The sequence below is a fragment of the Diadema antillarum genome, unplaced genomic scaffold (assembly GCF_040938485.1).
Source record: "Diadema antillarum isolate AM-2024a unplaced genomic scaffold, OU_Dant_1.0 scf00000007, whole genome shotgun sequence".
Lineage (NCBI taxonomy): Eukaryota > Metazoa > Echinodermata > Echinoidea > Diadematoida > Diadematidae > Diadema > Diadema antillarum.
This window is the reverse complement of record NW_027270896.1, coordinates 940667-1012755: the sequence shown is the minus strand read 5'-3', so window position 1 is coordinate 1012755 and position 72089 is coordinate 940667. Positions and strand designations below refer to the sequence as shown.

Sequence of the window (72089 nt, the reverse complement as noted above, 5' to 3'; positions counted from 1 at the left end):
ACAGTGCCATCGCTTCGAGGGGGAAAAAAGAGAGCAGAGCGCACAGCGTTCATTCAGCTGCGCTGGTTCGGAACAAAAGACTGCTAGCTCGGACGGGGTGGCGCTGTGAGTTCGCTCCCTGGCTGGCTGGCGCTTGGCACTCACTCTCCCACGCTCCGACTTCAGGTACCATAAACTTTTATACTCCGCAGCGATTTGATGCCTTCGTGTCATTTCCTCTACATATTATGGGCTAAACTGCTTCTTCAGCACGCTGGCACTGCTCCATTCTTTTAGTTTGTCTGCTGGCATGAAATCAAAAAGCATGAATACCATTAGTCTAAGCCATGGTGTTTGCAACGCTCAAAACTTTTTATGTTTAAAGACCATTTTTTTCATGCCCACACATAAAAGTCAAATTTCACGAAGTACAAGTATACAACAAACGCAATTTTGAAGGGCTCATGGAGGATAAAAAATGATTAATGAGGGTAAAAATGAATAGGAAAATGAAAGAAAAACGCTTGAGAATATGAACAAATGTCACTTGAATTATTGTTTTGAGTGAAATAGCGTGCGATATTTCACGGAATATACTGAACACAGTGCAGTCGTTGCAAACACCGGGTCACCATTGTTCATATCATCCTTGTTTCTGTTTTGCTCTGTTTTCTACATAATTACAGAAATAGAGCGCGTTATATGACATGCAATTTAAAAAAATAAATGCTTCAAGCTATCAAAGGCGAGCCAATTCTGGTCTTCGTTAGGGCGTAGAATCCATTTTAGATGTTCAGTGTTCCGCGTGACTTGTGTGGTGGAAAAAAAAATCACCATCGCTCACCATCACCACTAATATGGGATAGAGAAGGCCTGGTCATTCATTGTGAATACAACCTTACAAAGTGATATTCTGCGGGCAACAATTTTTCTACGCAGATTCAGAACAGTTCGTCTGAAATCAGTCTGCATGTGTTTCAGTCTTATACTCGGTACGAATCAACCACACGTTTGAATCCCAAAATATCGGCTTTGGATTCTGGTGACGAAAGACATGAGGTATGAGTTTTCTTCAATTTGTTTGCCCTCGATGCCTGAACAATGTTAAAAATGTAGATCGACAGCTGCGATCTTCCAAATTTCATTTGTGCAGAGGGCACACAAATTGAAGAAAACTTATACCTCAAAGACAGCATGATGTTTTTTATTGATGTGGATCATTCACATTCGAGATATTATACGCCGCATTGTTGCACGCGCTCGCGAAAACTATCTTTGACTGTTAAGGGCCACTCTTTGATTGCCAGCCGCAATCTGCTCGTGGAAACGTCAATAGATGAAGAAATCAAAGATGCCTGTAAATGATGGGAGATTTCTTTGCTGTCACACGATGACTCAAAATTGTTTTCTCCTCGTTTTTTTTTAGATGTCATGTTTCGCGATTCAATGTGTTCATGAGAAAATACGCTGTGTGTATATTTTACTCCCTTGCGTTAATTCTAAACACCTCACATAGCAAAATATCCACGTGTTAGCAGCGCCTTTCTACCCAACTTAGAAACAGAGTCGAAAAAATATAGACGTTACTTACATGTAACAATATTCACCCCATCCAAATGTTATAGCTTGATTACTTTGACCACATTGCAAACACGTAAAGTTTATGAAAAGCCGGAAAATCTCTTTATTTGTAAATGATATACGTCTTTCATTATTTCGTCTCGTGGTAAGAACAGTTTAAAATGACGTCATGATTAGTGTATTATCATTATTTAACTTATTTGTCCTTTTTGTTGGAGAGAGAGAGAGAGAGAGAGAGACGAGGAGGAGAAATTCGTGTTACTTATTTAGAGATATCTTATTCTTATCACCGTGTACGGAGTATTAAATGACTTTAATTTATGTCATCATTCACTAACAATATCCTATGGAGAACATTTATGAGAAACCACAGGACACTAAAACCAACAGACTCTGCTCATTTTTTTTTTTTTTTTGGGGGGGACATCTAATTGAGGCAGACAAACAAGAAAAATGCATGAAATCACTGTCTGAATAAACAAACAAACTTTCTCGGTATATAGACGTAGTAATGATACTTCCACAGCCCGTTTCCCTGTTGCTGTATTCTGTGCTAATGAGCCTCACGTTTTCTTGTATTCTTTCTCAAAAAACGCATATCAATTCTTGTTCGCGCACTTAAAAAATGATATACAAATTCACTTAATCAAGCATTTAGAAACAAATCAAGCCACATAATTTCAAAATGAGCTTTATTACCATTATCGTTGTGAAGATTCAATTTATATTCAATATAAGATTTCAAATGAAATTTCCCATGTTTCCTAACATTTAATCTGCTGTAGTCTGTTATTATAGATGAAATTGGTGCTTGTTCCACAACTGTAATACTGGCTCTTCCTTCAATATCACGTCACTTTGGCGGAGTTTTACCCCTATGACGATCATTGCGTCTAGCTGATCCCCACCCCCCTCCCCGTACCCATCCCTATCCTTACAGACTTTACTTCGTCTCTTCTGACTCCAAACTTCTCACACCTGCTCTCATCATCTTTTACAGGACTGGACACTTGCCTATCCCATTGCCACCCCTTCCTTCTCTCTTTCACAGCCCCCATCCCCACCACCCCCACTTTCACTTGCTATCACGAATCAAGTCAGTCTAGCTCTCACCGACATTCAGTAGACATCGCTGCGTTAGACCTATATATTGCCTTTCGAGAGCAGCGCCCTTTCTGCAAACCAGGTCGCCATGAAAAACAGAGAACACCCAGAGGACAAAGTGAAGAGAAGAGAATGGGGAGGAGGGAAGAGGCTTCGGTATGACCAAGACAGGAGTATATAGGGGGAAAAGATAGTTAGCAACAACGACGGGAGGGAACTTGACGTATCGCTGCCTAAAAACCAGGTGACAGACTTTTAATCAGGTAATGTGTTGATTGAACCGTGATTGAATGATGCAGCATCTTCTACATACTCTCACCTTTCCTTTCAATCTCAGCTGGATTTTTTTCCTTTTTTTTTTACCTGCCTTTACTTAAAGCTCTGCTTCTCCGGCGGTTAAAATTCCTGTGGAGCGATCCTTGCGCGACGTGAAAAGGAGGAGAAATTCTGTGAAAAGAATTATAATTCTCAGGCTCAACATCCCAGTTATTATACCATCATGAAAAAACAAACTCCCCCCCCCCCCCATATATACACACACACACGGGAAATCTCAGGGTATGACGAGACGTTGCAAAATGAATCTTGCCAGTACATTCACTGAAAGGAAAGAAAATGCTGGGAAAACAGCGAAAATTCTCGATTTCCGATGGAGATATTTCATATAGCCACGAACACGAGATTGAAAATGCGCGGAATTGATCTCCGGCAATGGTCGCAAGATTACATCTCTCGCGTTTGCTTTTAGTGTACTAAAATGTGCTGAAGAAGGTAACAATGGTTAACCTTTTTTGTAGCTTATGCATATTTCCCTGCGAGATCAAAATAGGATGGGAGTGTAACAAGAATAAATGAACACGCATTACCCTTCTAGTCGATTAATAAATATAAATCATATACTGTAATGCATATAATAATGTCTGGAATTTGAATGACAACTTAACTTGTTATCACAGATCACAGAGGACTTGTTGAATGTCTTCCTAGGATGTCTTCCCGCTGAAGTCAGATCACTTTTATCTGGTGATGCAACTTGGCGCGGCCATGGAGCTACAACAGAGTCTCTCGTAGCTCCGTGGTGCGGCTATAAACATTATTCAATCCTACTCTCTTTTGTATAAATGGGTGAGTATGTTGCCAGTATGTGTTCGATGAGAATTGATTTTCGCTCATTTTTTTAGAGTTATGAACACTACGAGCGATCTCTTGTTCATTTTGTTCTTTGATATGAATTATAAGTCCTTCCTCCCCTCTGTTTCAAACACCATCCACTTTGTTTAGAATAAAAATCCGCACATGAAGAGCTTTTTAATGGCCCGAGATAAATGAGATAAAATATGCATTCGACCAAAATGAATAGGCCTACTCAAAAAGCCGAACACATCAAAAACATGATTATTCCTTCGACAAGATGAACACATTCCAGTGCGGAAGCAACGGGTCAGTTCAGTGACCATGGCCGTAATGAAACAATAGAAGTTTCAAGCATCCTCGTACGTATGCCTGTTGTGTTTTCCTTTAATACATTCATCGCGCATGTTTTTTTTTTTTTCCTGTAACCAGTTCTCTCCGTTGGTTAGGTCAATGACCTCCCAGTGTGCCTTTGTAGGTTTTTGCCACCCCTTCCGACCCCCCCCCCCCCACCCCACCCCCGAGTTATTTTTCTGGTAGTCCGTCTGTCCGTACAATGTACTACGGATTAGGCAAGCCGCAGGGTAGGCAGACCAGACAACGGTGACTGACGGCGCAGTCAAAATTTGACAATTTCGGCCGAATATCATATCTGCCTAGCGTCACGTCCATCAAGATTACGACCATTTCCTCTTCTTTGTCCAATTCTGATTTTATTAAAGGCTATACAGGGGGTGCAACAAAGAAAGTGCAAAGAACCATAACGCCCTGAATTCGTTTCATATTGTTCATCACCGCTATCAGCAATATTCTCACAACTGTTATTATGATTATGATTATAATTATGACAGTTATGATTATGATGAGCGTGATGATGATTATCATCACTATCATTTTCACTGTGATCCACAAGAGTATCACCAGTACCAATATGATAATTATCTATCATTATAAATCTGATTAGGTCATCCCTTTACCCGTGATTTGACAGAAGTAATATCACTGCTAATCATCAGTAATTAATGTTTCATTTACTTTAAGTGTATATAGGTTATGTGTATACACATGAATACATCTTTAATGTTTGTTTGTTTGTTTGTTTTTTTGACGCATTCCCAAGCGGACTTTCATGAGCTTCAGTGTCAAACCTATGTCCATGAAACGAAGTAGCCCCATAATGTTTCCACGCCCATCACCACCGAGAGCATTTTTTTTCTTCCTTGATAAGATCCGTCCTATAGTGACTGGTATCACCTACCGCTGTCCAAGCAACAATGTGACGATGATTCATGGAATAACATCCTTCGATCTATTTGTCTCCCCTCCATCACCTCTCTACACCGGTAATCGATTTAGGAGAGTGTTGTCATGTCGCCGTTGGGGTCGTGATAAAGTTCGCTTCCGTGTGTGTATCCTATCCGTGCGTATCTTCCTGTCCTCGTCACCCCTCCCTCCTCCTCCTCCCCCCCCCCCCCCCCCCCCCCCAGCGTGAGCAGTGATCGCTACTTGCACATCGCATCACTTGAGAAATCAGAATCCCCGTTCTGAATGATTCTGCTCTCGAATCTTTTTTCGTCTTGTTTTTATTGATGGACGTCTTTTTTTTTCTTTTTTGATGACTGTCTGGCCTACACAAAATTGAGGAGACACCGATGTGATTGGTCCAGGGCGTAAGTGAATTTCACCTCGAGGTTAATTTGATCAAAAGCTCAGGGCTGATAAACTGATAAAAAAATAATGTATCTCGCAATTTGTGTAAAATACTTGGATGGCAGTTTCTGCAAATCCACGCGCACGTTCGTGCGAGACGACAAGACCAGTGTAGCGTAACATCGTTTCATACTGTTTCCACAACATATAAATGATTAACGGTAATATTGTCTCATCAAAAGAGTAACATGCCGCCATAACCATTGAAAAGAAAAATCCCTGTGCATTATTTTGGGACATTCTCTACTCATTTTCGCAGTGTAAAAGCAATTCTGTCAAATTTCGATATGCCGCTCAGTCAATCGGAATATCTTTGACGGGACACTGACGAAGCAAGTTCAGCATACTGAAGTGATCTTGTCATTATACAAACTGATGCGCTATAAAAATACGTATGAGTTTTGTTTCAAGAAGTAGGCAATGAATAGGTCTACGTTAGCATTGAATGTGAATGATTGTCATGAAAGCTTATTATGCCTAATATACTTGGCTCTTTTATCCGACCAATTGAATGGTATGGTCTAGTGAGCTTGAAGGTATTATTTACCATTTGCAGATGAAACAAAAACTCAGCTTTAGTGCTTCAAAATAGTTCTAAAATGTGAGTTTGGGATAGAAACAACCGATGTATAAATATTAATCAGTATAATCAATGTTAAGTATTGCTAAGAATACAAAATGTGAACAATAGTCATAATAGAATTACTTCTAGAATAAATCATCTACCTTCGGTTTATTGAAAAAAAATGGTGATATATCCTCATATATTTTAGGCTATATTGCGAAATCTTTATATGTTAGGATGTTTTGTGATACAACTGACCAACAATATGCATAAAATGTGATAACTCGAACATTTTTTTTTTAAATCACTGCTCCCAATTGTAGACAATGTCTTTAATTTGAAGAACATTTTAAGTTACAATTATTATCGCGAACATCTCCACGTCAGCCATCCATGATGCGAAGGAAAATGAGTTTGTGTAGATGGCGGCGTCTCTTACATCCTTTCATTGTCGGGAAATTTCATTCTATTTGGTTCTTGGCATTTTGTCTACACTTCACAGAACATACTGAGGGGTTATGGTTTCACCTTATTGGAGGCCAGAGGCAAACCGGCCTCGCATTTCATCCAGATTCTGTGAAAGATGACTCCTGACTGTGTCTGATTTTAAATAGTACAAACTTTAATGGGTTTCGGTTTTGCCATGCGATGATTTCATTCCCCCATCACCCCATGACGGTCTAATATCAAGGTAATTCACTGTGTGTTACGCAAGATGTGAACCCCTTTCAGAAAATCACGGTAATATGAAGATAATTCATCCAGTGTCGTTTTCAAATGGTTTTTCATGAATTGTTTATATTAATCTGAGCGATTATGCCATTCGTTTGCCCTCTTCATAAATCCGAGTTAATGGCCGTTTAGTCGCACTACTCGGTCGAAGTAGACCTCGCTCATTGTAGGTATTAGGCTTCATGCAATATTGATGGACAACCATACCAATACATTGTAGCGTCTCGAGTTATTAATGAGTACGAGCAGCGCCTTTCGCAGAAACAGCGAGCGAATTAATATTTCACCGCGCGCATCACCATTCGATCAGGGAGCGCATATAGCGGCTTGGGAGCTTTCATATTTCATATACTTATCTGCCTCGTAATTACCTAATTAGCCGTTATACAGGGATTGATTCATTTATCTGATTTCGGCCCGTTAGTTTACATAATACTCTTGAGTGTGTGTGTGTTTTCCTTATAGTTTACATGTACCCACAGGCTGTTTACAACTCCCAGTAGTATTTGTGGATTGCTTGGGCATGCATGTCTTTGAGGGGCCGTTAATATTTTGTAACATTTTTAACGGTTGCCGACGAGGTCTATTGTCATGAAACACGTGTCGATAAAAATTAGCCTCTAAGGAAATACAAAGGAGATCGTGAAACGCCAGCGGATGTCGATTATTGATACTAAAGTCAAAAGTTCGTTTTGAATGATATATGCAATGAAGCAAAAATATACTAACCAACTCACAGATAAAGAAAAAAATATATAGACAGTATTTTTATTGAGTGTTAACCTTTATAGGTTGTTCACCTTGTGATTGCTCTATATATTCTCATACAGATATACTATCAACCAAACAAAGATGTATGATATAGTCATGATTTGGTCGTTTGTTGAGAAACAACAAACAAACAAACAACAACAACAACAACAACAACACACACACACACACACACACACACACACACACACACACACACACACACACACACGATCAATTTGATAGATCAAACTTCGTATCAAATCATACGTGCTTCGCGTTGACTGATGAAATAAACATTTGCACATTTTCTTGTCGTGTTCTTGGAGGATAATTCGGTATACGTTCCGGGTATCTTACTCATTATCATAATCTAAATCGTTGATTTACAGTGTATATGTATACATCAACCACACATTTGAATGTGCTCACTCTATGTAGGCTATATAATGTCAACCAAACAATGTGCCACAATGAATTGGCCGAAGTGGGCTACTATAGACCGAGAGTTATGACAAATTGTTGTCAGATGATCTTGACGATGCATGAAAGCAGGAACATTGTCGATAGAAAGATCATCACCATAAATCATCTTTTGTACACGATGGTTGATGTCATTGTTTTCTCTGTTTCATATTCACCGTCGTATCCTCAGACATATAATATGTGCCATGTGAAGTTTAGTCTTTTGATTTTCACATGCAATATTTGCGTAATACTCTGTGATAGTTTAAAAGCGGCCCCATACAAGTTTGAATTCTTTCAAAACTAACTTCGGGAAAACATCTTTAGTTATCTACTAAGATTTATCAGCTGAGCCTCATTATTAAACCTAACGCTATATACATTAACGTTATAAGATTGTAAACCCTTGCTCGTTAATGCTTGCAAAAGGATCGTAACATCAAACTTTTATTTTCTTTTAACATCAAGCGTTTGCTCAGCGGCTCCGTCCATTCATTACCCCTCTATAAAGGCCATGTAATTTAATTGTATAACTTCAGTACAGTATATCAATTATTTGGGGGGAGGGGATGTACCCTACAAGCATTTTTTTTTAAAGTCCTTCCAGTTTCCAGCATTTTCGTATATTCAAATTGATCTACGAACTTACGAATTACATTTTTTTTTGTACACTTTGATATTAGTTTGTACGCCTATCTTCTGTAAAACTCTCTATCTCATAGATTTCTGTTAGAAATGAAAAAAAGAATGAATGAATAAATGGATTAATAATTGAATGAATATTACTGAAGTAATGTCTTTTATATCCACCCTCTTTTTGTTATTACACGATGTGCTCTGATTAATGTTTAACAATTTCCATTACCATCATCTCGGTATTAACACGCAAATATGTTTTGTTCATGTTGATCATAATCATCACCTCATTCTGCATTGATTTTACTAGTCTTGATTAAATGATCGATCACTGATATGAAAACCAGTCGATCTATTCAATCAAAAGTTGTCAAAACAACATCATAGACCTTTTTTTGGTTGGAATTTTGATTAGTAATCATTATTTTTCTGAACCAGAAATAACTTTAAAAAGACAAACAATTTAAGAGCACAACAACAAAAGTGTTTAACGAAATCGGATTTAAAATTAGGAAGTTTTAAGGTGTGAAAGATTAGAAAATGTTTGCAAATAGATATTGAACTGTTGATATGAATGATAATGTAAATGAGTGAGCCGATAATGTCATCATTTCACAATTTCCTACTGATCATGTGCAAAAAAAAAAATAGATACTGACAAAATTTTGTTTTCTGCTGAATAAGAGTAGAGCGTAATGTCCCTCCTGGCTTTTTAACTTAATTTTAATGACCAGTTAGAGATATATTTTGGATATAGAAATTTGAGACTTGGTCATTATTGTATTTAATCAACAACAACAAGAAAAAGATGGAAATTTCCACATTTTGTGTGTAAAGTATATGGCAAGTTGTGAGGAGATGACATCAACTCATTCAATTGCATATTCATATGTGCTCAAGAATTGTTTTGTCAAATCTGGCAAAATTTTACGATGTCATAACTTCCTTACTTTTGTCTGATTTCGGTCAAATTTTCAATGTTGTTTATAAAACTTTGACCTCTTTCTTCAGACTATATCTTAACCGGCCCAGAATTGTCTTTTTATCGTTTCTATCTTTCACGTATTCGTCATCGTAATAATCATTATGGTCGTTTTCACATCATGATTATCATGGTAATCATTATCCTTACCATCACGGTTATCATCATCAATCATCATGAATCATCATCTTCATCATTATCATTATCATCATCACCTATACATCATCACCATGACTACCACCAAATCCAGGTCATTACGCATTGACAAGTATCATGCATGCACTTCTATCACGTAGATTGATGATTGATCGCGAACATCATCGTGTTACATCATAGTGTGGCAGTATTACACCATGACAGCACAGAGACGTATTAGGATGCTCATCTTTCAGAGCGCTATCCTGCCACCGACCACCAATATTGTCATCATCATCAACCTCATCCTCATCATCATCGTCATCATCATCATCGTCGTCAATCGTTACAGTCACATGGACATGTGACTAGCCTATACTTCAAATGAGCAGTTTATTGGTTTGGACAAAGGAAAGCAACATTGACAACAAGAGTCCCTGATTTTTTATTGTATATGAATCGATTCATTTTATTCATTCAATCCACAAATAGTTAACTTATATTACACTGAGATGCAATCATTCAACTGCACTGTATATATTATACCAAATACAGTTGTTACAAAGTCGGAATGATATAGTGATTTACCCAAATAAATACATGAATTTTCGTGTCAACTTACAAAAGTTCTTGCATCATTTCGATGCCTAGAATAGAAGGTAACGAAGCAAACTTAGATAACATGAAGAAAACTGCAATAATACAAGTACGAACAATATTCATCGTTTCGTTTGCAGCACCAAATTCAAACAGCAAGGTGTGTGATGTAATAAATAAGTTGGAATGTTGTCCAATAACTTAATAGATAAAATATTATCGTAAATACATATGGTTGCGATAAATTACTCTTATCTTTGAGCGAGCTGTTTCTTATACTTGATATAATCCATAATATATACATTGCGAGTGTGTTTAAAACAATAAAAACAGAAGGACAAAGCAAAGGGCATGGTTTGAATTAAACAATAACTTTCAAGATATTACTGCCTTTGGATCATGAATATGACACAACAATATAAGACTTATCTTTAAAAAAAATCATATTAACAGGTAACAGATTACATTATAATCCACATTGGGAATGATGATATTTTTATGCGAGTTTAAGGCTGGAAAAAAAATATAAAGGCAGCAACATTCAAACTGTTAGGACTTCCAATTCAAGACAGACTGTAGAGCTCTTACAGTGTGATTCAACGTCTGAACTCAGACCCATTCAGCTTTAGTCCTGACCCTGATGATTAACGAGAAGGTGGTACAAACTATACCGATATCTTTTACTCATTTCGCAAACTATAAAAAAAAATAAATTAAACACAGACATCGATTCCCCCTAGTGGATAACAACTAAGCAACTCGCTACAAACATTGACAAAGCATCCAGACCGCAATATCATAAAACATTGTAAACAACTGAGTTTGTTTCATTGTCGCTCGAAACGCGGTGAGACCGGACGAGCACTCCTGGATTTGAATAAAACAACTTTGCCATAAGATGAGTTACAAATTACAGCGGGTCCGGATCGTTCAATGGACATTGGACAACACACTGTCTGCAACGCATAACATCAGTAATTATTGTTTACACCTGTACATTGTGATATCAAGCCAATGTAGACAATAGAACACAATCTTAATTGTTCCGCACCCTTAAATTGATAACAAGGTGCCACTTCTTGAATGTTGTTGTTGTGTTTTTTAATCAAACAGATGTTTAAAAACCGAAATGACAAGGCACATGACTAATGACCTTAAAACCCTCTAAGAGAAAAGCAAGTCTGTTTAACAACCACCAACTTGTTCAAACAACTGGCTACTAAACACACATTGAGCAGCCTTTAGTCGTAACTCAGTCGTCTTCTGTTGAGCAACTATTGTGAATCATACACGTCTGTAACACTCATCGAATTTGCATGTACAAATATCAACCAGAAGTAGATATCTTGAAATTCATCTTCTCTTTCTCTTCGAATACTAATCAGCACTTTTTGAATAGAGATTTAGGTTGGAAAATTTATATTTCATTTTATATAGCCGCTATCGTTGCAAAATACATTGTAAACACGGTACAGTTACAAAAATACAACTTTACATTCTACGCTTCTCAAAATATGCTGAAGGCATTCCATCCATGGAAAAGCAAAGGCAGAGAGAAACGGTGTCAATTATGCGAACGAATGAAGTAAAAATAGATTGTCTTGCAGAGTAATCATATATCACACAGTGTGCCTTTTGGAAATGTCAGAAATTTGTTAGCATATTACACCAGAGACAGAGAATTTTGTGAAAACTGAATGGTTTTGCACAAAAGAAGGCTGAAATTATCAACTATGTCTAATCATACTGGCCAAACCTCGTGGCTAAAATAGGCACGGTGAATGCATAAGGACTTATATCAGGAGTGTATCGACTACACTAGACACGAGTGTTTTGGTGCGAAATCGATACAACCGAAATAGTCGCAATTTGCGGTTAATCCCAAGGCTACGGTGGCTTTAAAGAATAAACTAATAACGACAAGAGAACAACTCGAATAGTCTTAAATGGAATGTAAACACTTAATACTGACAATAAGTTACTCTGCAGTGCATTGAATATACATATAGTGACAGACATTATGAACGAAGTTGAACACTGAAGTCACAGAAAATGACTGATTAACATGAGATAGTAAATCAAACACAATGAGAAGACAACCTCACTCCACCACTGAATATGTCCATGTGACCTACTTTCTCCATCCTACACCGCTTTCGGAGAACATGATCACATGATCAGCTAGTCCTTCGAAGAAAATGACAAGCGAATTGCATTCTCACATTGGATAAGTTGAACTATTTGACATTCACGTAGCATGTGGAAAAGATGACGAATTAAGCCAAATGTTATTAATCAGAAAGAGGTAAACAAAAACAAGAAAGATTCCAGACGGGAAAGAGAGGGATGAAGATAAACGATCTCGGAAAAGGATAAAGACGGAAGACGGAGAAGACAGAAAGGTTGTTTGTGTGACTGTGAAGCAAGGAAGGAGAAAGAGAAGATGATGTAATAAAAGGAGGAATACCTGTGCCGAATGGAATGTGTTTTTAGTTCGCCATAACAATAAGACACAAATATTACAAATTATCACACCAGTCTCTTCACTGTAACAAAGGCAATTTTTGGCGGACCAAATTGACTGTCCTACAGTCAGCCCCATCTCGGAGAGGCGCGCACTCTCTCCGCCTAATCCAACGGTCTCTTTGTTTGCGTCAGCTCGCGTTCCCGTTAACAAGCCAATGTACCAGCAGCTATCGCTCTCTCCCAATTTTTGTGTCCGGTAGAGCTGGCGGCAGTGAAAGCTGGCCAGACAAAGGAGGCATACCTACGCATTTTTTTTTTTCTTCCCTGTAGTCGAAACTCGAGTGTCGAGGCATTTTCCCCTACACTTCACGAAGAGGCGTAGTGGACCAAAATAATATAAGCTTGACCATTTGATTAAGAAAAGCTTCGTTTTGTTTCTCTTTGTTCTGTTTCGTTTTGCTCTCTTTTTTCTTTCAGGGTTGGATGGGGGTATTTGGCAAGGTTTGCAGCCGTTTGTGTCTCTTTTGGACACGTTTAGATTCGGATAATAATTCACATTCAATATCATTGCACGTAAGAATGATCACTGAACAAGGTGAATCAGCGTTCATGCACGTCTACGCATTGACAAGAAAGGTATATGCTTCGCGTTATACACTATTAAACGGAACTTAATACACAGATCGTCAATAGGTAATAATGATTGCACTGCGATTACACATTCAAGAAAATAAATAGACGCAAACACGTTACCTGTTACAGATCATACACAGTCATAATCTAGCCACTGCGCCGCTCCAGTCATAGATTTGATACAGTATAATGATGACAGTTTTATACTAGATGCCTGTCATTTCCAGTCACGCGTTAGCATTTATACTTTTTGATAATAATGGTTAAAGATAGTGGCAGGTAGCTTAATAATATTTGGGAGTAAACATTTCTTGAGACTCTATATTGTCACTTGGAGAATAAGCACTGTTAGACAAATGGTCATTGGCCATAATTTATGTACGTTAGTAATGAAGAAAGGAGTCAGCTTAAAGGAGAAAGAATGCAGCCGTCCATAGAACGAGCGCATTTTCCAGCAAATATATAAAAACACAAAGCAAATCAGAAATACAAAGAACTGCCTCCGGCAGTATGGAATGTCAAAAATTATATTGGCAAGACGCAGTACATCCGTGAAACATGAATGTAGTTAGCAAATAAATACATATATATATTAAAAATTTAATACCTTTGAACAAAATACGTTACAGTTATGTCTCCGAAATGAGAAATTATTCAAGTCGACATAATAACAATCACGAAAATGTGTTATCAATCATCGCTGAACGGCAGACACCTTTCTGTTTTTAGATAAGTATAAACATTGAATCATATGACAACATTATTCGACATCTTAAAAATGATATATACGAGAACAGTTCGGTCATTACTGACACTGACTGAAGAAGTAAAAATCGAAGCATTTAACGCACGTCGAGCTTGTTAACAATACCCGAAGGGACCTTCGCTTCCGTTTTTAACGAATGTAACACAGGCTAACTGGCCAAGATAACACAATGATTATGTTGAGTGAAAGTCCCACGTCGATGTGCGGTCTACTGGCGAGAGATGACGCAGAGAAGCTATAGGCAAGACTGTGAATGTACTTAAGACGAAGGCATCACAGGCACTATTTAGGAAGATGCAAAGTCTCAAATATGCATCGTCCTTGTTATTGACTCTTTTTCCAAATTAGCGGCCTACATAGTCACAGTTTGATATAATTCACCTCCTCCTCTCTATCTCGCGCTCTCTCTCACTTGATAGACAATCTTAGCTACTGTGGGCGAGTGTTATCTTATCCAACAACAGCTGAGTCCCTTCCCTGATGAAGAATTTTTAACAACTCTGAAAACTGGCAAAGTCACTGGCCATAGTAAACAAACCTTAAGTACGAATTGGGGGCATCTGGAGCAAAATTACCTGCCTGTTTTCCGACGGGTGTCGCTTGTTGATGTGCCGGGTAAGACCAGGAGATGTTGGGAAGATGCTGGAGCAGTATTTGCAGTGATACATCTCACCTGGATTGCTGTGCTGCAACTTCTCATGCCGCTCCAGGGCCACCCGGCTGTGGAAGTTGCCACCACATATGCCACAGGAGTAGTCTCTAGTTGCCTCGGGATCCATGTTGTCGGTGCCGACGGCGTGAGTGAGGACGTGTGTAGCCCTGCTGGTGAGGCTGCTGAACACCTGGCCGCAATACTGGCATGGGAACGTCTCCTCTGTCTCGATGTGTTGCTGCATGTGACGGCGGAGGTTGGCCGGTCGCCGGAACTTGCGGCCACACTGGTCACAATTGTAGAGCATGTCCTCCTTGCTTGTCTTGTTGACATCGATGTTGTTATTTTGAGGGTAGCTCGGGCTGGGTGTACTGCGGGGTGTGTCCATGGGTGTGGGCAACAGGTGGTGGAGGGGGCTCGGTGTGCTTCCTCTGCTGATACTCCCCTCGCTTCCACTGTCTGCCTTCCTGGTAGCGTCTGGAATGTTGAGCACTGTTGTTGGGTTAAACTGCTTCAGAGCGTCTTTAGCTGCTCCAGCAGGGAGGATGCGGGGAGAGTTTGTGGAGGGAGTGCGATTGCTCGAACTGTTGTTGTTATTGTTAGTATTATTGTTGTTGTTGTTATTGTTTGGCTTCGGTTTGTGCCAACGGCGATGAGATGCGAGATTGGCGGGACAGTTGAAAACTTTATCGCACTCGGGGCAACGATACTCGACGTGCACGATGCAAGAGCACTTGTGTTGCGCGAGTGAAAGGGGGTCGGGATAGCTTTCCTTGCACAGCTTGCACATGAAGTCTCCACCAAGTTTGCTCCCATTGGGATCACCCACTTTATGCGAGCCGTTCATTTTGCTGGCTGCGTCGACATCCTCTCTGATGATGGTGCCGTGAACCGGGGAACGATTATCTTCTTCAAATGTGAGTTTTCTGGCTGCTTTGGGCTTTTTTCGCTCGATGCGACTTGTGGTGGTCCGAGTCCGCATTTGGCCGTTTGGTGCCGAGGGCAGGCGGGGCGCTTAATGTAAGCTTCGTGTTCGGTGTCACGGGAGACTTCGTGATCGAGGTGAAATCACTAGTGAAGCAAGGTGTAAGAGTTTGATGAGGTACGGGGCCACATGCCTGCAGGTGGTTCGGGGAGCCGACCATCACATCGCGGTCGAAATGGAATGCAAACGAAGACTCCTTGTGGTTCACGGGAGCGACGGGGCTCTGACTGTACCCCGAGTCGGGCGAGTTAAACGGCCTGATGTACGAGTCAGTCAAATCACCGTCAACGAAACCGAGATCGTCAAATTCGTCATCGGAATTTCGCTGCCTGTACGTCACGCTGCATGTCCTTTTCGTCCTTTTCACGAGAAAATTACGAGGCATATTGCCAGGGAAGCAGTCGGAGTAAAACAAAACAAAAAATGAATAAATAAAATAAATTAAAAACAAAAAGCGGGAAAAGGACAGGTGCCTTTCTCACCACAAATGCACAGGAATATGTCTATTTCTCAAGCGCACAAAGAAGAAGCAAATGTTTTCCTTTGCTGGATTAACGGCAGGTCAGATGGATGGAAAAATGCTTGTCAGTGGAGCAACAGTGATTGTCTTGTGCCGAGAAGATGATGGAAAGAGAATGGATCATGCGAGCGCTCTCCGATTCTCGTGAAACCAGCGAGGAAAGTGAGACGAGATAAGATGTATCGCTGTTAAATATCCGCTTGATGAGTGAACACAGCGCGAGACCGGGCATTGTGATCGAGTATTCTGATTGGTCGAACAAAGTTCGGGCGCTCGGTATTCATGATTCGGTCGTGTGTCCTGGCGCGAGAGACTTCGGGCTGCTGCTGGGAGACTGCGTCTGTGTGCCTCGCGTAGGTTCACTCGAGTCAACAGGCTATAACGCAGGTTGTTGCAACAACAAAAGCTCTCGAATTAGAAGTCCTCCTTGACCAGTTGTGTCAATGGCAGTGCATGTCCAGCTGCGCGTGCGCCTCTCAGCGAGTTTACTCTGACTTTGGCACATTACATGTTATAACAAAGACATTATATCATCAGTGGTTTCATGAGATTGTTCTGCTCTTACCTTAGTATTTACCTTCGCTCGTCGCTATGCATTTCTCAGTGTTCTTTTTTTCCCCTCAGCGTTCCCCAGAGTGGACCACAAGAAACAAGCGAATGAGATGAATATTCATGAGGGCTGAGTGTTGCTTGTCGGAGTCCATTCTGTGGCAACGATCTAACAATGCGACTTTATTACCCAGCCGGCACGTGCCCTTCATTGTTTTCTTCTCCCCGACTCGGGATTGTTTCGTCATCAGCTGCCTGAGCTCTCGGCGAATGAGCGACGAAAACTAATTACCTCGTTCCAGTGGTTGTAATGGCATTCACTCACTTAAATCCCCTCCGTCCCCCCTCCATCTTCTTCGTGTCTCTCCTTATCTCATCACTTCTCTCAGTCGGGTCGGCGGGGGATGATGCGGCTTTGTTGTTGTGCGATCACAGTCGGCACTTTAGCCCGTCTGCTTTATAGCTTTACCCTGCTCAACTCTTGCGGCCCACATTGCAGCAGGCCAAGAAAGCAAAAGGGCGTGATTAGTTTCTCAGCAGAGGATGCTGAGTGATTTCATCGGCGTTTCAGCGATTTGAATCCAGAAAGCAACATTCACGAAACAGAGAGGAGAGAGATGCGGGATGGAGGAGGGAGGGGTAGGATGCAGAAAGGCATATGTTACTTTATTTCTATTTTGCTGTAAATTGATTTCCTATGATTTTAATGTAAAGTCTTTTCACAGCACCCCTCGGTTTTTTTTCTTTCCCTCACTCTACACGCACACCATCATCTCTCCTGCACACATTCTTTGAGCTTCATCGGGCTTTCTCCCCTTTTCTATTTCATTTGAATCTTTGTTTTCACCATTAGTGTGTTGTGCTCATTTTGTTGGAGCCCCGCTCTCTGCGACAAAGCCAAACTTGTCGCGTGGCACGCACACAGTGCCGGGTGAGTCAGTGGAAATCAGTGAGGGCAGTGATTGGCTCTTTGTTGTGCGTCTCACCTTGCTAGCGGGGTAAGCCCCGCCACTGGAATGTCTGTCGGATTCGGGCTTAGCGCACCGGTTCTCAATGCTTGGCCGCACATCAGATATTGAGCCCCGCACGCGACCGGCACGCGCAGCCCTTCTTGGCTTCTACCGGGGCCAAATAGCACCAAAACAGAGTCGCGATCTCGACGCTGCAGCAAATCCGGTCTCGACGCTGGCAAAACGTGTCCGCCCTTCTAAACAATGTCCGTCAGTGAAAGTGCGGGGGGAAATGAACAAAATAACATTAATAATATATGTTTTCTGAAGTTTGTGTTTAAATCTACATCGGAATCGCGTTTGTGCGATGCGTGTTCTCGAACAATCTAATTGGGTGTATCTCATACCTCAACAGAAGAAAAATACGTCTTGACCTCATCTCATTGAGTGAACAAAGAGTAAGGGAAGCAGTGATGAGCATCTTAAGTATAGATACAGATAGCTTAGATAGATTATGAATGATCAAATAATTTGATTGTTCAAGCTCATGTTTCAAGGTATAGCAAAACTCTTCTCGCGATGGTATCAAATCAAAACTGACTGCTCCTCCAACACAACACCTGGCATGTAAGAGGACAGCGATATCAGCTATGGTATGTAGAGAAATTACGCAATGTGGAGCTGTGCGATAGATGACTGAGGACGTTCTTATTAATTCTGAAAGGTCAATCATAAATATTGACTACGGCTACAACTTTTGCTTCGCGACTGCTTTGTAACACCTGATAACACTAGCGAATTATTGGCTTCAGCAAGCAAGCACTCACCAGGGAGGTAAGGGGTTTCGGCTCACCTCCTTGCATGCCCTGTGTTCAGCATGCTGCAGCACTGCTATGAAATGAAAGTCAATGGACAGTCAATATTTTGGGCAGACATAATTCCCGTCTGCAATAACCACTAAGCTTGACAATCTGATGAATATACGCGCAAACCGCTGAAACATTCCGATTTTATTCTTCTTCCCCTCTCACACTCCCTCACTCCCCCATTCTCCTTTTCTTGTCTCTTCTCAGTCTTCCTCCTCCCCCTCTCTCTCCTCCCTCTCCCCTCTCTGATCTGCCTCCTTTCTCTTCAACTTCTCCCTCCCCCCTCCCTTTTTTTTCTCGGTTACCACTACCGAGCCACCCACACACCACCCTATTCACAGGCTCGCGAAACAACGAGCTTCGGCTGAGCTTTCGCAGATCCCAGGCCCTCGAGGGTGGACAGCTGCAGTCGACATTATCCCTGGTACAGCTTGTCAAGGTCCTAGCCGAGGATTCATTATTCCGTTATGTCTTCTCATTACGGTTATTTTCTCTCCCATATCTAGTAATATGGTTCGCCACCTTGTTTTGTGGGAGGAAAAGACCTTTCCCCGGTTTTGGCAAATGAGAGATGGATCACCTATCAATAACTCTCCCCCTTTTTTAGTGAATACCTCGGGCCAAGAAAAATATGTAAAATGTTAAGTCTCTTTTTTCCATCTCTCCCATATTTCTTAGAAAGAGACGTATAGATAGCTATAGATAGCTAGCTAAAAAGATAGATAGATAGATGAATAGATAGATAGATAGATAGATAGATAGACAGACATTATGTAAAGGTGAGGAGGAAGGAGAGAGAAAAGAATAGGTAATAAAAAAAAAAGTCTCGACCAGGCCTGATTTTAAACACATCGCTAAAAGTCATATCCTGTATACATTATGATTTTGATGGTTGTATATCTAGCGAATTTTCTGGATTGCTTATGATCGCGTTCTGTTTGTATTTTATCAAGGGGGAAGCATGACCACATGGATTTGTCTCATTTTAATTCTGTCATCTTTATAGAGGAGCAGGTGTATGGGGCGCCACCATGGATCAGCATGATATTTTCCCTTCGGCATCGTTCGGTAAATGCATTGAAATGTTATGGTGTTTTTTTAATCGCACATTATTTGTTTGTTTTCCGACTAATGAAAAATGACCATACCGTCTGTAAAACTCCAAATGAAAATAAAGTTACGTTATCGATCATTATAATGGTTATGTTATGCTATGATTGAATAATGACTTGTTTTGATGACTACAAAGTATGAATAAATTCTCTGCTAATCCCATTCAAAGGAATCAGTGGAAGTCTTCATATATTTTACGCCATTCCTTAAGTAAATTCCATTGAGCTGTATTGGGTCAAGAAAGAATATGAATTATTGCCCTTTGCCAAGGAAGCTGTCTTTAATTAGTGAGACTATTGCACTTATGCAGATCAGTATACAAGGTGCGCTGTACTATCTTAAACAATCATAGGTGAAAGGTCAGGGGTCATGGCTTAATGTGCCTTGGACACAATATCCCTAGCTGTTATCTGTCCCGCAATTTGGTCAAACCAGAGACGCCACGTAGTCCGCCTTCTCATATTTCTTTTGCGATTTCTAGCTTCAACGTTCTATATTTTGTTTTGTCAAAATGTCAACTTTTCATTAACAGATTTATGTGATCTTAAGGTCAACACACATGTAAAATCACGTCATTACGAAGAACTGGACTAGTATGACAAAAAACAAGCAAACAAAGAAACAAACAAACAAATGATTCGTCAACCTCGTGTACACCCAAATGAAATCCTAATTCTGTGTGTCTTCATTTTGATCCAAAGCTGTTCAGCTGTGCTGAACACACTTTGGTGAACATGTGTGGTATTAATTTGTAAGATAACATGAATATAATCACTCAAATAATTTCTATCAATTAGAAAAATTAGTTCTATGACGAACTCTTAGCAAAGAGCAATTAGGTCAGACGGCCAGTGACATGAAGATGAATGGAGTTGTAATCTTGAGATATTTTGGGTAGCATTTTTTAAAAAATAACATGTTGCCGTTCGACTGGTGCAAAGTGTGCCTCCGTGTCGAAATTAAACAATTGAAAAAATGGATAGTAATGATAAATGAATGCGTCATCATTGTATCACAAATAGACGTTGCCTATAGCAGTGAAGTGAGCTCGTAAATATCCTCCATATATTCACAATCAAATTTTGGCACTGGAATTATAGAATGCGACAAGTAGGACTGCGTACAGAACTCAGTTCTGTACAAATATATAGCTTTCTCTGCAGAGTATCTGCGAAATAAACATGAACATTTTGACTAAATGCACTATGCACATCCTCCATATATAGTTCATAAGAGTTCGTCTTACGTAAATACATATGCACACACACCCACTCAACACACACACACACAGACAGACAAATACACACTTTGTGTTTTATAAAATTTGGCAAAGCCATTCACCTTTTTAGGTCAGGTCAAACAATTTACAATATGAGTATTCTTTTTTTTTTTTAATCCGCAAATTCTTAGGACAAATTTCAGTACTTGCCACGTCTTCGTCATGCGTCGCGTACTTAGCGCTCCCGCGGTAGACACCCAACCGAACCCTATAAAACCCCTTCCCTAATTAAAGCCGTAAATTAAGTACGGCTCTTGTGCCTGCTTGCCATTACTAATTTATGGTGGTACCGGGATTACATTTCTGCAATCATTACAAAAGGCGCGTGTTGATGACTTTCGGCATGTCGGCCAGGCGCTGCTCCATGTCGCTCCAACAGCGGAATGCCATGCTTACCGCCAAGTTTGCTCGAAATTTATACAGCAGATTGCCACACTTGAAAGGTTGAGTTACTCTCAAGTAATCTTCGTTCAAGATGCAGTTTTCCTCGAATTTCACTTTGATTAATCGCAAGGGAGGCATACGGAAGTTATTTTGCATGCACTATGACGCCACTTGAAGCATGAGCTCAGAGGAAAATTACTCCACGGATAAACCATTTTTCAAACAAGCGGCGATACCGGAGCACCTTTATGGTGGGACAGAAGATCGAAAAAAAAATGGACGTATCTGGACAACTGTTGAAACTGTATTGATCATCCAATCATTAATATGTCATCCAACCTGGTGACTGACGTGCATGTAAATAATTGTAGTAAAGTCACCTGATTCGAACGTCATCTGTGCTGGATTTCTTATTTACTTCATGGAAGAACGGACCATAACTTCATGACTCACTTGGAAAAAATATTTTCTCCGTGGCTGCTGCGCTCAAAACAATGGCTTTGTACTCCCATGAAGAAAGAAACAAGTTAGTTTCTCTTCGCCTTTTACATAATACGTGTGATATACGATATGAATTTGAAATGCTGTAGAGTAGATGAACATTTCAAAAGGACAAACATTCCCGTTGATTCTTTAACAAAACTTCGATACATAAAGACGTTATAACAAATAGTATATAGAGTGATTTATGAATAGAACCGGTTATTAAACTGTGTCGTGCTAAATATTAGGAGCTGTATACGGCGAACGACTGTTGATAAAACTTTATTGTTTGAGAGATACTCCGAAGAGAAAAGTCGAAACAGCATGTATACGCTTCCATGAGTGTGGACGTAAAGATGTTGTGTCTTTGTGTCTTTGTGTCTTTGTGTGTGTGTGTGTGTGTGTGTGTGTGTGTGTGTGTGTGTGTGTGAGTATGCGTGTGTATGTGTGCGTATTTTTCTTCCTTTGTAGTCGATTCGCATCCCTCGCACCCCTGTCTTTCTTTCAATCTCTCTGTCTTTCTCTTCCTTTTCCACTCTCTCTCTCTCTCTATCTTTTTCTCTGTTTTTTTTTTGTTTCTTTGTTTTAAAAATGTACGAAGGATTGATGCCGCGCCCATTCCTTTACACAGTAAATGCCCCCCCCCCCCCCCCGTTTGTTTCTTCCTGATATCAAGGTTTTCCACGATAAACGTGTCATTATCAGGATATTGATTGGGTCAAGACCACAGAGGTGGCAACTTTTGTTTTGTTTTGTTTTTTGTAAAAGTATACCTACAAAGTATAATTGTTACAGCTTGAACCACTTCGTTGGGCAAGAGAAAAAGAAAGTACTAGTGTTCAATGCACAACATTGCGACCCTTTGGTTCCATGACGCTCTGCCTTCAAATTAGAATGCTCTTCGTTGGATATAGCCGAACAGTCATACAAGACCTTTACTGACAATTTCATGTGAAAGAGAAGTAATTTGAAGGCAACTTAATGAGTACTGTATACATCCTAAGTGTAATTCCACTGAGATAATCAATGATATTCCCTACATGCTTATAACTATTTATGAGTCCCCCTTTTTCCCTGTTACTGTTGTTGATGATGTTGATCTTCTTCATCTTCCGTTTTTTCTGTCTATCTCTCTCCCTCCCTCTCTCTCTCTTCCTCCCTTTTGTTTTTATCTTTTTTCCGTTCATACTGTAGATATGAAAACAATAACCATGCATACGATGACACATAAAAAATATTAATAGGCCTATTTATACGATAAGACTCCTAGATCGCACTCAAAATGTGTTCGTCGTCTGGAGTAGATGTGGACTGAATGCACAGATTGATCGATTGGATTTGATTGATTTGATTGGATTAGATTTGATTTGATTTAATCAGATATCTGCATTCCTTTCTGCATCAACAGGAGGCAAGATGCAGGGAGAACCGGATGGGGTACCGTACATGGGCGGAAACTTTAATCAGAATGAAGTAATAAGCCAGAAGACACAGCAAAGGCGATAGAAGCATCATTCCATCAGCTCAGGGCGAGGAAACTGCGGAGGGATAAATATGTATCAAAGCGCCGCCATATCTTTTTGTTCTGTAGAGTTGGATGGTAATCAGGATGGCGGTGAAGAAATAATGCGTGGTTCAAAGACCGAGAAGTAGAATGCGCACGTGTAATCTGAAATTTGCTGATGGAGTTAGCAAAAATTTCTGTGTCATCGTGATTTATGGTGTCTCGGAGCCAACCACTTGCACTGGCAATCTCGTCATTACTTTGCGTTTAGTTAGGGAGAGAGAGCATGAATATTTCATTGTTTTAATTTTCGCCTTTCGGTTACATCTTAACCGCCGGAATGATTGATAGGTTATGAGGTCTCAAAGGCAGGATGTGGTATCAGTCAATTCCTTTACACGCTGAAGAAGAGGTGATTTCAGACTGGAATTCATTGGTCATCTCACATTATTTTTTGTCCTTTTTTTTCTTGTGATAAAATGGAGTAAACGATAACACGCTCCTTAAAATCTTTGTCGGTAAAATAAATTTGATACTCAGACTGCTTCCCAGAATAATGCAAATTTCCTGTCACTAAAATCGAGGCAACTACACAAAATGGTATATCCTTGCAATATGTACTGGGGTGCCTCGTTAAGATAAAGTTGAAAGGGGAACGCTGGGACAATAGACCGGGTTGCGGACATTAACTTGTTCTATACAAACAGTTGGCCCCTCGCATCTTGAGCTGACGTAGAATGAGACGCGGTGGAGCTACATAGGGGATGGTATCTGCTATGGAAGCTGTTCCTTCAATAATCATATCATCCAAGGCGACCTGTTTTGAATTCTAAACTTAACTATGTAACTGCTTAAATCATGTTTTTGACCATCTAATAACCAGGAAAATTATGCAATTCCAGCAATTAAAAAATATATATATATATTGCGACTTTCCCCATGACGTCACTTCTTCGGTTAATTCCCGATTAGCTCTTTCGTTCCAAATTACGAAATAACTGACGAATCCGAGAAACTCATGTAGAAAGTTATCTCTCAGCGCCCATTGGTATTTTGCAGAATCCTTGAATTGCGAAGGTGTGAGGATCTTGTGCAATGAAAGAGCAACATTTTGTGCCTAACATTGATGAATCAAACAGCCGAGGCTTTACACTCCAGGCGACAATCGCTAATGCTGATCGATTATATTCATGTGAGCACTTTTGAGAGATAAGAAATAAACCGAATGAATCGCACTTTTGAGAGATAAGAAATAAACCGAATAAATCGAATAAACATCAAACAGGATAAAACGAGAAGAATACCGATAAAGTCGTGTGTGTGTGTGTTTGTGTGTGTGTGTTTGTGCATGCTTCTGTGTGTGCATGCGCGCGTGCGTACTTTTGTAAAATTTGACTTACTCTTTGTACAACGTTTGTGTATATAATGTTGTTTGTCTATGTATAATGTTTTTTTTTGTAAATGTGAATTCTGTGTGACACTAAACGAAATTCTAATAAAGAATAAAAAAGTGCTTGCATGTTTGCGTGTGTGTGTGTGCGTGTGTGTGTGTGTGCTTGTGTGTGTGTATGTAATCTTTAAGTGGGGAGTGAATCTATCAAGAGAAAAAGACGTCCAAGAAAGTTGATGGAGAACGAGACAAGATGCTGGAGTATATTAGCAACCATGTCTCTCCAAGAAGACCGAGGTAGACAAAAGGATAGACGAACGAGGACTACTATCACCAGTTTCCCACGATGGTTGAAAGATGAGCATAGTCTTTGGGGGAATGTTAAACAGAAATGTGGCTGAGGAACATTGTCCTTTCTTGCCTTGGGCAAAGAGGCCTCCTTGTGTTGTCTTGTGCGGAACAAAAGACCAAGCACTGGCACGCGCCCGGTCCGATAATCCGACCGCTCTCCGAGGGATTTCTTCCCCGGACAATCGGAGCAGCTGCGGAGAGGAAGACGCATGGCAAACAATCTGCGAGCCAGGGAGATTTGAAGTTCAAAATAATTGGTCCCGGATAGAGTCGGTTAAGTCAGATGAATGTACCAAAGATTTTCTATCCAATTAACGCTCTCTCAGGGGGTATATGCCTTCATAAATCATTCTCACAGGACAGAGTATAGGGCCTATTGTCTTATGTTGTCTATACTATTCAAAGCATATCGACAGACGTGAGGGAATCTTTATACCAGCATACAATACAGTAGGCTAGGCTATTCGGACGAAACGATATCAACAGATTGGTGAAAATTTGAGCAAATTGGGAAATCATTTGAGAAGAAAATACCGGACAAGTATGCAAGCCATCTGTGACGGCGTACTCATAGGGAACCCGATGATAAACTCGAGAGATCGGTCATTCCATCAGTGAGCCACCACTTGTCTGGTATTCTTTATCAATCTGTTCTGAGATAGACTATAGATTTAATAAGTTTTCCCTCACATGAACAGTACAGACTCTCCCTCGCTCTGTTCAATATAAAAACAAGGATGTCGCGTCCATACGCATCCTTCAAGATAAGTATTTGTAATAGTTGTAATTCATGTTTTATATGATGAAAATAAACCGTAATGGTAAAACCATGTACAGGTGTCGTTACAATTATGAACAATGATGTACAGAATAGTATGATCCATGATTTACGTACTATTTGTAGAGCTTTCTCTTACTTGTCTGGTACAATAACTTCAATTTTCACAGAAGCAACCTTGTCTTCATTTTCATTTAAGCCAAACCAGATATCTAGCTTGTACGACATAGACATGCTTGTATTTAGAGTGGGAAATTTGAAGTTCAAAACAAACCAAAACAGGTGTAAGAAAAGCAGAGAAAACCAATCACAGGAGTATGTGTATATATATATCCAACAAAGACGTAGCTGCGATGTTAAGTTGCAATCCCTTTTATTGAGATTTCTGGCTAATTGCCCTTCGTCAGAATCTACAATGACATTGTGTAACAACAACATTCAGCCAAAATTAACCACGGTGTAAAATCAAACTGAACTCAGCTCACCTTAATTACACAAATTCTATGAATTCAAAAGTATACTTAAACATAACAACAACTTCAGAAACATATACAGTAATATCATACAACATAATATGTTTAACAGATACGAAATAGCAAACATTACTAAATACTATTACTAAATACAATTACAAGACGGAACTTACTCTGTTGCTGGTGAGTGCGATCGTATGTGCTGTCCATGTAAGGATTATAACCGGTAATAACCTTTCTTTTCTTAATGACGCAAAAAAACAATATTTTTTCTTCAAATTAATTTTGAGAGAACCTAGAATTAAACTTATACAAAAATATAGGGTGTTTTGTAGTAGTTTTATCATTTTTCAGCATCAAACCAATGTGTCAGGTTGTAGTACGCAGACACAACTGAAAACCCAATCTGATATACATTACAGTTATCAAAGGCAAGTTTTTCAGACAATCAAAACACACAAATTATGGCTTCATCGCTATCGTTATGCAATGACCAAATTACTTGAAAGTATATGAAGCATGCACTGCGTCAAAATATTGGCGTTTTGCGTCATTAAGACAAAAAAGGAAAAAACTGCTGCGATAAAGTGATGAAGTTATTCTTTTCATATTTCCACAAAACTTTTTTTTTTCTTGTGAGCAGTTACGATTGACTCGCTCCTCTGTTGAGAAGAGTAGCTGCTATACAGGCAATCTACGTGCTTGAAGTAAACCCATAAAAATGTAAATCAGCATCACGGCAAACTGAGCTGTTCAAGAACCATCCGGAAAGACATCCATTTGATGAATATTGATGTCTGCGAAACTTTGATTGTAACCAACTTCGTGTTAAGGAAACAGCAACAACAACAACAACAACAAAAATAAAGAGTGCTTACTGACAGAACTGCAAGTTAAAGGGATGGTATAGTTTTGCTTGGGGTGGGGATTCAGGTTTTACCTTTTTGCGAGATAATTAAAAACCACTTATACGAAAATATCAAAGAGCATACACGTCTAAGAGGGATCAAAAGTTAATTTGATGAAAACTGGCTTTGAAATGGCTGAGTTATCCAAAAGCAATTGGATATCTCGGCCATTTCAAAACCGATCTTCATCAAATACACTTTTGATGGATATCTCAGCCATTTCGAACCAATTTTCATCACATAAAACGTTTAATCCCTCTCAGAATTGTGTGGTCTTTAATATTTTATACAAGTGGTTTCTGATTATCCCGCAAAAGGGTCAAACCTGAATGAGATCAAAGTTGGGAGCTATCCGTGAGATTCAATGACAAATGGTAGCAAACATCCTCACGTTAATGATTATTGTCTAATCAAATTTCAAGTCGAATCGTCAAGTCTCGTTGCACCGATAATACTCGGGCGAGATTGCTACGCACAAAATAACAGCAAGCACCTATGAGACTGTTGTGAGAGAAAATTTCGGCCAAGTTTTTGCGTGAGACCGCCATCATTGAGAAGCAATTATCAATCTAGCCTGTTGATTGTAGAGTCACGCAGAGATGACAGTCATGCAGCCAGCACTATCGCTGTAGAGGCATGGAGTCCGGGAAAATTCACCGGGAGTTGATAGCCATCGATTGGCTGTCCTCATCCATTGTTCCAGGGTTGGTTCCTCGTACCGGACCTTGTGAGGCTTCGGTCCGACCTCGCAGCACTGTGTGCATTGACTGATTCGTGTGCTCCACAACAAACCGGGCAGCTCGGCCGTTTGGCATCTACAAAATAGCCTAGCAAACTTGCCCCCACGCCCCCCCCCCCCAAAAAAAAAGATTGATACTAGTCGAGGATACTAGTCGAGAAAATAGTGATGATTTTGAGTATTACTATGATATCAGCTGAGGAGACATACCATATATAGTGAAGATAAAAAGGGAAAGATTATCAACGTTAAAAACCTAAAAGAAAAAAGTCAGAACAGAAAATAGGAGAAAACAGAAATGAATTTTCAAGGGGGTGATATGAATATAAATCAATGACATTTCTTTGTACAGCTTACGGATCACATGAAAAAGAACAATAATAACGATGACAAATATAGCACAATATGACATAAAAAAGATATGATATGACATAGATTAGCATAATATAATATAACATGATATGACATGATATAATATGATATAATATGATATGATATAATATGATACAATATGATATGATATAATATAGTATAATATAATAGAATAGAATAGAACATGAAATAATGTATAATAATATTATAATATAATATGATATAATATAATATAATATAAAACATTTTATTACTCAGAACACATTTAGTATAATGAATGGCCTTCCAAGCTCTTCTTTGTCACAAGGACTTAGGTGCTTAGTGGGATTCGAACTCGGGACCTCAGACTGAGTGTCAAGAGACATATCCACTATGCCACAGTGCCGCCACCAACAGTGAAACTCTGTAAACATGGTAGAGCTGTACAAAGAAAAGATATTGTGTGTTGTAAAAGGTTCCCTCGAGTCAATCAGAAATATAGCCGACAAACAAAGCGAGATCAAATCGATGTAGAAATGCTACATAATGTCAAAAGTGTAATGACATTATGACGTTAGTGCCGTTTTATCCGTTAATCGTGTTGCGTCTTGTCCGAAGACGGGTTTATAGTCAATTCATTGGGGATGCAGTATAGAGTGACTTTAAAGAATAGATTATTGGATACTAACTCTCCCCAGAGTTCGTGCAGAGATGAGAAGCTCGTCTCTGAGAAAGAAGCATTGCACTGGCTACAGTCATTCCTCTCCTAACAAGAACTCTTAATCACATCCCAAGAGAGAGCGGGAGAAAGGATATGAAAAAGAGGGAGATAGTGTGTATGTGTATGTGTGTATTCGTGTGTGTGGATGCGTAGCGAGGATGGGGAGGGGAAAAAAAGAGAGGAGCAGGGAGACCATTTGATTTATGTTACATAATCACGATTCAGGAATTGTCGAGGGTTTGATGCTCATTAACGCAGTAATACAAAGGCATTCATATTCAAATTTACACCAATAATCTTCAGAAGAACCCTCAACGATTATGCAACTGGTGCCTGGGTTCATCGATATTGAAGTCAGCTTTCAAGACCCGTCGTTACCATGGCTACAGGATCGTTAGTACCTCAATGATTGGAGGAGCGTCGCCTGCATCTGTGGGAGGGTATGCATCTTGGCCCCAGTGGCTTTGGTTGCATCTATGGTGAGTTTTGAAGGATAAAGAAATTGGTTAACCACGATTAGTACTTCGAGAGGTTGAATAGTACATTCTAGGAAAATTCACCTGGGTCCAGCTAATGTTACATATCAAAATATCGCATTCCACCAAGCCCTGCTGGGATCTGTCAATAGTACACGTACCTATTCTAATTTATTTAATATATCACTGTGTAAATAGTATTGAAATTATATTTTCTATGCAAAGATCAAGATTCATGGAGAAATAAATCAAATCTATACAAAGAAATAGAGAGCCAAAGATTAGCTTATGAAACTTTCATCTGACACTCACTTAAAATTTCTGACACACACACACACACACACACACACACACATACAAATATACTTTTCTACAAGCTGGATTTCATTTCTTTCTTTTTTTTATTGTATTCTTGATCAGGATGTCATTCAATAATACTTGAATCATTATCATGATATCACAATTAGAAAAGAAAAATGTTGCTAGCACCTAGGCATGATAACCATGACTCATTATCATATACCTGTGTCTGTTTGAAGTTCATCTTATGGCGATTACATGCTAAAGTTGTTTAGTTCAGTTCTTAGTTTTACACACCATCATTTTAGCAGTATACAATAAAAAACACACAAAGATACATATTTTATCAAAATACAAAGTAAACTTCAAGCAAACCAAAAACCATTGAACTTGACGGTGGGAACCCCAGGAGAAGCAATGTCTATGGATAGGCCCCCCCCCAAAAAAAAAAAAAACAACAACTTAGATATTAATATAATTATGATATACACGTAAAAGAAAAAGAAAAAGTCAATACACATTTTTACATGTTTATTTTGTATGCACGTAGGAGATGGGAAAGAAAATAAAATGTATATATAGATACATATATATATATATATATATATATATATATATATACATATATATATATATACATTATATATATATATATATATGATTGCCCCTAAATGAAGGTGGCATGAAACTCCGAGTAGCAATAAAATACGGATGTACCTGATGTCAACCGAGTGAACTTGTTGCAATACTTCTATATATATATATATATATATATATATATATATATATATATATATATAAGAAGAATGAGTCTCAAATACGCCATCTGTAGATCCAACAAGAAGGTTTTTATTCACAAAATTTTCAGCCTGCCTCGGGCCTTCGTCAGTGTGGTGTATACTAGGACACACTAGTGTCCTATGATTAAGTGTGGTGTATACTAGGACACACTGTCCTATAGTATATACACCACACTGACAAAGGTCCGAGGCAGGCTGAAAATTTTGTGAATAAAAACCTTCTTGTTGGATCTACAGATGGCGTATTTGAGACTCATTCTTCTTATAATTATAACATTCGAAGTCCAACACGTGGAAAATTCCAAGATGAACATATATATATATATATATATACATTGATATACGACAGAAAATCCGGGTGAGATGAGAGGAGAATAGAAAACAGTGTGAGTAAGAAAAAGCGAGAGTATACTCGAGAGTTGGACTAGAGACAGCCCATAGTGCTCGCAAGCATTAATGATATTCATTCTGTTAGAGAAGGTGACATCAGTTCTATTGTAGAGAATACCCCTAGAAATATAGATCTATACAATACGCACAGTTAATGGCTATTAACAGTTATTATATATTGTATCAAATATATTGTTATATATTATAAACAAAGGAGCAAAATAAACTTTTACAACTAAGCAGTAATACCTTAAGCAGAGTGCATATCTGTCATCTTGCTCCGTGCGTTTAGAACGTCATTTTATCAGTCTGCTTTGATATACTGTGTATGACATCCCATTTGATTTGCTATTACATTGTGTGCGTTTTGAAGCAGGAACATCTGCCGTTTATCTCTCGAACGGACATTTACCCGTATGCCCTTGTTCTTTTAATGAAGGGTAAACCCGGGAGATTAAAAGTTAGTAGCTATTTTTTTTTCTCCATTGAGGCACGTTCTGAGAGCTTTGCAATTGTTGCGTTGTCCTTTCAGCCAGCTGACAAAGATTTTCGCCATTCAGCACGCCAGTCACATATCAACTGTCAGTGTACTTTCTATAGCCTAATGGGCTTCATGCTCAATTGTCAATGATAAATTTCTCTGTTTTCAGCTCATGCGTGAAATTTGCTCCGCCATTCTTGTTGCGAGCGAACAACACTGCCGAGTTGCTGCTACTTGCATGGTTGCTCACGTAGATATTATTGCCGCAATTGTGTGCGTAATTTTTCACATCGGGGGTTTCGAACAATCAAATCTGTAACCTCACACATGCTCAAGCTCGCTAAGCCGATCTTCCATACCCATGTCCAAGTTCACGAGGGAGAGGGAGAGAGGAGGAGAGGAGGGGGACGGAGCGAGAGAGCAAGATAACAAGATTTTCGCATCATTTTTTTTTTTATTCCAAGTTACGAAAATACAACTGAAAAATTAAGGTATACTATGGCAACTTCATTGTGATCAGAAAATATCGTTTGGAAAGGTGAGATATTGAGAAAATGATGAGGGAAAACACGAATCTCGGACGACTTATTCATCTTCTTTAGATCGTGGAGCTACAACACAGCTGCATGTTAAAATATTGACTCAATCTTTTTTTACTCTCGAGTAATTTGCGTGCGATGTGCCAAAATGGCATTTGTTTTTGGTACATTTCGTGGATTGATTCTGATTTGATGCTGATTCTGAAGCGAATGCCGTTTTCTTGTCAGGCCCGAGGATTGGATTGATGTCCGGATGATTATAAGAAACCGTCATAACATTACTGGAATAAAAGGTTCTTTCATTTAGGCAACAGTTATATATTTTCTTACTTTGGTAGATTTTTTTCTAACTTTAAGATCTGTATATTTGCAGATTTGGTTCGTGTACTACATAGCTCTTCTTTATCCTAAAGTGTGAAAATGTCAGGGGTAAAAATGCCACAGGTAAAGAAGGTGAGAAGTAATGACGCCGGAGGTGGAAAGTCAAATGTACTAAAATGTAGAGCTAAAACTTAGTGCATGCAGGGGGGAAATGAAAATGTACGATAATTCATCGTGACATTCAGAGAGAATATTTGAACTGTTATTGCGTTGTTTCTTTTTTTTTTTACCGCCAACATTTTCACATCTGAGATTTGGGATACCTCTGGCATTTTTACCTCTATCCGGCAACTTTGATTTTTGTTCTACCAAGAAGAAATAGCGTCAAGTGATAGCACATCATAACACGGCTTGTCTCGATCTAATGTGCTTGGGGTCAATAGTGTTTTGTTGTTGCTGTTGTTGTTGTGCTGCAAAACATACATAGATTAAAGGTATTCAGGATCTTCGCTCATATCTATGTATAGGGCATGTTGAACAATGTTTTAAGATAGATGACACTGGCACTCACAAAGTGGACATTTACCATTTATTTTTGGCCAAGCCATTTTAAGAGATGGATAGCAGACACTGGCATTGTGTGTACAGTAACTATAGGATATAATTAATGGGTGAGCAGTGAATGATCAATTTGACGCTGAAAAAGAGTCGCCGGGCATCTTTGAAAAGAGAACGCGCCGTCACGATAGAACGACGGTATAAATGGAATGGAAAGGTTGACTAAAACAAAACGAAATGAATGAATATAGATAAATGTGAAAGTGATAAAAAAAGAAAACAAGAAAAAGATAGTATATGAGATCAGGAAGTCAGCATAGGACTAAAGATAAACAATAAAAGCTTTGATGATTGTCAGGTGTTATACACAATATTGACACATGATTTAGAAACTCCAGTAATAGACATTTTGCTGATCCATTCTATTTACTTTTCTTCTTTACCCCTGTTTGCTTTTAATAAGCCTGTCTATCTAAGCCCTCTCTCTCACACACTCTCTCTCTCACTCCCTCTCTCTGTCTGTTTCTGTCCGTTTGTCGTTTATGTGTATGTGTATGTGTGTGTGTGTGTGTGTGTGTGTGTGTGTGTGTGTGTGTGTGTGTGTGTTCTTTTTCTCTTTCTGTCTCTCCCCTGCCCCTCTTTCTCTCTCCCTTTCTGTTTCCGGATAGCAATCTTTCATTTATATTAAAAAAAAGGTAAAATAAAAAAGTTAATGAAAATTCTTTGAGCTGATTAATGAAGGCAGAACGATCATTGTTCTGGCCCAACACGCCACTGGGATGTCAGTTGCGGAATCCTCGGCCGATGCGCCCCGGGCCTTCGAAGCGCTCCGGCTCGCTTCTAGTTGAAAAAAATTCTTTCTTGCTCACTTAGGGCTCAGCTGTCGAAATGGCAAGATCGCAATTTCCCCCTCCCTCTCTCTTTTCCCAGACAATATTCGGGGCTTTTAAGGAATTTATTTCCCGTTGCCCCCACCTTTGTGCATCCAATATATTGTGATGTATTAATAATTGACATTCCTGATAAAGCACTCGAATGACAAGGGGAACATGTCGATGTTCTCATTCTGAACGAAGCGGGGATCGCTGCGGCAGAGCAAACAAAGAAAAGTGTGTACCAACGCACCATTAATTTTCATGCAATTAGAATACAACGACAAATTCCTATGTTTCACATCAAAATGACGAGAAAGTGTATCTACAAAAGCATTTTTTTTTCAGCTTTTGCTTTTGAATATTTTGACTTAATGTGTATGTACGTTCGTTTGTGTATTGATGGAGCTGTGTGTGCACGTATAGAATGTGTATGAGGGTGTGTGCGTTTTGCAGGGGATGTGGGTAAATAATATGCACCCAGTTCTACCATGGCGTTCCCTATGGGCAACAAAGGACATGAACTGATTTTTCCATGCGTCTCTTCCAACATTAGGAGGCAAAGTCCGGCTTTGTCCCGGGCTCATGAACACATCGAGACATCCGCCACTTGAGTCATGTCTGCAGCACTGTTGTTTGCGGTGAAGGTCAAAGTACTGTTTGCATATCGGTGAAGATTATTTTGCTACCTTGTCCTCCCGCCCTTCTCCCAATATCTAATTTCTTCCTGTCGTCTACTTTCCCTCCAGTTTTGTCCTTCTTTCACATATTTCTCTTTGCATATCATTTGACGCACTTCTCATCTTCTTTTCCCTTTTGTTTTCTCTTATGCTATATGATCATATAAATGTTTTCAAATTTACCATAATATTTTTATCAATATATAACTTCTATAATCATTGTTATAGTATGATTATGTATCAATTATTTGTCGTCGTCACTTTTTTTTTTATTTCGATTATTATTTCTCTTTCGTTATCTTTCCATTTTCGTCTTATTTTTTTGTTATTTTCTTTGTTTTTCTGTATTTGTTTCTTTGTTCTTTGGCAGAACATCTGAGTAATTTCATAGAGGGGTGGTCCTCATTTTTTTCTTCTTAATTGCTAACTTTACCTGCGGAAAAAAAGCCGAATTTGTTTGTTTGATGTTTACAAACAGAGCAAACAAGAGTTTCTAATAGGATCTCCATGTCAACTTCTGTTCTTTCATTAGTCGGAGAAATTTGTTCAATGTTTGTTTGTTTTTTCAATGGGGGCACATTGTCTTTCATTCTTTCTTTCTAAATCTGCATAATTCAATTGTAGTTTCATAACGAGATATGCAATTAATGCACACACCCAATATGTCCTTTCCAACCAACAACAAAAATCTAATGAATAACAATTTACAGTAAAAAAAGATAACATTATAATGTAAGATATTACACTTTTTATGACTCTCAGAGGGAATACTTAATGACGCGTTAAACCCAACCTAAAGCAAGACCTGACTGCAATTAGCATATTACTTGTAGTTTGTCATCACTGTATAATGCTTAATGTCTCCCAAGACACACTTTAACCATTAACGTTTTAATCCGGCATATATTTATATAGGCGGCACCGACATAACAGAGCGACGCCAATGATGAGAGAGAGAGAGAGGGAGAGATGGAAGGGGGAAAAAGTCTGCGTGCGAGCAGGCTGAATGGGCGTGTGCTAGGACACGGGTGTCATGCGGGCTACACGGACAGCTTCGGTCCTAAGAAGGAGATGCGGTATACACGCCTTACTCACTTTTTCCACTCATCAGCGTATTATTTTAGTTACTCTGAGGGAAGCTGTAGCTCATTTGCATACAGCTGTTTAGGGAATTTTTACGCCAGTGTGTAACGCGATGGGATCCGGGTGCAACTAGTGGCAGCAGCTAGAATTCACAAATTCACAGATTCGAGAGTTTGACTTTCTGCACTCTACGATACAATGGCAAAAGGTGGAGGAGCAGATATTGTTGAAATAAAACAGATGATAAAACACAAAGACGCAAAAACACGGATGCGATCGAATTATCAGAATATGATAAAAAGTATATCTAAAGAAGGCCATGTCAAGTAAAAAGAGAAAGTGGAACGTAACCTAACATGATATAACATCACAAAAAATACCTGAACATAACATAACAAAGATAAACAAATGAGAAAAACAGATCTGCGAAGAAGACAATGACTATCACATTGATCTGGAACCGGAAAGGCGAACTGAAAGTTATATTAGTGAATATTACTATTATCTCACTCTCAAGCATTTAACTGACTAACTTGAGGAGGTAGAAGTATTTTCAACACAACGTCTTACTTGAAATAAATTTCGTTAATCTCTTCACGATGTATAGACGAAAGGTTGACGTTGAGACAGAGTTCATTTTGTGTTTTAATATCATAAATTATGAGAGTGATCCGCCCGCAGTTCTCACCAGTTGAAGAATGGCAGAGTAATCAGAATTCACATTCTCAGAAACTATTGTATGACCACATTAAGTTAGTCTGTTCATGTCTTGTCTTTGTTTATAGCTTGATAGTGCATCTTGCATACAGTTTGTTAATACTACGAGATTACTTCTTGTTTCTAACGTGCAAAGAGCGACAGCAGAGCGATGTGTTATCCTAATCGCATAAGATTTATTTCCTAGCTTTTGCGGCGCAGAAAGATGAAGAACAAAGTATAAGCTACACAGAGAAACAAACTGCATAAACGGCCACCATGAAATCAGCTCAATCCAATATGGACTCAGGTGACTTCGCATTCAATTAGACTTCATTCATTGCATTAGTTTGTTGTGCTATGTCTGCTAGGGGTAAAACTCTCGAAGCACCGCGGGCGCACGTGTCGCTATTATGGTTCCTGGCACCAGACTCTGCCAACGAATTGCTGTTTGCTCCGCGTAAACGAGCACACACGCGCACGCCCCGTTTCTGATGGAGATTTTCCACGATTTTAACCGCCGGTTGGTGCTCAAGCGTGGGAGACCGTGGGAATAATCATAGTCCTCTCAAAAGAGAGTTGTAAATATGCATTTTCCTCTGTCATCTGAAAGAAAGAAAGAAAGGATAAAAAAAGGGCAAAAAAAAAAAGAAGAGTTGGGAAAAGGCAGAAAAACAGTGAGAGAACGTTCTTTTGTTGACTGAATGACGTTACAAAGACGAGTGATCATTGTTAGAGAGATTTCTCACGATCAATGTTACAATTTCTGGTCATCAGCTGCTCTTTGATTTAAAAAAAAATCAAAGCCATTGTTTCTTTTTTTTCAGTTGTAGAAATATATTCTTAATTAGAAACAAACACCAGAGGAATTTCGGGATGTCGGCAAGCCAGATAGTATCGACTTAATGTATCGGCGCAGTAGCGTGCAGTTGCCTTTATGGCTGCTCGCTGAATGGAAACATGGGAGGCTTGTTCCATAGAAAAGACTTACTGTACAAATTCACACATCGTGTCGTCCTCCGAAGCAAAACATTTAGATCAGCTGTTATCTTTTCGTCGGCACGAATTAGATTTACTTTATGTGCATACTGCTGTAAAACTGAAAAAAAAAACCAACAACCCCGTAATCTATGTCTATGATGACCAGTATACTGGAGTGTCCAGTTAAAATTTCGTGTTCTGCTCATCGGACAAGCGCAGCAATTAAAAATGTTGAGTGTGAAGCGTGGCTGATTCAAAAGCAATAACTGTCCCTTCAAATCACGAGATTAACCTCGAAGCATCAAGTTACGCTAGACGTCTGCCCATCCTCAATGTTTCTCATATTAATTTCAAGTTTCTCCTTTTGGCGCTGTCGAGGGGAAATGCAATCACCCCTACCAATACATGCAACATTATGAATATACGTGCTCCATTGCTCATTTGAGTCTATAACTAATTAAGAATGTCGTTGATAAAGGGTTTTGTTTTCCCCCACAAAATTTTGAGACACATTGAGTCAGACAATCCGTAGACATGGTTTCAAAGAGCCTTCCGGCGCGTAAAATTATTAAAGATGCGAATGAATTTGGAGGGGACAAGATTTCAAGTTGTACATCCTGGAAGTATATTCATTCAGTCATCAACATTCTATATACTTCGTTCGTTTATTCCTCTTTAACGAATTAAAATGCGTAATAAACATTGTTTTTTTCTCACACTGCTTCAATCTGTGCTCAATGTGTTACTTGAAGGCCAGAGATAGAAAGAGAAAAAGAGAAAGGGGGAGGGGTGTCAATGGAGAAGGGACGGCAGAAGGGAGACAAGATCAGGGGGGTGTTTCATCAACGTTTGTCAGCGCTAAAAGTTGTCATCGCTGACAATCACCATAGTAACAATCAGTGACCAGAGCATCTCATCCAATCAAAACCAATGATTTTGCTGAAATTATCAGCGCTGACAAACGTTGATGAAACACCCCCCAGAAGATTGAGGAAGAAGTAATGTCTGTAAGTGAGTGCGGAAGTATATATGCATAGTGTGTGTGTGTGTGTATATATATATATATATATATATATATATATATATATATATATATATATATATATATATGTGTGTGTGTGTGTGTGTGTGTGTGTGTGTGTGTGTGTGTGTGTGTGTGTGTGTGTGTGTGTGTGTGCGCGCGCAGCACGGGACCTGCAAAATGATTGAATATTAAGAAAAGAATTGTGACTTGATGACTTATCATTCCAATGAATAACAAAACAGGTTTAGAGGCGCTATGCCTTTGTGTTTATTCCGAGCGGCAATAGATGGCAGGTGAAAAAAAAAAAATCATTCATCGAGGAAAAGGGGAAAATGCATACATATATTTAAAGTTCTGACTGCATGCGATCATAACTGCAGGTTCAACTTTGATAACGGAGGCAGAAATTATGTTAATCAACCGTCTTTTTCATTTTTTCAACAACCTTTTATTTTCAATATCCTCACGTCGAGTAATCACGTCAGGGATACAGCAATTCCATTATAAACATTGCGAATATCACTCTTTAATCCGTTCCATACGGAAACCTGGTGACCTGTGTACTAAGTCTATAGAGATTACAGAGTTCAGTATTGAACGGATTAACTGTGGTCAAGATCCATACAGAGAATAATCAAACACACAAGTCTGCTTAACTCTTTCTTTGCCAATGAGTCAAATATGCACAAATTCCACACACACAAACCTATGGACAGGTAATCAATGTAACATGCAGAGGGTTAAGAGCATCTGAGAGAATTAAGCCATGATCTGCTCTATTCTGTGAGGAGTTTTATGATACACACAGCACAAATTATATAGTGAAAGGCGAGAGTGGAAATTATGTTGATCAAAATCAGATTAATGGTAAAGAAGTTATAAATGAAATCTCAAAGATTCACGAATTGATATGAATAACAATGTAGATGAGTGAGCTGAGGAAATCATTACTTCACAATTTTCAATTGATCGTGTACCAATAATGGCGGGGGGGGGGGTTGAGAAAATTCAATTTTTCATTTCTAGATGCACAAAACAATGTTATCCCTGCTTGAATAACTTCACTTCAGAATAATAATGAATCAGATACTGTATATCAGGATTTCAGTGGGTGGGGGAGGGGGTTAATTGCGTTTGGTCCACAAATTGGAAAGTTAATGATTTTATGTTAAGAGGGGATGATATTATCGATCACTATTGGCACATTCACATTAACTTTACAAGAACTGTTTCTTGGAAATTAGTGAAACTTCACAATTTCATTACTTCCTTATATCTTACCCGATTTTGATCAAACTGTCACTGTTGTGCTTGTAAAACTTTACTCGTTCTTTTTAGACTAACTTTTACTTGTCCAGGATTTACGTTCTATAAGCAAAGCCATAGAACTCGGGACTGAACTACATGTACGTCATTGTGCAATAAAAGTTGAAAATAAGAGTTTAGAGAGTAATACGGGATTATAGTTTGTACTTCGTAGCAGACTCAGCATGTAAGTTTTGTTCTATCTCTACAGCAGTCCGTGACAGGGCTGGGTACATTGTTCACAATGTGATCTTCATTCCTTTCATTCGATGGCATGACACGTGCTGGAAATCGTTTGCTCTGTGACAGAGAGAGTCGGGACAAGTGTCGCTAGAAAATACACAGCGCCAATATCATCGCCTCCGCCTGGGGTTACATAAATTCCAGTCATCTTGATACACCGCCAGCAATTTGCTGAATAAATAGTAATTATCTTAGTCCTTGATCTTGCCATAGTTCCTCCTTGTTTTCGTGGGTTCACAAGACACGCGCCTTCGAACACCGTCGAAACAGTATCGATCGGCTTTTCACACCACGATCACACTGCAAAACAAGTCAACATCGTGATTCGACATAACGTAGACCAACTCAACATGTCTCGTTCCGCTCAATACTGTGACCTCACCTTTGCGGTGGTCTTTATTTCTAAGCCTGATTTATCTCCACTTTTTCCCTTACACTGCCTCGTTCTCTCTTCTGTGTCTCTCATAACTGATTGCTCATCAGGACACTCCTCTTTTTCTTCTGTTGTTGTTTTAAAGAAAGAAAGAAAGAGAGAAAATGGGGCCCTATACAAATGATTTTTTCTTCTCTCATCCCATCTCTTGCACGGTATCTCCATCCACTTTAATCTATATCTATTTCTATCTCTATCTCCTCTATCTATCTATCTATCTATCTATCTATCTATCTATCTATCTAAATACTCTAAAAAATCTATCTAAAATAAAGGCAGATTAAAGGAAAGAATCTGGTGTTGTTAGCCTATTTTGGCCTCACATAGCTACACCTCTCATATCTTTCATCTTTCAGTCCCTTTGTACTTTCTTGTGCTTGGATTTGATTTTATTCACATTCATATGATACGCCTTCGATCTTAGCTTTCATTGTCTTCGTCAGTATATCCAACAATATTCCTATCTCAGTCTCTGCATGTCTCTCTGTCTCTCTCTCAAAATATATATCTATCTATCTCTATCTCTCACTTTCTCTCTCCTTCTCTTTCAGTTCATATCTCCCTCTTCCGAGTTGCCCCTCTAGCCTTTTCTCCTTATTTTGTTCGCGCTTCATCTTCTTGGTCCTTTATTACTCCGGCATGGCGGAGAAAACATTAAGAGCCCAAATCGCCTTCTAGAGTTGCAGAATGCGAAATTCTAGCCGGAATAATACAACGCCTGTGAGATTCCTCGGGAAAACATTTTAAATCATGCATACAAATGTTAAATGTCCATGGTCACTCGATCCCTGGTTTGTTTGTTATCATAAGGCTGTGTTGCTATTTCACTTCTTCACAGTTCTCTTTGCCAGTTAATAAGCATGCATCATTCGATACCATCTCCATTTTCTCCGCTCCTTCCTGCTATTCACCTCGAGCAAGATTTTTTTCCCACCTCATCTCCCCACACCACGCAGAACGCAGATCGCCTGGCGAGCAACTCTTTGACTCGACTTCTCCAGTTGACAGACGGTTCTATAAGCAATGCCCGTGAGGAGTTTTTAGTTACATAATCATCCCATCTTTAAAGAAAATGAAATTCGAGATTATTATCCGAGCTTTCCAAGATCTTGACTCGTCGTGAAACGCAAGGGGAAAAACGCTAAGGAATAACTAATGATCTTGTCAATCAGCCGTAAAGGATCGTGATTGAAAAGATTTAGTGGTTGCTATGGAAACCATGCAGCTTCTGCACGCTTGATAAGAAATAAATGAGAGAGGCAGGCATCCAGCATGTTGCCAAAGAAAACGATAGCGAGGTCGTGTGAAGTGTGAAGTCAAAAGATCCTTAAGAGCGTATAAGGGCCGCGGAAGGCATGCATACTGATGGTCGTCAATTCCATTTGAACCGCTTGACATCCTTGTTATTTCGCTTAGCAGATCACAACTTGATTTGAAACAAGCTATATTCTTCGACTCGTCATTTCTTTGTGTACTGGGGAAATGAACTTTAAGGAAAACGAAGTCAAAAGATACAGAAAGGAGCAGTACAACTATATATGTCTGGCCTTTGACCCCAAACAGGGAACTGTCCCATGTCTGTTGAATCATTTGCCTTTCTTTCTCTCATCCAGTTCAGAGGAAGATGAGTATGAAACGACGTGAATAGAAAAAAAAGAAGACAGAGAAAGAGGAGTAAGACAGGCAGAAAGAAAGAGACGAGGCGTTCTTCTTCCCACTTTCCCGAGATGCCTTCTCGGATTACCATTTTCAATTTCCGCGCTCTGTGCGATTAGCTAGTATTATCTCCTCTGTATAGTGGAACATACTGACTGTAGTGACGCCTTGGTCACCGCCCCGGATAGGGGTTAGCTTCACGTTACAGTATCATGAGAGATGCCAGAACGGCTATGGACCCAATGCCAAACTAAGCGAGACACAAGAGGATATAAGGTGGGACAGGGAACCGTGTCGCTTACAAGACAAGACATCACATCTTGGGCATGCGGAGAAATGTAAAAAAGGAGTAGAGAGAGATAAAGATAGATAGATAAAGAAAAAAACCCAACTCACATAGACTTAGGTGTGGTGAGAATGGAGTAGGAATATAATAATAAAGAGGGGGAGTATAGCTTCTGAATCATTTCAGATTGGTCGGGAACGGATGGAAGAGTTTATTGTGGCATGTTATGTTGCACCGTGTCCAATGAACTTCCCAGTGTAATGTGACTTTGATGCTTTTTACTCTTAAAAAACGATTTCCATGACTAAACCTATGTGAATGATATCATGTCCTCTTCATTTGTTTGATTTATCAATCCGCTTGCTTTTCTCTTTTCCGTTAGTGTCAAGAAGTTTCAAGTTTCATGTTTTCTCTTTTCTGTTAGTTTCAATGCTTTTTAGCATTCCTCCCCATTTCCAACATTTCCGTATACTTACAAAATTTTGTAAACTTATCCTTTATTTTGTATTATGATGAAATCTATGTATTCAATTTCTGTAATATATCTATATGTTTCTGTTGGAAGTGAAAAAATAAATGAATGAATGAAAAGAACAAGTGTTGAATCTATAATGTTTTGTCCAAGCATTTAGAGTTTCTTTCCTCCAGTGTCAGTTGATGTTATATCATGATGATGAAGAAGCAATTCAATACACCTTAACTTGACAATGTAATCTTTACTCCTTTCACGAAAGGTATCCACACCTTTAGCTCACGGCATAATGTTATAAACCTCTGTGAATGATCGCAGGTTGCAATAATTGCAGCTTACATGGCAGCAACCATGCAATCTGATGAGAGTGTCGGAGCCATCACCGTGGTAGCTGCAATTGCAGCAATTAAAAACACTTTCAATCGTTGCAAACATCTTTATGAAATCGGCGCATTTTATTGTTTGACACTGCATCTGTTAACTACTGTTACATTCGACTTCTCATAACACCAATAACTGTTGGGAGTAACTGTACTTTGGAGTAAAGAAAACTTTTGTCAAAAAGGTTGTAAAGGCAATACTAACAAAAGGGGTTTGCTTGCTGTTGGTCTTTTTTTCTCTCTCTCATCAGCACTTTGCTCCGGTATTGTTAATAAATTTGTAAAGAGATGATAGAACAACGATGTCTAAAATGATCACTCTTTCAGTACAAAATATACTCTGTAAAACAAATTTAAGGGCCATCATGAAGTTTTTTGTATTAATCATATTTGCTTTGTGTTTGTGTGTGTGTGTTTTTTTCGATAGTTTACTTCGTCGATGTTTGGCCAAGTTTCCAATCGACGCATTTCCACATGATAATTTTAATGTCCTTATAAAATGCAATTCGGTTTTCCAACAAATCATTCTCGACAGTTCCAACACAACCCAACTCGAGTTTTATCAAATTGTCAAAGTCTCGAAGAGAAATTACTTTGTTAGCTTGTATATACAATTAATACAAAAGGCCCTCTTGCAACGATCAAAACTTGATGTGATTTTGCAGTAAAATATGTTTCTGCTATTACATTATCTATTCAGAGACTTAGCATGTTGGAGTGACAGGAAGAACAGTGAGGCCGTCGAGAAACAAAGACAAAGAATGGTGGAACGTATACGTGTGAATTTGTCTCCAAACATAATGGTCAGAAATTAGACATATTCCACTTCAAACATAGCCGACTTAAGAAGACACAAAATGGTAATAACGCCTAGCCAAAATGTAGGGTTGTATTGAAGACACATTATAATTATAACATAATTACTTTGTTTTGGTGTTGCAGTGTATGTTATGAGTAGAATAAGAATTGTCAACTTTATCTAACAGCAATAAATCATGTCCTGACTTCAAATGATGTTTCGAACGAGAAAATAGTAGTAACTGAATGTAATTAGTACTTTTCCCATGTTCTGCTCCTCATCGAAACCTGCTCACCACTCTGCTCTTTGTCCTCCGTTAGCGAGGAAGCCATCAGGGTCGTTCGGCAGGGATTCGGGGGGAGAGGAACAATGGGAGATGCGCACTCCTCTCTCGTCTCGATCATGGAATGCGGGAATCCTTTGTTTGCCGTCTCTCCGGGAAAGTGCTTACTCTTTGGAGGAGCCAGTGGTGGTAGTTAACCCCCCCCCCCCCTCCTCCTCCTTCTCCATCTCAGAGAACAGACAGTAGTCATGGTAGTTTCCACTGCAGATGACGCTGTCTGTACTTTCTCTCACTGTCTCTCCCTCCCTCACACACACACACACACACACACACACACACACACACACACACACACACACACACACACACACACACACACACACACACACACACACACACGCACGCACGCACACACATACACTATTGACAGGAAGACTGTCAATATGCTTTCTGAGCGACAATCTATGTCACCGACATAATTTCCCGTGGATCACATTCGTCAGAGACAGACAGGACCTGGTATGCAAACATGAAAAATCCACTCCTAAACCCAATCCTCACTCACTTCGGCAGGGCATAGGTAATGATTCAATATCATGCACTAAAAGAAAAGAAAAAAAGTATGTGATGCATTTAATAAGCAGCTGAAAAATAAGACATCTGCCGTGATTGCAATGCTATAGTATTATAAACAATTATTTCAAGTTTTATCATTGGTATTAAGTCATTCTTACTCATCTTAGCAAGCAGTTATGAACGCGTGTGTATGTATGTCTGTCTTTCACCATTATATCCCATCCATCTTGAATACCTGAGCGTTCGTTGTCTGTAGCTCAGTACAGCTGATGTTTCTCCTTCATTCTCCACCCTCTCTCCTTTGTTTGGAATTACTCTCCGTTTGTCACTTGCAAATGAACGAGAGATGGCGCACTACATTGAAATCCCACTGGGTATCACTGATATCATTATTGGCCATTGATCAATCAATTACAGATGACAATGTGAAACCCAGTTAAATCGATTTTTGTCAATCATTGATCACATCATCTTCCAAACTCCGTTTTAATCAGGTGATTTCAGATCTATATGATATAAATATATCATTTTTTTTCAAATTGTCTAGATTCTTTCTTTTTCCGATTTTTCCGGCGTTCACATAAATAAACGTAACATGATTTATGATAATATTGTAAATGACTATATTTTTGTCTATTTTTACGTCTTTTAAGGCCATTCAGCCTCTGTTGTTGATGATTTTTTTTCAATAATTGTTTTTCTTGTGGTGAGAATGCTGCATGTTCTGTATCACATTGTGTTGTTTAATATGCTGTAAACTCGTGTCATACTGACTCATATACTATAAAAAAAAACAGCTCTGAGGCTGATAGTGGGCTTTCATATATCGTATTGAAATGAATAAATAAACTATTTCTATCTCGATATCTTAAACGTTATAACACACAGCTGATTCTGTCTGAGATACACGTGTTATCGACATGTTGCTGGTTGCTACATTCATGAGATAATCGCATCGTTAAATCGAGTGCAAATCTGACGAAACTGACCTGCAAAACCTATACAATGTACATGTATTAGCATCAATGTGATGATAACTATAAAAGTACTAAATGTAACAGCGGTGATGATACCAGTCCTACGTAGTAATGTTTCGATGAAGATGGTTGTTTGCTCGTTGTTTGTTTCCCTTAAGTTTTGTTTTTATTTTTCTTTTATTCATCTGAGAAGATGGCTCGATAGTCAGCTGTATGTTGGCTGGTCTTCCCTAGGGCCAGTTGAATGTGGGGGGGCAGGACCACTTGATCACCGGGTTTAACATCCTGCTCTTTGCGGTAAATGAACGAAGCGGGATCTTTGACGTATGAGTTGCGACTCTCTCTCACACGTCCTGGCGGGACCTCCATTTTTATGTTTTGATATCCGAGGGACATATAAGTATTTCGCCTCTTACAATGGGAACTCGTGTATGATTACACACAACATTGCTCAGGTACCCCTTTGCTCATATTAATTCTACAACTTATAATAAACAAAGAATGGAGGAATTGTAAAGAATTGTGGTGCGGTCATCAGCCATACACATAATGCTTGTTCCAGATTCGTAGAGATACCCCCTGGATATGGGTCAGGACCAAGTTGACCCCCTATCTTTGGGAAGGGAAGCCAGCAAAAGCCCTCCCCCCACACACACACACAGGTTTTTGCGATAAAAGAAGGCCATTTGAACCCAGCATGGAGTTGTGTGAGCAAAACATACGCAGTAAGCACATTGGAGAATCGGAGGAAACAGGACCAAGCCACACTACCCCTAATTTCGACATTTTTTCGGGGGTTTTAAACTAAGCGTATTCGGGACCCCATTTCAGGATCATCGGTTAAGATTTTAAACTATAGGCCTACCCCATATTCTAATTGAAGATATTTTGGGAAGAATACTAAAAGACCTCCTATTTCAAAAATTTTCGGGATTCCCCCCCCCCCCGAATTGAGACCCCCTAGGCCCTACCCCTTTCCCAAAAAATCGGGAACGTGCATGCGATACAGATGACCAACTGAGCTGAGTGGGAGGGAGTGGGGGGACTTCACCCTTCTACTTCATCTCGCTGACTGGTGTATTTTGTTGGATTATGACACGGTGTGGTAAATTATGTTGGTGGTCTGAATGACTTTACTGAAGTATGCTCTTTTATATAATGTAAATGACAATTTGTAGGCCTATCACTACATTAGTGACCATTTAGGCCTACAATGTCAGCGGATCAACTAGGGGGCCTACTGCACAATATTCCACTCGTGAACATGAGGCTACGGAGATCTGTTTTCCACTATCCCTGACTAAAGCATGAAAATAAAATAATTCTATGAATGTTTAAAAACAAACAAATTTTATTTGGCACCAATTCTAATGAATTTCGTGAAAACATACGCAAAGTATATTTATAAATTGTGCTTTTTCACTTTTTTGTGTCATTTTCCTTGTCTCTCAATCTTCTTCATTGATTTGTTTCACAGATGATCCTTTCCGATCCCAGTGTGTCAACTGTACAATCGATAGAGAGTATCTTTTACAAACAGTCTTTCAAGCCAGACTTTTAGAGGTATTGCAGACATTACGTACATGTACTTCGCTGCGATACACGGCGGGTTGATCTCAGTCTGAAGGCTAAAGTCTAGCCTAACTAACTATCGTTCGTAAAGAGAAGAAGCGTACACGTACAAAATTGTACATGTTTCTGTGGCCTACACATGCACCGCATTATGATCGTGCACCTGTAACTTAATCTATAAGTTTACGTTTTCGAGTTCCGATTCTACGTGTATTCAGCTTCTAATACCTAAAATAATACACGACTTAAACTCAGCGCGGTAGTCCCACTATGGTCCGTCGGGGTAGCCCGTAGATATCGTCAGCGACACAAGTGCGGAGGTATGTAGGTTTGGACATTCATCATCACGTTATTATCCACAGGCCTTGCATGCTTGGCCCTTGAAATCTAGGTAAACATGGTAGACTGTGCTGTGTTGTGTGCCCGTGTGCAGTGTGTAGGCCCTACCATTTTTGTATGGGGCAGAGAGTCGTACCATTGATGGCACGCGCCCCGTGACTCACACTCAGTCACAGTCATAAAATAATAGGGCTTCGCTTACTGCAGTAAAATTACCAATTGCCACCACCACTGACCACTGCACTGGTCTACACTTACCATTTATTTTGATTACTACAATCAGTCATCAGCTAACATAACCGCAGCAGCGACCCTAACTGCGACAGCCGCCACACGCAGTGTGGCGGCTGCGCCGTGCTCCCATTTCAGATCTTCATGTTGAACAAACGGGTGCCTTTGCGGCGCTATATTTCCTTAAATTTTCAACAGAAACTACTAGGAATACTTACATGGGTCGATGAAACCTAAATGACTATCATCGGCGACTGTTTGAGGCATTTCATTGCTTGTGATGCACAAAATGATGTCTTATAAGCAGCTCACCGATGTTCACAGAATTCACAATCACTCGCACAAGCACACAGAATAGGGGAGCTCTCACATTAGCGAAACTGGGGGGAAGCCGCCAGGACCGCGCCTGGCGGCGCGGTCTCCGGGGCTACAGCGACCCCAACACGTACCACTGGTTACAGCGCCCCGTGCCGGTGTTACAGCTAACACCACAGTGATTATGATAGGCCCCTTTTGGATTTTAATAGGCCTAAAAGATCTAGGCCTAACTAGTTAGACCTCTATAGATTCTAGACTTCTACTGTAAGATCACTAAATAATTTATTAAATTAGTGACTGTGTGTGATAGGTCTAGATACCTGACAGCGATACAAATCGCACAAGTTAATTTTAAAGCCAAAACGGGTACCATGTAACGTTAGGTCCTAAAGATATTGTTTCGCCTCTGCTAATGAGTACTACTTCTAATTTCCCCTACTCAGATTCAGGAAACGAGGAAAAGCAGTCCGCTCCTCTCTTAATTCAACAAGCCCAGTATGAAGCAGCCTGGCCATGACTGTCACATGGAACACCGTCAGTGGTGTCTACTGGGGTACAGTGTTAGTGTTGATGGCTGTGTCAGTTGTCGTAATGCCTCCGGCCAGAGGACATCACTGTATCTATGATGATGTGCAGAGGGAGCAACGTGTACACAGGACAACAGTGAACTATCAGCCAGGTGATGAAACAGTACCATAAAGCAAGAAATATTCATTAATGCACAAAGTTTACACAAATTGAAGCTGACATCCTTTTTTGCAGCATGAAATTTTTTAGGAATTGTCACTTGCATCCAAGGGGGGCAATGCATCATAGTGTAGTCAGTAGACCAAAAACTTATGCATGCATTTTAATGTTGCAAATCTTGGTTCTTTTGTTTGAATACCTCAGGATGGCTGATGTGATGCCACATAAAATGTTGGGTTATTTTTAGGGTAACACAGTCAATGCCTGCTTTTATCAAACATTTATACTCACTTCTGTAGATAAAAGAAAAGATTGTATGCCATCAGGGCTCAGGTCCAGAGCACTGGTTAAACAAAATAAAAACTTAATTGCCCACTCCATATATTGTGAAATTGCACTGCAGAAGTAATTGACCATTTGTTACAGGTCTGTCAATTTCAGGATGAGCACTCGACATAACTTTTAGCTGTTTTTCACAACATTAGAGAAGCAACTCACCATTAATGGATTTTTGATTTTTGCAGATGAAGTGACAAGAGCAAGGCGAAGCACGGTGGACCCTTACCAACCAATCAGAATCACAACTATAGTGCAGGATGAGGAGCAAATTATGGACAGCGTTCAGGTGGAGAGGCTGGAAACAATCATGGGAAGTGCAGTGTCTGTCATAAGAAAACTCCTTGCAGGTATTAACCCCTCCCCTGATTTTTATGATATATAATACAGTGCACTCCCATTATAATGAAGTCATTGGTACTGGCAGTTTTCTTTCATTATACTGAAATTCTGTTGTAATTGAACAGTAAAATATGGAAAGATATGTAGATGATAATTGTTAAACTTAAATTTTTTACCATGTTTCAGTATTGAGAATTTTGTTAAATAAATATAACCATGTTCTTTATAACAGGAGTGCATTGTGTAGAGATTCATTCTTTGTGTGTGAGTGGGTATGTGAATGGATGTTTGTACACTGTAGAGTAAGAAGAATCAGGCATGCTTTGGATTTCATTGAATGTACTAGTAGCATTAATTTACGAACACTGACAAAGTAAACAAAGACCAACATGCTTTCTACTACCAGGGATATAATGATAATAATAATAATAATAATTGTTTCGGATATAAACTCCAAATTTTATTGTCCAAGAATGGAAATTCATTTTGCCCAATTGATCGTGGGCCCGGCAGCCACTGAGCAGCGCCAGATCGACGTTGCTCTAACCTTTTCAACTGTTGAACGGCAAACAAGTTAGCAGCAACTCCCATCTTTTAACGTCTTTTGGTATGACGCGGCCGGGGTTTGAACCCACGACCTCCCGATTGTGAGGGTAGCCGCTCTACTCACTGAGCCAACACAACACATTATATTTGCATATAAAGTGATTATGCAGTTTGTATTAACTTTTCTGTTGAATTGGCAGTGAAAAAAAAACCACAAGCATGAACATGATTTATATGATATCAGGAGCGTTAATCATGAACACAGATTTAGTTCTGATGCTAAATAATGTGTATCGTATACTCCTCAGTTCTTTGAAATCTTCTTGAAAGTAAGGGAATGTTAGCAGAGAAATAAAATCATTGCTTTTCTGACATTGAATGCCACTCTATTTCAGTCTCTGTGCATCAATGAGGGGAGTATCCTTGTCTGAACAAGTGAAAACAAAAACAAACATGAGATGTGTTTGCCTTGATTACCGGTACTAGTAACTTTGTATTGTATTTTGCAAATTTTTTACCACCTTACAAAATACAAGTATATCATGATGGTGTTGTGTGCCATCTGATGAGAAAAAATAAATGTGCATAATACCTAGGTCATCGATGAAAACAGGAGTAAAGGAGAAAATGCTTTTCTCTGTACAACAGTATTGGAAAAAAATTGGACATTATGAAACAATTTTACATGGTATTTGAAATGTGCAGTAGATGGTAATAGTGCATTGCATTATCTGATTCATATTTCAGTTTATCCAGTTTCAGACGCCTTAATTTTGGAAAGATCCAATACAGCTTGCCGCAGTGTCCATAGTACTGGCCCCAATGCAGGAAAGTAAGTATGAATGAAAACACAGTTTCACATTAATACAATATTGTAAGCATGGGTGTGGGTACTTGTATAAAAATACTTTTATTAGTCTTTATTCACCTTCCTTTTGAATCTAGCACGCTAACCAGTAACAACTCTGTGTCATTTGTGACAGCCAATATCCCAGCTATTTGATAACTTTAAGTTCTTTCAAGTCCTAGGTGAAATGCTGGTTTCCATACAGTGTTGTGTGAGTGCAAAACCCATTTTAGTTCTCAACCTTTCATTTGCCCATGTACATCGACCTTTTAATTAAGCTCTTCGTTGGCAAGCAGATAATTTCTCAAAGAGAAAAAGAAAAAAACTTTGCTGGAATGAGAGTTCAACAGTCCCTATTGCAGGCTATTGCAATACAGTAGAGATTTAGCAGATTACCATGTAACTGATTCTCTTTCAAGTCAGTTTGGATAGTTTCATAACATCTATGCCTATTTGTGAACAAAGCAAGGCATGGGATGTGTAGGCTAGTAAATGAGAATATGTATGACTTGTGCATATATTTCATGAAACTGATGTAATATTGTGCTGAGCCAAATTGAATGATAATGAATGCTAAAATGTAAAAATGAATTTACTTCCAACATTTAGGAGCACAGAAAAAAAGCAAACTTTTAGCACACTCAGAAGTGCAAAAATGATGGAAATGCTGTTTGTTTTTTTATGTCACTGCATTTTTTAATATATTAGTCCTTTTATTTGCTCTCCATTATTGTAGATGTGGATCAATTTTACCAACATACCAAGAAGAATGTTTGGACAACTTTGTGGTAAGCATTTTAAATTCTCAAATGTCTCAGATAGAATTATGAAAGCAATGTTTATGCATTACGGTAATTGCAAGTCTTTACCATTTCAGTGAAGGGGAAACCAAGGATTGAAATATAATGTTTACAGATTATATAGAGTACAATGTATTTGGAATGCAAATATATGAATTCAGTACAAGACTTTTGTCTTTTTAAATGTTTTAATGATATGTTAATGCATATTACTTCTGAATTTTGAGTCCACCGTATCCATCATTTTAAAGCCATCAGTTACATGCACACATGCATGTGTAGTACATATTGACTAGTTAGATTATCATGCATGCATGCATGCACAGTTTTGGCAAGGAGGTGCCTGCAGAGGCCAGCAATTTATCACCCTATGTTACATCGATTACATAGAGTGATGTATGGTTACAGAGCATCAACATGACAAAAGATGCAGAAATATTGTCCTCATCTGGAGTTTGTAGGAATTTTGGGGATGAAAATACCATACATGTAGATGTGAGATATGTTCTTGAGTGGTGTATCTGTCGTATATACTGGTAGTTAAAACAAAGTCCTTGCCCAGTGGTACTCTTCAACTGAACATAACTTTTGAATCATTAGCCTTGGTAAAGACCATCAGCTCGACTAAAAACACACACACACACACACACACACACACACACACACAAATATAAAAACAAAATAAAAAGTTAAGGTGTGAAGGGAAATATGTATGAGTTTGGACGGGATGAATAACATTTAGGGATGTTGATATTCTTTGTTTTTCCGTCATTGGTTACAGATCCCAGACGACCATCTTGGTGGCCTGTGGACATGGGATGCAGTCAACCCAGACCCAATCACTCACTTTCCCATTGGAAATGGCCTAGCTAACACAGACACAGTACTGTATGTCAAGGCTGAACACACCAGCAGATGTGACTCAGGGGTGAGAGACAGTGTTGCAGTCTCTGTGACGATTACTGTCTAAAAATGACTTGCATGCCATATGTCTTTGGCTTTTAACTGACACTGCAGATGAAAGGAGTACCAGTGTATACTATTTTAATCTGATTATTGTGTCATCTCTCCTGTGAAATGAGTAGAACTTACCTGATAAATTGAGTATTCTGTGACTATCAAATCTTTCTCAAGAATAGTTTAACTGATTTATGTGACATTCTTTCTCTACAGCTCTTTGAAAAGTGGTCTCAGAAATCTATCAAGTACTCTGTGTTCATATCGAGCAGACCATCACTGATATCAGACTTGCCAAAGTTATGCTATAGATCTATGCCTCTTGAATTGTGATATCACAAATTTATGCAAAAAATTGTTTTCCAAACTACACCTTTTGAGAGTTTTCTGTATCGTGTGTTTCTCTTACCAGGGAGTCTATGCTTACGCCTCATACTGCAAATTGGACCAGTTCAACCGACCCATTGCTGGTGTTATCAACTTTTGCCCCGGTCCTCTCATAAGTGATGAATATGACGAGGACAAGTTTATCCTGGTGAGATTTCGTTTTGATGTATTACGCAGTACTCTCTGTTCTAGATATGTAGCTGACTGCCCAGTGCCTCAATTTGAAATGGTTAATTCTGTCAATAGCAAGAACACACTGAAATTCAGAGTCACATTCAAATAATGGTGAAAATGAAATTCTGCAATTTTATGAGATACGGGTGTAATGTGATGTTATGTATGTGGAGTTACCGTTTCGTCTGAATACCCCGTTTCACAAAAAATTCATATCAACCAATATCTTCTTTCCTCCTCTTCCTTTTGACTTTGCAGCTGGCTTTGCATGAAATCTTCCATGTTCTTGGCTTCTCCAGCAGCCTGTTTGACAAGTTCCAGATTTGCAACATTTGTGGTAAGATTTACAGCCACAAAAGCTGAATTTTGTAAATTACTGCTGTTAAAAATGTGTGGTAATATGTACTAGTGCCATAATCTGAAAAAAATCTAGATAAGTGGGCTCTTTTGCTTAATTAGACCTGAAGATGCCCTGTGCACTCATGGGAATTGAAAGATGATTCAAGGGATGATGTTAATGGACAAATGCTTGAGCCATGTAATTGTTCTGATACTCACATAGGGTGCTCTGATGTCAAGAGCTACCTTTAGAAGAGGGAGGAATGAATATTTTGTGTGCTTGCACAGAGCTCTAAGTGCTAGAGTGTCATGAAAGAAAGCATGAACCAAATGACACAGAAATTCAACAATTTTAGACTCATGGGATACAGTCACAACAGAGTAATCTGGACTAAGACAGATGGTAGCACTGCTTTAACAAAACAATATCACAGCAACATTTCCAAGGTGCGTTACATCTGCTCTTAAACAGGAAAAGACATTGCCGTGGTAGTTCAACAGAAAATGGTTTCATCAAGTATTTATAGAAAATGGAAACTTACGATAAAAGTAGTTCAACTGAGAGGAAAAATTTAATAGATGTATGACCAAATGTAGCCATTAGTTAAAAAAAAAAAAACCCTACTAGTAATGAGAACTTTGTATGACGGAATATTTAACAGTAGCGCAGGATCTTTTTTCACATGAAGCATGATGCAGTCCATTGACATGCTGAGCCCAGCCTTGTCCCAACTTCATTTGATGAAATGTACTGTTATGTACATTTGTGCACATCAACTTCTCTTACAAGTTTGTGAAAAACACACACTGTTATCCAAACTGATGTGTATACAAGGAACATACATAGTCTTGAGCTTGTGATATTCAAGTATGGGCAATTTATGATGTGACATAAAGGCCCATATATTGAATTATGTTTTATATACATACAACTCAATTTTGAACCTCTTTGTATAGGTGCAGTTACTCGATGAGAACAATGTGCTCAAAACCTGTCCTGTTTAAGTGGGGGCAACTGTATTTGTAAATGAAGTGACGGTTGTTTCCTCATGCACAGGATTGGCAGGCATTGTATGTGTCTCTCACTGTTCACTCTCTTTCCATTTATCCCAGCTGATGGTCTCCAGTGTGAACAGAGAGAGGATGTGACCTCAACCTCTAATGAACAGACCAGACTCAAGTCCCCAGCAGTTTTGTATGCAGCTCAGACACATTTTGGGTGCTATGAGGAAGACTGGGGAGCACCTCTGGAGGATTATGTGAGTGTCTGTAGATACAGTCAAGCACAAATGGCTCTGTCTGATTCAAAGGCTATAGTAGTCTGTATACACAGTTCCTTTGATTAGATGTAAGAGAATTTCCTCTATCAAACCTGCCTGTGTAATAAATTCGCTCAGTATCTTAAAAGCTACAGATACGTCTGAAAATGTTTGTGAGTTTGTTTTAGGCAGGAAAGTGAAGAGTAAGGCAGCAGTTTATGCCAGTATTTGAAGTAGTTGTGCTTAGATATTGTAGATTATGATAATTAATATAAATCATAATATCAATTATGTTTCCTTGTATTTGGTTTGTGTTGTGTTTTCCAGGGCGGGTCGTCGTCTCACTGGGAAATGAGGCACATGTTTGGATCTTTGATGGCGCCTACCATTCAGGAGGTAATTATGGCAGTCCGTGACATAGTTGAGCTTGTCTTCTTCCCTCTTTTGTGAAGAAATGAGGACATGTCATAGTGAACAGTTCTGAGGTAAACTTGTATTTATAACAAAGATTCAGTCCAACAGGGACAAACAGATGCTAGTTTATCCGCAGGCCCTTTACCCTCACAGACAATGTGCTAAATAGTTCTGTAGTATATTAGTTAGCAACACTACATCAATATGCATTACTGGGACTAGACAACACTGTCAATCACTAATTTTGCACAGCTGCACCGGCCGATGTGAATTTGATGAAGATCTTTTAAGTTGTGTCAATCTGTTTTCAACATTTTTGCAGCCACACTCAACCTTTATAGACAACATTACCCTGGCCGTCATGGAGGACTCGGGTTGGTACCGGGTCAGCTATGATCACGTGGGGGATTTCCTCTGGGGCAAGAGTGAGGGGTGTGACTTTGGATCAGCCTTGTCCTGTGCCACAAACTTCTCCAACTTCTTCTGTAATGGCAGGTGAGCATGATCTAACCTTATGTGGTAGACAAAAATGATCAGTATCATTATGCATATCAAATGATATGCGTAATTATGTTATTCTCAATATTCTGACTATTAAAAATGCACTTGTAGATTGCAGTGCTAAACAAATAATACTATGTGGGTCAAAGGTGAGCCACCGTAGTTGGAAATGAGCACTGGATACTAAGGGCATACACGCCGAAAAACTTAAAAGGTGCAATATGCCAATGGTACTGTACCTTCAAAATTCAAAATTATGGCTGCAGATGAGCTGTAGTGTACATGAACTGTAAAAAGTATTGGCTCATAGTCCTGCATTGTGAAAATAACAGGATGTTGGAATGCCTGTAATAATGTACCTAGCAGTGTACCTGATTATTACTGTGTAATATATGGAATTTGTCACAAACAGGAAAAGACTTTAAGACTGACCAAGAATGTAAGGAGACAAATTTGATGCTGATGCATGTGATGTCATTATAAATCACGTAAGATGTGATTATCATAGACCAGTTTACCAACATGTTTGAATTGATATGGATGTTTCTTCTATTAATCTGCGTCTCAAAACTATTTTTCAATTCTTGGAATCCAGTTTGCAACATTAGTTGTTGATATGGTGGGCACACCTCGGGCAAACTTCCAGGTTGTCTAGAACCATTGTAAGAAATGTTTACATAAAATTTGAATATGTTAGTAAACTTGTATATTGTACTACACAACACATAAAGTATGAATATTCATTAGGTATGATGATTAATATTTCTTATCATATCTTAGTTGTATCATGTTCAAATAATATAAATTTAGATTCTCCAGAACATCATCCAAACATAGGTAGCACACAGAAATTTTCTTGAAGCTGTTCAAGCTATCCTGGAAAATTTGACAATATGAATATGAATGAGCTCATTTGCATAATTTATGCATGAAATAGAAATAGTGTATATCTTTGGAATGCGATTGCGCAAAGATCTGCAACAAATTGCAAGTTTTTCAGAATTGTGATTTTTATACTGTGGATAGCTATTGCTTAGTTTGCAGTACTGAAATTATTATATTTCAACATTTTGATTTTTCTAACCATGTATAAATATTATCATGAATGGCAATGATATAAAAATGAACAGAGAAGCTGGTTTGGGACTCAGAAGACTTGTTATCCAAGCTACAAACAGAGAATGCTATTTCTCCTGCCTCTCGCTTGGGGGAAAGTCCCTGGACCCTGGGTAGAGAGTGCCATGTCTACTGATTTGAGACATCTGCTCAGTCTAGTTCTCCTCATTACACACTGGCTAAGAGGCCATGCTAAGTGGCTGAGCCTGAGGAGACACTGGGTTCTTGTCGAAGCACAGGAATGCAAGTCTCATTGCTTGTCAATGTGAACACAATAGGGCTCACTCTCTGAGTATGTATTTTTGCATCCATTGTATGGTGTATGTCTATCACGGCTGGAGTTGATATCAAATTTATGGTCTCTATGTTCTCTTTGCATATTAAAAATAATTTAGCTGCCCGCAACTTTTGGTGATAGCGCCCTCGCTTGTTCGATCTTGAGAAAAGTTTGATTCTTGAGGGCCTGCTTTTGTGCTCTGTACCAGCCACATGCTAAGATGGATTTTCTTCAAGTTTTTTTTTTTTTTTTTTTACAGAGGCGTATCATTGTCAAATCTGAATTCATATAACTGTTCTGCCTTTTACAGGGTCAAAGGCAGGCACCATCTATATATCTATATATTTTGTGTGTATGTGTGTGGGGGGGGGGGGGGCTCTGTCATGCACAATTTTTGATTGATTTTCTTCAAAACTTGTATTGAGGTGCTTCATGGTGAAACTTAGACCCCTCGTTATTTTTGTTGATGCTGCCCCCAGTGTTCCGCCTTTTCTAGGGGCAAAGGTCATATTTTGGCTGGTGTCTTTTGTGTATGGCCTATGGGCTGCATTTCATGACAGATTTCATTAAATTTTGATTCAAAGTATTTAGAATAAAGCCGCCTGTTACTTTTGGTGGCTTGTATACACTCTGCTGGCCACACGTTTTGACTTTTTGACCATCATGGTTTACCCTTAACCCCTATAGTTAATCAACTCGGGATATACACTTCTGTTGCATGGCATGGGATATTTAAATCAATTTCTAGTTAGCATGAAATTGAAGAAAATTTGTGCAGTGTAATATTATTATATTTATGATAACCTATCAGGTTTGATTTGCAATAGATCTGCTAGAATTCACATTCCTAATTCTCCTCAATACAGAAGAAATTTCAAGAGATTCAAGATTCAAGATTCAATCATTTATTGTCTGATTTAAAAAATACAGAAAATCTTCCTCCACTGGCAAGATAACAGAGCATAACACGACAAGAATAACAAACAGATCACATATAAATGCACATGCACATATAAATACATGATAATCAATTAACAATTCAACACATCATCAAACGGTATATTGTAACTAAATAAACTGAAATACTAATGAAATGGAAAGGTATGTTTGAGACTTTAACAATAGGACATTAAAATATACTATTGATGCATTGAATCTTTCCAACATGCTGACGTCTGACTATGACAAATATATATAAAAAATGCAAAGTCATAAATACAAAATTGTACCAGCCCTATTAATGTTGTTGGGATTGAAACATGCATGTGTGATGTACATAATGTACATTATACAAAGTGTTTCCAGTGGAATGATACCAAATTTGATATGACCATTCCTGTAACAGAGTTGTTCGCATATTGTTATGTTGAAAGTAAGAGGTCCAAGGGCGGTGTCACATTTGAGGCATACAGCGATTATGATGCAGTAGCCCATAGTGAGAGAACTCTCATGTAGATACATGTTATCCATTCTAAATTGATGACTGAACAATCTTAATTGGAGTGTTTCCACTTCATATTGCTGTGTCAGTGTTGAGGCTCACAGAAAAAGATGAACATTGTGATAGACCTCTAGACATAGCCCTAAGCTGAAAGAAGTTTGATGCAAATTACAGACCACAAACTGGGGCAGTGAAACAAAAGAGTGTAGGGTGATGGCATGTTGTGCTGATTACATGAAGTATCAGAACTAATGGATGATTCTCTGAAAAATTATACTCTGGTTATTTTTGTCCAGTGCTGCCGGGTGTGACTATCTGGGTCTGAACAAGGCTACGTGTTCAACCAATGACTACCTGGATAGCTGCAGAGTGTTTTGGCCAGACTCACAGGCTCTGTGCACTGAACTCAATGGTGTTAATAATATCACTGGAGAGATTCCTGGCTCCGACAGTAGATGCTTCAGATCGAATGCTCTGAAAGCGGTGAGGCTGTGCATGCTGACATTCATCTTAAAGGGCCATTTCACATGATTTCACATCATGTAGTACATAAATCGACAGCTTTATGCATACATTCGTCGAATTTATTGTGGTCCTTGAGCAGAGAAACTAATACTCTGAACAATCTTAAACAAAATTAATTACACTGAACAGTGTTGATGACATAGGAGCCTCACATATTTCAGAAATGTAGCAGTGTAATTCCATTACAATACCGCTTGCATAACAAGGTCACCCTGTATAGAATCTATGCACGCCTTTTTCTTTTCTTGTGCTTCCTTGAGCCCCAACTCATGCATTCTTGTGGTGAGGCTGCCATGTCATCATCCTTGTCCATTGCAATTGGTTATAAATTTTGAAAACTTTTGTATTCCTCATCCCAATCACTATAAATTCTGAAATTCTGTACTCTGTATAACTAATTTTTATTTGTTCAAATGTGTAAGTCTGAAAACCATCCGGAGGTCTCTTTCAACAGTAGATGAGTTTATCTGGATGTTTCAAATGATGTTGCATTGTGAGCATGATTTTTAGTACACATTATCTCGAGGGGGGGGGGGGGGGGGTGGGGGTGGGGTGAGCTATGGAGGGCAAAGTAACAATAGTGACTAAATTCCCTTTTGAAAGTGGCTTGACTGTTGTGAGTGTCATGAGAAGAAAATTGATTGTAGATTAACAAATTCATACTTCCACCTTATCTTGCTGAAGGCTGGTTCATTGTTGCAGTTCAGTTTATCTTATTGAGGTTTTGGATGATATTCTTTCAGCCAGACAAGCAAGTAAAATGTTAATGATTTTGCTTGATATATCATTCATTGTAACCTTTTCAACCTGGATGTGTTTTGCATGAATTATCATATCCTAAGATTTTGATCGGACAGGGAAACATTGGGGTCATGCTCTCTGGTCTTGCTAACTTTTTGGGTATTAACTGATGTAATCACCTCACATCAAGTCTGATAGTCCTTATTTACTAGCTAAGAACTGTGAGTTTGACCTTTTCCAACTTCATTGACATAATTGAAACAATGTCTTCTCTAAAAATAGTTTGTTGGTATTTGTAAGCCAAGAGGAAATAGGTAAACTCCTGAACTTTATTCATCTGCATGTTGGCAATGTTTACCATCTTCCATAGGGGACATGTGAGCCTGGAGCAGCAGAGGGAAGGTGCTATGCAACCAGGTGCAGGGGCTTATCAGAACCTGTGCAAATTCAACTCTTCAATGCAGATTGGGTCCCATGTCCAGAAGAAGCTGTGATTCAGGTATTAGTGAATGTCATTGTTAGTCTTTGTTCTTTCTTTAAAAAAAAAATAATGATAATTGTGTGTGCATCATGTAGAGCTCTATAGCAGTAAGTCATTTAGCAGCCTCGTTGTGCTGTCGAATGTCAGATTTTATTATCTGCAGTAAGGTCTGTTCCTTTGTGTTGTGAATATTGCCATGTAGTATGTCATACTAGATACATTGTATAGAATTGAATATTTGTTTGTTTTGCACATATATTTTTTAAAGTATTCTTTGTGTGAATATGTCACTGTCTGTAGCTCCCTATTATATATGTCTCTAACAAAATGCAATCAGAAAAAAAAAAAATCTAATTTTAATTGCATCTAATACTGTAATCCCAGTATCCAAGGAAAAGCTCTGGTATAGAGAGCTGCATTAGTCATCCACCAGCCTACAAACACTGTTTTTCTATAGTGCTTTTTTTCACCAGGTTTTGATACTCACGCACTTTACAGCTGTGATTACTAGTGGGGCACTTCACAACACTGGAAGATGCCATATAGCAAGGCTCAACATTAGATGTGGCACAATGGCCCAGGGCCACCAGATATAAATGTTGGGCCGCCATTTTTCAAGAATAGATATGTTTTGGGGGCACCATTGGGCGACCAAATTTCACTGTCAGGCCACCAAAAGGAAAAGTTAGTGTCAAGCCTTGCATACAGATTAAATGGAACAGACTCGTATTCAAAGAAGGTATCAGTTTCTTCATACCTGTGGTTTTCCTCGAGGTAATACAAAGTACATCTTCCGTACAAAGTTTATTGACTTGACCAAATTTGCCTTGAAGCTGTGCGAAATGTTGAGACTGAATTTAATAGTGTCATGATATATGAACCATGGTTTTGAAGTAGTACCGAAGGCGTGACACCCCATACCAGGCTAATTTTAAGTACTATTTTTTGTGATTTTTTACAATGCAACCACAGTGAATTCAAGCAAGGTAAGTTTGTGTTTGAGAATGTGTGGCACTGGCTGCAGCATTTTGGTTACCATTCACTGACTTTTTATGTCTCTTTGCTATGCACATAGTATGTAATATGTAGTTGAAGTTTTTTTCATCTATTTTGCAATTTGTATGAACATAATTAATGGCAGGGTGTAATTTCAAAACCCTTTTTGTGAGTGCTTATATTGCTTTAATGCTGTTTGAGGTGTGTGAGCTTACCCACATTGGAAATTGGTGATCTGCTTATTTCTATCTGTTCAAGTTGCACTTGTGTACTGCACTCTGGTTAAAAATTGAGAAATTTCTGTGTTTGTTGTGGATTTTGAAATGAAAGGAATTATTGTACCATTGCAATTGTTTTTTTGCACTGTACAATTTCTTTAGATTGCAGATTGGTGTGTTTGTTTATATGTTTGTTTTATGTAGATATGGTGTACTGTCATTGTGATCACTGTAGAATAATTTTGCTATATTCCTCGAGACACATATAAGACAATGTAATGAGGAACACTGAGAGCTTTTTCGTCGAACTCGAGTCAAATTGCATGTAGACTCATGCAGATGCTTTAACTGTTTATCCTTAGCAATTGCTATTTGCCAAAAGCTTATGAGGCCATGTTACATTCACTCAAATTTGAATGCCATTTTTGTATTAGATATTTTTGAATGGCATGCAGAAGATAATATAATGTCACCTGTCCTGTTTAGAGAGGGTCAGTCATCCAGGAGAGGTCAGGGGAGTAATAAGTATTGACAAGGCAGGTTTTCAAATAGTAGTGTTGATGCACCCGAAATTGAATCCTTACACGAGCACATGCACTCACACTCAGATACATAGACACACTGCCATGCCCTTGACAAGGTGATTGCACATTCTCCAAGAGTAGACAAACCTTGGCAAGTAAATTGTTTTTGCACTGGATTCGCTCAGGTCCCAGGGTATGACGGAGTGGTCCACTGTCCTCCAGCTGCCACTGTCTGCACCAACGGTTCCTCCCTGCTCAGTCTCGTTGAGATGCCCTGCCTTACCTGCTCTTCCTCTACTGTTTCCCCATCACCTCAGAGTAAGTCATTTCCATGCTTCTAGGCAACAACAATAATGATAATATTAATAAGGTCTATCCAGGGTAGCCTCTTCAGTGTTGTCACTGCTCTACCAGAGGGCCCTGCCATTGTTATTATCCTAGCATTGCCAGGTTACTTGTTACTTGTTACTTGTTGCAGTAATCCCATTCGCAGCTCCAAGGAAGCTATACCGGGATGCAAATCGTGTCATGTGCCAATGGAGGTACAGTGTACAGTGTACTCATTTATACCCCTGAGTCGAGAGGGATATTGTGGGTAAAACCATCTTGTCCAGGGATGTAAGCAGTGGGCGGGAATCGAACTCGGGTCCTCTGATTGGGAGTCAGGAGTCTTATCCACTATGCCACGCCGCTCCCAATGCTGGACGTGTAATGGCCTTTTATGTTGTATGTTGCTCTCAAAGCTACAAATGGCATGATGGGCCAAAATGTTGATTTTGTCAAAACTTTCAATATGCACAACACCACATTGGGTTCGTTTTGAAGTAGTGTATGCATGCCTAGTGTATGCATTGAATTAAGATTGATACCGAGAAGTGTAACTGACTTCGACCACATGTGAGAGATGTACCATTCTTCAGATTTATGTATTACAAACAGTAACAGCACTCAAAGTAAGCAAAGACAGAAGGCTGACACAAAGATCACAGGGAGTTTCTCTAGCATGATTTTGACCTTTTCTTGGCAGCATCTTCCAAGATGTCCACACCTGCTGAGGTGAGTCTTTCTCTGGAAATCAGTGACCTTGATTACTCTGAGGTGGACGAAGAAACAGAGGTCAATGCCTTCAGCAGCACGGTCAAGAATGACATTGCAGCGGTCACTCAAGTCCAGCTGTAAGTATCCAGCTCAAGTTACCCAGCTTTGAGAGAGTTGCTCTCCGTGTGGTTTAGAGGAGATTCAAGCTGCCTTGACACATGCAGATTTTTTAGCACTCTGTAACAGTAGAATCAGCTTCAGTCTGATATGCTGTCTTGGAAAACAAAAGTTGGTTGAATGTCTGTTTGTGACATGGTGGTATCCAAAGGCATCAAAATGAAGTTCATGAAGTACCTGGTATGTACCTAACTACTTGTGCTTCTGCCCTCCAAACTTTGGATGATTGCTGATCATGATTCTGATCAAGCTGAGCCGGCATTGATTACCCATGATGCATTTTTTAATACCCCCGCCACTACGAAGTTTGAAGGGGGTATATAGGAATCAGTGGACGGTCGGTCGGGCGGTCGGGCGGTCGGGCGGTCGGGCGGTCGGTCGGGCGGTCGGGCGGGCGGTCGGTCCGTTGCAAATCTTGCGTCGCGAAGTACTTCCTCAGTTTTCAACCGATTCCCATAAAACTTGGCACAGATGTGTCCCTTGGGTTGTAGATGTGCAACACATATTTTTTGACAGTACCCAAAAGTACGTTGCCATGGTAACGGCATATTATGGGCAAAAATGGGTACAAATCTTGCGTCGCGAACTCCTCCCACAGTTTTTGATCAATTTTTATGAAATTAGGTACAGATGTTCATCTGAATATGTTAATGTGCAAGACACATATATCCGCAGTGGCAAAAAGTGCGTTGCCATGGTAACGGCATGTTATTGGTAAAATATAGGGCAAAATGCTTCATGGCAAAACTGCTTCATCAGTGTTCTTCCAATTCTCATAGAATTCATATTGAATGTTTGTCTTAGGATATAGGTCAGCATGACACATTTCTTGACAGTGACAAAAAGTATGTTGCCATGGTAACAGCTCACATATTATGAGCCAAAATGATGGAAAATTTTGTGTTGCAAAGTACTTCCTCAGTTTTTGCCCAATTTCCATGAAACTTGGTACAGATGTGTGCCTTTGGTTGTAGATGTGCAAGACGCATTTTTTGACAGTACCCGAAAGTACGTTGCCATGGTAACGGCATATTAATGGCAGAAGATCAAGGAAAGATCTTGCGGATTTAACTACTTCCTCAGTTTTTTGACCAAAGCTTATGAAATGTGGCACACACCTTGATCTTGGTGGGAAGATGTGGAAGACATATTTTTCGGACGTGTCGGAAGCTGCGTTGCCATGGTAACGGCATATAAATGGCAGAAGATCAAGGAAAGATCTTGCGGATTGAACTACTTCCTCTGTATTCGACTGAAGCTCATGAAATGTGGCACACACATTGGTCTTGGTGGGAAGATGTGCAAGACATATTTTTCGGACGTGTCGGAAGCTGCGTTGCCATGGTAACGGCATATTAATGGCGGAAGATCAAGGAAAGATCTTGTGGATTGAACTACTTCCTCAGTTTTTGACAAAAGCTTATGAAATGTGGCACACACAATAGTCTTGGTGGGAAGATGTGCAAGACATATTTTTCGGACGTGTCGGAAGCTGCGTTGCCATGGTAACGGCATTTAAATGGCAGAAGATCAAGGAAAGATCATTCCTTGGGTAAGACTGCCGTCACGGGGCGGGGGTATTAATCACCTTAAGTGATATTTCTAGTTTGAAACTGCTACAACTCTGTCTTGTCCTTTCCATTTCCCAGGGATCGTATCGAAATCTTGCAAGTGGTGAAAGGAAGTGTGATCGTGACAGTATGTATCATGGAGCGAGTTTCAGACTCTGAAGGTAAGGAGCTTCAGTCCTCTCAACAGAAATACAGTTTATGCTCTTGAAAAGAAATTGAGTGGCTCTCTCCCCTCCCTCTCTCCCCTCCCTCTCTGTATATATATTTTAGTAATTTGTTTTGTTATAATCATTATTATTAGTTTCCCTAGTAAATATGAGAGCTATTTTCTAGATCCAGTCATTAAACAGGCAAGGCTGGACATTAGTGGTGGCCTGGTGGCCCGGTGGCCTTGGGCCACCACAAATTGAATGTCGGGCCACCCCTTTTTAACCCGTTGAGGATGAGTCTCGAGTATACTCAGACAGGGGTCTATGGGAAATGCGTGTTGTAGCAAAATCATCCCGTCCTCAACGGGTTAAGAAAACATACGTTATGGTGGTGCAATCGGGCCACCAAAAGAAAAACTTAGTCGAGCTCTGATATAGTTGCTTTTTTCATTTTTTGTTTTTGTAAATGTAGTATTACTATCCGCTTTCATCTTATTCTAACTGTGTTTATCGTAAACAACATACATTGCAGGTAATGTTACAAACTTGAAAACATGTTCCAAGTTGCCCCCACTAAAATGATACAAGCCTTTCGGGTACATGTGATTTAGGAAAACATGTGCAGAACCCACAAACATTAACAGGATCATATTTTGCATAGATATGTATTAACTGAAACTGCTTCCACGTGATGAGTAAATGCAAAGGGCAAGACTTGTTTCATTCTGTAGTTCATGTCAATTCAAAATGATGAAGTAGTGAACGTTTTGTGTGTAAGTCATGATCACAAGGAAAATTGTGAGGTAATGACATCATCGTCCATGATTTGTGGATGCGGTTTGGATTGAAATCACTATACATGACAGAATTTGAAACTTTGTATGCCGATTACTTTCTAATCTTATGCCCAGTTTTGATAGAACTTTTACCATTGTGCCTGTCTGTTGTAGTCTATTTATCAAAATGGTCTTACATATGGAACAGAATTGCACTTTCATTACATTCCCCTCTTTGGCTTTATTTTTCTTCAGTTTCAGCTCAGGAGGCATACAATAGTCTTCAAGCAGCTGTTTCCACAGGAGAATTCTCTATTAGCTACAATCAGGCCAGTTACAATGTTGTATCAATCAGGTAGGAATTCATTCATATTGATCTTGCATGGGTCATGACTTTTTTAGGAAGACTTTATTTTGGTAGGAAAATTGCCCCCCCCCCCCCCCAAAAAAAAAAAAAAAAAAAGAAAGAAAGAAAGAAAGAAAAGAAAACAGATTTGGTATTGTTTGACATTTGTTATTTGTATTTGTGTGTTTTAGAGCAAATTTGGAAAAAAAGAGAGAAATCTATCAAAATTAAGTACGTACAGATCTATCCACAACTGCATTATCGTATCTCTGAGCAGTATGTAAAAAAGCAGTAGACCTTTTTAAGAGCATCTTTGATTTCTCCCAATATCACTGTAAAGATTTGAAGATGCACGACCCAAACACACAGTGGAGCTATCAGCTTTTCTAAGATGGGTTCAAGAATGAAGCCAATCAAAAGCGCTGAAATGAGTCCCGTTCTTATTTTTGTACTAACATGCAAGGGCGTCAAAAAAGTGTTCAGCAAAAAAGCATAACTGCATGCTTACTGATATCAGACTGCATATTCTTATAAAAGTGCGCACTCAATCAGATACAAGTGCCTGATCAATCACTTATATTTCCTGTTAACAACTTCTAAGCTGGTGTTCAGTGTTTAGAACAACATCTTGCCTATTGAGACAAGTTCTACATGTAGCTGGCTGGTATTCACCCTAACAGTACGTGAATAATAGTTCATAGACCGAGTTTATAAATCAAATAATGCACAGGTTTAAGTTCATGAGGTTAGTGGAGATGCAGCTCAGTCTCGAGTGTTCACAATTTTGTGCATGTTTCACTATAGTAAATAGATACCCTCAAGTGCACTGCATCTCCACTAATGCTCTCTCACCTATTCGTTAGTATACAAATGATGCACAGGATAGAGTGTGTTAGTGAAGGTGCGGCGCGCTCGAGAGTATTGACAATGGTGCGACATGCACGAGGCGCAGCCGAGTTGTCAATACTCGAGAGTGCGCCGCACCTTCACTAACGCCACGAAATAATCCTGTGCATCATTTGTTTTATAAAATGGGTCGAAAACTAACAGCATTATTCACGTACCTTTGTGGGTCAATACCAGTCAGCTACATGTAGCACTCGCTCAAAAGTCAAGATGTCCGAAGATGTTCGTCCCAAATATTTACGCACGTCGCACTCGGAAATCCCGCACATAAGTACTGTACGTACGTATAAGAGTATACTTACGCCACGTGTTATGCACAAGAAAGGCCGCCGGCTGTTGTGGCAGCCCGAACTAGAAGTTGTTTACAGGATTGACAGCGCGTATAGTAGCGCGTGACGCACTTGTAACAACTGATTGAGTGCGCACTGCTAGTGTAAACATTGTGACGTACGTCAGGCCGTGCATTTACTAAGAAATTAATGCACGCACACGTGACTCATTTCAGCGCTTCCAATTGGCTACATTCTTGAACCCATTTTATAACTATATATATTTCACAGTGAATGTAAGATATACCATGCTGTCTGTGTTACCCAGCCTCGTAGACGTCAGCACCCTGCCCCCTCACCTGTCAACGGCCACCACCTCACCCAGCCAAGGCCCACCCCACAGTGGGCCCACGGTCTTCACCCCGCTCACCATCGTCGTGCTGTCCGTGATGACGGTACTCCTGGCCGTGATCGTCATTGCCGTCTGCGTGTGCAAGAAGAAGAATATGGAGGCCAGGGTTGCCCCAGCCCCACCGGCCAACCGGGAGACGGCACACCCAGGAGAGGCCTACGTGTTGAAGAAGGCGGAGTACAACAAGACTTGGAAGACATCCAGAGACAGATAGAGCAGGCATGTAAACTATGTCAGCTCAGAGCTAGAAAGACCTTATGAGAGGATGATGTGATAGTAATTTGTTGCAGTGAAAGAGATCTTCGCTGCTAGCGAATAACACATGTTCTTGCACTGCCCATTTCAGTGAATACAGGTGCCTAATTCACAGTGCTTCACTTCCTGCCTTATTACCTCCGCCAAGGGAGGAGGTTATGTTTTCGTTACTGTTGGTTTGTTTGTTTGTTCGTTCGTTTGTCCGTGCGCAAAATAACTCAACAAGTAGTTAACGGATTGGGATGAAACTTGCAGGAAAGGTTGAGAATGACACAAGTACCAAACGATTAACTTTTGGTAGTGATCCGAGAATTTGGGGGGAATTTATGAAGGATTTTTGATATTTTAGCAGGTAGGGTCAATGAACTTCCGAGTTCAGGCTGCGCACATTTGAGGTTTGCATGCGCGCACTAAAGTGCGTGCTCTAGTTTCTGTTAGGGCGAGGCGCGCCGTGCAGCTGAGGGTCTATGACGTAACAAAGGCTTCTATATTGGGATTTGAGCGACTCTGCACACAATGCAGTACGTATGGGTGGAAATAATAGAAGAACAAGATCAGTGGTGGAAATGAGCTGCATGCTTGGTGGAGGTCTGAGCTCTCAGAGTGCTTTTCTAGTTTTCAGTATGTCTCCATGCTCATTTCTGTTTTGTAAAGTGACTATCTCGTACTGAACAAAAGTAAGTATATCAGTAAGCTCTACCCCCTTTTGTGAGAGACAACATCTCAAATAGGAATTATACAACACCTAAATAGAATGTAGCTATCTGATTGATGGATTGCCCATCACGTGACATGTAGCTATAAGTTCTATCGCACGCTGTGGCTGTCAGCCGTGCAATTTTGTTTGAGCAAAAATGGATATCGCATGGCTGACGTCACCCATTTCCATTGACTCCTGTGTTAAACTCACAATTAAATCGAAGTTTTTGCTCCATCGCACGGCTCTGATGTCACAATAAACAAACACTTGCCGCGTGAACTCAACGCTTGCAAGTGTGCTTACAAGCACATACTTTTGTCACTCATTTTTGTAAACAACTTCTACCGATTGGCTTCGCGTACATACGTACGTACACGGTGACTGTGACTGTGCAGCTACTCATTCGTCTTTCGCGGAAAATGGTTGGCATTTCTGTGCTTAATTCAAGAATCTGTGTGGACCACATCTGTTGATGTTTGAGGTGTTGTATTAAACAAATAGTGTATGGTCTTTACTCGTGCAATGGAACAAGATTTCACACTCGTGACCATTCACTACTTGTATACTGTCGGTGCTCATCATATCATGCATGATGTTAAGATGTGCTCCCATGGGCATGGGCACAGTGCATGTCCTTTGTCCAACCTTGAAAGATTGTGGTAGCAGGTGAAGTATTAAACCGAGTGTGTAAAGTTAATGGCGCTACACTTTAATCATCAGATATGATAGCATTGATGAGCTAAAGATGTCCAAGCCTGATTGATGGAATGTAAAGTACTGGAGATGTGCAAAAGTTGGCATACTTTTCAAAGCACTCCTCCTGAGCAATAGGATAATGAGGAACGGGCATATCCATGAACTTAGGAAATTATGGAGTGTCATACCTCTCAAATTTTCTAAGAATCATTTGATCATGCTTATGAAACACGATGCATATCTTCTGTGTCAACAAACTTGTTTGATGATGATAATGAAGACAATCTTTCAGTGCGAATACAATATGTATGCACAAATTAATTGTGATTTTGAATTTGCCTAATTTTCTAGGCAAGCAAGTAGTGTTGACGTGACAGGTTGTGTGTTGGTACATTCCTTCTTCAAGGACTTTAAGTCATATTTGACTCCATGTAAAAATACATCATGTATGTTAAGGCGGAATGATGTGTACCTATGGCAATATGGACACATATAATGTGTAACTCAGTATTACAACACTGCCTACCTGTGTCTGTCTGTTCAAGCATTTATTTTTAGTACTCATGGCAGTTAAGGCCACAATGCAAGTAATATATTGAATTGATCAGTATGGCTGCTTTACACAATTTTATGTTTTCATGTTTTATATCATATTTTGTGGCCAGTTTATCATAAGGTTATATGATATTGCAAGTACTATTATCCTTTTTTTGATGATGTCAAGTACCTTGAACAAACAGGTGTCAAAACTGAACCTGGACATGCACAAAAACTCCCATCCTTACAAATTAGAGATGTACAAAATATCACAAATGTGTGTGCGAGTGTGCAGTGCAGTGACATACACTGTGGTCATCATCAGTGGCTAGTGTGATGTATGCAGGTTTATTGTCACATCGCTGCTCACTGCTTCATTTGTCTCATTTTTTGTTTTTGTTTTTTATTTTATTGAAAGTCAAGTTTTAAGCTGGGGAAAATTTATCTTTGATGGGAGTATGTACTGTATGAGGGGAGAAATTCAAACACAAAAAAGAGGGAGAACAGGGGATTTTTGAAGAAAAATCACCTTTTGGCAGGAGAGTGTTTGTGTACAAATGTGTCGTGTGCTCGTGTATATTGGTATACTTAGTGTACATAAACAGTCAGTTATTTATGTCACCGTGATTCTGTGGAAGAGTGTATTCCATTGGAAAATATGTCTTACAACTTTCTATGTAAGGAATGTGTGAGTGCAAACATCTGTGTGTGTGTGTGTTTTTGTAACATCTAACAGATGTATATATGTTCCCAGTGAAAAGGTCAGTAGGCCTATGTGCTATTTTCAGAACCATATGCAAATGTTTTTAAAGCATAAGGAAACTGGATATTGAAATCTGGATTGCTTGTCTGATTATGTAAAAGAAGATGTCATTCAACGTGTGCTGACAAAGTTTGGACCAGGACTTTCCTTTTAAAACAAAAATGAAGAAAAGCCTGAATACTAAAAATGACTCCCTTAGTATTTTTATGCCTCCGCCACGAAGTGGTGCCGGAGGCATTATGTTTTCGGGTTGTCTGTCCGTCCGTCCGTCCGTCCGTCCAAGCCCCTGGGAGCCGGGGGTGCTGGGGGTGCTGCAGCACCCCTGACTTTTTGAGCAGGGGGGCATAGCACCCCTGTGAAAAATAAAAGTTGGGGGTGCTTCTGCACCCCCAACTTATATCTTTTTACAGGGAAAATTGCTTGTTTTTTTTCTATAGAAAATTGTCCAAATATCCCACCCAAAGTGGGCATCAGATTGCTGAATTTCACTTCTGAAAATGCGAAATCTCCATAGCGTGGGAGGGGTATCCCCCTCCCACGCAGAACAAGCTTATAAGTGCAGACAGCACTATTCAAAAGCATTTTCATTGTCCCTGGATATTTTGCTTTTCCTACTTTTTTAAATAATGATATCTGAAGGGCTCACTTGATTGCTGAATTTCAAATCTAAAAATGCAGAAGTTCCCTCATTTATGGAGGGGGCAGCATATCATTCCCCCCCCCCCCAGTAATTTCCAAGATGTGGATTTTTTTTATTCGACACTGTCCCATCACACAAAGTGTGCAGCAGTCAATTCTGAAATGCGAAATCTCCCTCGTATTGAAGGGAAATACCCCCTCCCACGATATTTTCCTTTCTATTCTAGAATAATGCAAAAGCTTCCTCGTATGCAGGGGTGCGGGGCAGTTGCCATGATATTACCCCCCTCCCATTGATTTTCGGGATGTCGGAGATTTTCTTGCTTTTTTAGATGGAAACTGTCCAAATATTTTACCGAAACTGTGCAAGGCATTGTTGCAGTTCAATTCTGAAAATATAATGGATTTATACCCCCTTCCACATCCTCCACCTTTGGTCCTTTCCCATAAGATTGACATATCTCCGAATGATTCTTTCATCAATAGATCTGTCATTTCTGTTTAAAAAAATGCAAAAGTTTCCTCGTGTGGGAATATAATATCCTCCTTTCATTTAGGCCCTAACCATTTCCCCGCTTAGTTCCCCTCCATACGTTCCATAGACGCAATAGTAGTACACTTTGTGGATTGATAATTTCCCTAATTCCA

At 39.4% G+C, this 72089-nt stretch overlaps 2 protein-coding genes across 2 annotated transcripts; one reads left to right on the top strand and one right to left on the bottom strand.

Moving 5' to 3' along the window:
* Positions 1-14747: 14747 nt before the first annotated feature.
* Positions 14748-16254, bottom strand: LOC139717025 (insulinoma-associated protein 1a-like). The gene is given in 2 exon segments (XM_071628544.1): positions 14748-15830; positions 15832-16254. Coding segments are annotated over 2 exon segments (1482 nt in total). The 3' UTR covers positions 14748-14771.
* Positions 16255-49191: 32937 nt separating this feature from the next.
* Positions 49192-63386, top strand: LOC139716412 (ciliated left-right organizer metallopeptidase-like). Its single transcript, XM_071627962.1, has 14 exons — positions 49192-49222; positions 49511-49672; positions 50958-51042; positions 51794-51845; positions 52639-52785; positions 53227-53349; positions 53634-53709; positions 54828-54973; positions 55301-55369; positions 55710-55882; positions 59019-59205; positions 60359-60487; positions 62393-62525; positions 63235-63386. Exons 1-14 carry the CDS (start codon positions 49192-49194, stop codon positions 63384-63386), a joined length of 1665 nt encoding a protein of 554 aa, XP_071484063.1.
* The last annotated feature ends 8703 nt before the right edge of the window (positions 63387-72089 follow it).

Bases quoted from the DNA above. Each gene is read 5' to 3' on its own strand.
- LOC139716412 (XM_071627962.1), top strand. From the start codon at position 49,192: ATGGCTGATGTGATGCCACATAAAATGTTGG. The intron at 49,223-49,510 runs GTTATTTTTAGG...TGATTTTTGCAG, and splicing joins GATGCCACATAAAATGTTGG to ATGAAGTGACAAGAGCAAGG. The intron at 60,488-62,392 runs GTATTAGTGAAT...GGATTCGCTCAG, and splicing joins CAGAAGAAGCTGTGATTCAG to GTCCCAGGGTATGACGGAGT.